Source organism: Gorilla gorilla, chromosome 11, assembly GCF_029281585.2.
Source record: "Gorilla gorilla gorilla isolate KB3781 chromosome 11, NHGRI_mGorGor1-v2.1_pri, whole genome shotgun sequence".
NCBI classification, from domain to species: Eukaryota; Metazoa; Chordata; class Mammalia; order Primates; family Hominidae; genus Gorilla; species Gorilla gorilla.
Window position 1 is genome coordinate 33,028,914 of NC_073235.2, and position 72,089 is coordinate 33,101,002.

General features: G+C 44.4%; 1 protein-coding gene and 1 pseudogene across 1 annotated transcript; both read right to left on the minus strand.

The window, feature by feature from the left end:
- Positions 1-33,596: 33,596 nt before the first annotated feature.
- On the minus strand, positions 33,597-37,974 carry LOC101153117 (apical junction component 1 homolog; annotated as a pseudogene).
- A 3,285-nt stretch (positions 37,975-41,259) lies between these two features.
- On the minus strand, positions 41,260-44,267 carry LOC101153488 (rab-like protein 6). The gene is given in 6 exon segments (XM_031008647.2): positions 41,260-41,694; positions 41,865-42,129; positions 42,230-42,445; positions 43,348-43,498; positions 43,698-43,817; positions 43,820-44,267. Coding segments are annotated over 6 exon segments (1,635 nt in total).
- Positions 44,268-72,089: the final 27,822 nt, after the last annotated feature.

The window sequence follows — 72,089 nt, forward strand, 5'->3', positions numbered from 1 at the left end:
ACACCTTATACAAAAATTAATTCAAGATGGATTAAACACTTAAACATTAGACCTAAAACCATAAAAACCCTAGAAGAAAACCTAGGCATTATCATTCAGGACATAGGCATGGGCAAAGACTTCATGCATGAAACACCAAAAGCAATGGCAACAAAAGCCAAAATTGACAAATGGGATCTAATTAAACTAAAGAGCTTCTGCACAGCAAAAGAAACTACCATCAGAGTGAACAGGCAACCTATAAAATGGGAGAAAATTTTCGCAACCTACTCATCTGACAAAGGGCTAATATCCAGAATCTACAATGAACTCAAACAAATTTACAAGAAAAAAACAAACAACCCCATCAAAAAGTGGGAGAAGGATATGAACAGACACTTCTCAAAAGAAGACATTTATGCCACCAAAAAACACATGAAAAAATGCTCACCATCACTGGCCATCAGAGAAATGCAAATCAAAACCACAATGAGATGCCATCTCACACCAGTTAGAATGGCAATCATTAAAAAGTCAGGAAACAACAGGTGCTGGAGAGGATGTGGAGAAATAGGAACACTTTTACACTGTTGGTGGGACTGTAAACTAGTTCAACCATTGTGAAGGTCAGTGTGGCGATTCCTCAGGGATCTAGAACTAGGAATACCATTTGACCCAGCCATCCCATTACTGGGTATATACCCAAAGGACTATAAATCATGCTGCTATAAAGACACATGCACACGTATATTTATTGTGGCACTATTCACAATAGCAAAGACTTGGAACCAACCCAAATATCCAACAATGATAGACTGGATTAAGAAAATGTAGCACATATACACCATGGAATACTATGCAGCCGTAAAAAATGATGAGTTCATGTCCTTTGTAGGGACATGGATGAAATTGGAAATCATCATTCTCAGTAAACTATCGCAAGAACAAAAAACCAAACACCGCATATTCTCACTCATAGGTGGGAATTGAAAAAAGAACACATGGACACAGGAAGGGGAACATCACACTCTGGGGACTGTTGTGTGGTGGGGGGAGGGGGGAGGGATAGCATTAGGAGATATACCTAATGCTAGATGACGAATTAGTGGGTGCAGTGCACCAGCATGGCACATGTATACATATGTAACTAACGTGCACATTGTGCACATGTACCCTAAAACTTAAAGTATAATAATAATAATAATAAAAATACTCCTAGAGCATTTCCATTAATTGTGTGTACAGAAATAGAAATACATTTCTATTAATTGTGTGTACAGAAATAGAAATAGAAAACAGAAGGCTGGGTAGCTTAAGGCTGGCACTCGGGTGGGAGCCTTCCTTAGATCCTCTATGTGTTGTGTTCCCCTTTCTTCCCAGCAGATTTGGTCCAGTGGGTCTGTTTTCATTTTTTATGAAATGGCTGAGCCATGAATGAGTAATCCCAAATCCAACTTCCACAATGGGTTGTTAACTCTAATAACCCTCTTAATTGTCTTTTTGTTTTGGGCACAAGAAATGTCATAACAACAAAGGCTCCATCAGGGCTTACTAGTAGCCCACTCCTGGAAATCACATGTCCCAAATATTTAACTTGAGAGAGAGAAAATTGCAATTTATCTCTGGACAATCTTTGTCCCTTAAAGCAAGCTGTTGTGACAAGTGGACAGTGTCTTCTCTGCATGTTGTCAAGGAGGATGAAAGTGACAAATCATCCACATATTGACAAGGATGGTTCTGCTAGAAAATTTGATATCATGTAAATGTATTTAATATTTGAGAAAAGTAAGTAGGACACTTGGAATATCCTGAAGCAAGATTGTCCACGTGTATTGGTGATTTTCTCAAGCAAAGGCAAAAAGATATTGGCTGTTCTGCTCCACAGGTAAGCTGGAGAAAGCATCACATATGCCAGTGGCAGAGAAGTGGCTGGCAGTGATAGGAACATTAGACAGCAAGGTGTGGGGGTTAGGAGCAACAGGATTTCTAGGAATTATTAGTGTATTTTATAGCTCTTAAGTCCTGAACGAATCTCCAGCTTTTTCCATTTGGCTTTTTAACTGGGAGGATTGGTGTACTGCCGGGACTGCTTCAAGTCCTTTGTGTAAATAGTCCTGAGTGAATGGTTTGATTCCCAGTAAGGCTTCAGGTCTAAGGGGATATTGCTTAATGTTTGGCAGAGGTTTAAGTTTATCTGTGGTTATCTCTATGGGTACTGCTGACTTCATTCTCCTGATATCCATGGAAGAAATTGCCCATAAAGAATCTGGTACATTGGATAAGACTCTAATTACCCCTGTTCAAATTCTTTATTGACTTTGGCAAGCATAATATCACACATGAGCTTTTGTAAGTCTTCTGTGTTTTCCAAGTTGAGAATCATATTTCCCTTCTGCGAAAATGACATGTGGGCATTTTGGGTGTCTGGGAAATCCTGTGCAAGCAGATATATGGGCTCACTCTCTACTACAAAAAAAGATGCCCTATTAGTTCTAATTGAAATAGAAGAAGATTAGATGGAAAAGCTATAACTTGGGAGTTCAAAATCTCTACCATTTGAACTTTTATATGACCCCAAGGGAGAGGGTTTTTAAACAAGGTAGGGTTGAGGACCGACAGTGTAGCTGCCGTTGTCTATAAGGGCTCTAGTATTCTCCGTATTTGTAGATATTTCTACTTCTCCTTGTTTGTTAAAAGTAGAGGGAAAACTCTCTCTATTCCCTCAGCGCATCTTCATTCTAATTTTTCAGTTATTTTGGTGCCTTCCTCTGGAGCCTTCGCCTCCCGTTGTGCAAGCACCTGTTTGTGTTTCATGCAATCCTTTCTAAGATGTCCTTTCTTCTTGCAATAGTGGCAAATTGCTTTTTTTTTTTTATCTTTTTGGGATCTCTGTGAGGAACAGAAAATGGAACACTTACAACTTTCCTACTTTGTTACTAAGTTGTTTTTGCTGTGAACTCATGACCTTAAAGGATGTTTCCTTTTCCATCTCGGTGATCATTTGTGACAACTGGTCAGCTGTGGGGACTTGATGACTAGTGGGCAAAGGAGCCCCAGCCACATTATTTCACTTTATTGAAGTCGCTAACTCATCATCTAAGCCTTGTGCAAATCTAGAATTAATAACGCATCACTTCCACCATACTCAAAGTTTTTGGAAGGGTCCCTAAATGTTTGAATGTTTTTTCAAACATGATGTAAAAATCAAGTACAGTTTGAGTTGGGCATACTTTACATTATCGTACCTTTGCCCAGTCTAGCAACAAATACTTACTGCTTTATTTTTAAGACAGGATCTTGCTCTGTGACCTCAGCTGGGGTGCAGTGGTGCCATCCCGCCTCACTGCAGTTTCAATCACCCAAGCTCAAGCTATCTTCTCACCTCAGCCCCCCAAGTAGCTGGGACCACAAGTACGTGTCACCATGCTTGGCTAATTTTTAAAATCTTTTGTAGAGATGAGGTCACACTTGTTTGCCCAGGCTCATCTGGAACTCCTGAGCTCAAGCAATCCTCCCGCCTCAGCCTCCCAGAGCACTGAGATTATAGGCATGTCCAGCAGCTTTTCTAATATGAAAGTTATTATTGAAAAAAATAAAATAAAAATCTTTCCAGTGGACATTTTTGAGCCCCTCCCATCACATTTCTTAGGAAGAAAATACCTGGGGCTGTGGAATGTTCCTTTTAACCCACAGCCTCAAACATACCCACCCTGGACCACTGGATACAATTTTCTCTCATTGGGTGCACAGTAGCTCTGCCCTAAAGGCCGAACCTTCTCAGTAGGTGAGGCAGTATGAGCTTTGCCACTTACCTACTGTGTGACTTTTGGCAAGATCCTTCCCTTAGTTGGGCACCAGTTTTTCTTCTTTATAAATTGAATAGTTAGAATCAATGATCTGCAAGGTCTTTTCTGGATGTAGCAAAAAGGAGACATTTAGAACCAGAAAACCCGAGGGGTAGATTTCAGAATGTGTGCATTACTTCCCAGGAAAATATTCTTTACTATTCTCCTTTGTAGATGCCTCCAGCCAGATAATAAGCACCCTTCAGCCTAGCTTGGCTCCACATCTCACTCCAGTCATGGTGTCGGACTGGGCATAGAGCAGGTGCTCAGTGAATTAGCTTGTCTCCATCCCCTACAAAACAGTTCCACATATTCTAGATTTGCTCATCAGTGGACCCTCCTGATGGGTGGGAATCTGGAGCACAAGGCTGGTTTTAATTACTGGAGTACTGGAGCAGACACAGTGATCTTTTTTCTGACGTAGTTGAAACAGTGCTTACTTGTAATAATTCACAATTCACCAAGCAGAGCGAGTCTGGGCACCCGAAGGCAGACATGCCAGTGGCTGAGGGGAACATGACATTCAAGCCCTCTCCGTCTGGGGTCTCGGTCCAGAAGGCCAATCTCCTGGCAGCCCATGCAGCACGTTCGAGAAATCTCACTTGTGGCGGGTTCCCAAGCTGTTGCCACGCAGCCTCTGGAAAGAGATCTGATAAGTCCCAGGACTTCAGAAGAGCTGTGCGACCTTGGCCAAGTCCCTTCCTCCTTCAGGAACATTGCAGTGGGCCTAAGTGCCTCCTCTCGGGACTGGTATGGGGACAGTCATGCAATCTGGACAACATTCACCTTTAAATGTTTATTGATCTTTTGTGACATGCACGTGGGTTCCCAGTAGCAAGAAACTCAAGGGTCGCAGGCCGGTTTCTGCTAATTTCTTGAATTCCAAGAAGTCTCAAATATTTTCTTATTAACTTCCTGGAGGGAGGCTTATCATTCTCTCTTTTGGATGATTCTACGTACCAGCTAAAATACAGCTGTCATTCATTTTCCTTGATTTGGGAGCCTAATTTCTTTAATTTAGTATGCAAGAAAACCAATTTGGAAATATCAACCGTTTTGGAAACCTTAGACCTAGGTCATCCTTAGTAAGATCTTCCCATTTATATAAATACTTGCAAGTAGTAGTGCCATAATTACGAAACATAAAGCCAACTGAGATGCTCAAAGGGGGCCACTCTCCTTGCTTTTCCTCCTTTTTAGAGGATTTATTTCCCATTTTTCTTAAAAAGGAAGAACAAACTGTGCCCTAGGGTTTAGTGTGTCAGAAAGAGTATGCCGATTGTGGTCAGGACTCCATAGCATTTCACCATTGAGTTATTTCCACCCTCTTACGTGTCTCTCTTCAGAGATCTATTATCTCCAAGAGGGCATAAAACACTGAGTAAACAGCTCTTATATGTGTTTCCTGGATGAGCCTTCTTTTAATTAATTTTGTTATGGGATTTCCTCTAGGGCCACTGCACATCATGGGGAGTCACCCCCAGACACTCCCAATTGGCCCCTTGTCACCCAGGGGCACATTTCAGCTATTTGTAAAACCTGAAATCACTAGAAAGGAATGTCTAGTAACTTGTGGGGGCCAAGGCCCTTGTTATGGGGATGAAGCCTCTTAGATGGTAGCCCTCCAAGAGAATAGATGGTGAATGTCTCTTTTCAGACTTTAAAGGTGTCAGACTCTCAGTTAATCTCTCCTAGATCCAGGAAAGGCCTAGAAAAGGAAGGCCTGATTACATTAATGGAGATTCTCTACATGTGCAAAATTTCCTCCACAAAAGAAATCCTTGCAGGGCCATTTTAATGTGTTGGCCCTGTGACAGCCATTTCAAAATATGTCAAAAAATATATTTTGGGGTAAAATACTTTCATTTTCCTTCAGAGTCTGCTGTCATATGATGCTATACCGGAGTCAGGTTGGAAAGTAAGCCACATTATACAGGGTTAACCTAAAAAAAAAAACTGTCTAACAAGATTTTATGGTTTATAGAGCATGATTCCCCAGGCACATTAGATAGAAATCTGGGCAAGAGAAGAAAAAAAGGTCAGAGTTTAATCCTCATTCCTAAGTTATGCAAACCAAAATTAAAATTCTGAAGATGTCCTAATCATCTGAATGGACCCCTCCTCTGGACCAGGGCATTCCAAAGTTAACCTGAAAATTGGTTTGGGCCATGATGGGAAGGGAGGTTTGGATATGCCTCATTATGCCCTCTTTCCTTTCAGAATTCAGGAAAAGCCAACCAGCATTAACATCAACACAGATTTTCAGTCTGATAAGAAACCTTTCCGATCTATTCTCTCTGAACCCTGCTACCTGGAGGCTTCATCTGCATAATAAAACTTTAGTCTCCACAACCCCTTATCTTACCCCAGACATTCCTTTCTTTTGATAATAACTCTTTCAACCAATTGCCAATCAGGGTATGTTTAAATCTACCTATGACCTGGAAGCCCCCACTTTGCACCCTGAGATCAAACCGTGCAAATCTTATATGTATTGATTTGTCAATGAAAACAGTCAAAGTCAGCCAGGCACAGTGGCTCATGCCTGTAATCCCAGCACTTTGGGAGGCTGAGGCGGGTAGATCACCAGAGGTCAGGAGTTCGACACCAGCCTGGCCAACATGGTGAAACCCCATCCCCACTAAAATACAAAAATTAGCCCGGCATGGTGGTGGGCACCTGTAATCTTAGCTACTGCAGAGACTGAGGCAGCAGAATCGCTTGAACCCAGGAAGTGGAGGTTGCAGTGACCTGAGATTGTGCCATTGCACTCCAGCCTGGGCAACAGAGCAAGACTCCATCTCAAAAAAAAAAAAAACTGTCAAAATCTGTACAATATGTGAAGAGATTTGTTCTGAGCCAAATATGAGTGACCATGGTCCATGACACAGCCCTCAGAAGACCCTGAGAACATGTGCCCAAGGTGGTCAGAGTGCATCTTAGTTTTGTACATTTTAGGGAGATATGAGACTTCAGTCAAATACATTTTTAAAAAATACATTGGTTTTGTCCAGAAAGCCAGAACCACTCAAAGCAGGGGTTTCCAGGTTATAAGTAGATTTAAAATTTTTCTGATTGACTATTGGTTGAAAGAGTTATCAATAGAAAGGAATGTCTGCATTGTGACAAGAGGTTGTGGAGACCAAGTTTCTGTCATGCAGATGAAGCCTTCAGGTAGCAGGCTTCCAAGATAACAGATTGTAAATAGTTCTTATCAGACTTAAGTTCTGTGGAGAAGTAAAATGAGGCATATCTGACCTCCACTTCCAAAAACATCTGAGACAGGTCTCAGTTAATTAAGAAAGTTTCTTTTGCCTAGTTTAAGGACATGCCCATCACACTGCCTCAGGAGGTCCTGACAACATGTGCCCAAGGTGGTCAGGATACAGCTTGCTTTTATATATTTTAGGGAGAAAATACATCAGCCTGTAAACAAAAAATTAAATTCTAAGGTCCCTGAACCATCTGAATGGGCTTTCTTCTAGGCCAGGACACTCTAAAATTGAAGAACCCAAACATTCCTTTCTATTGATAATACTTTCAGCCAGTTGAGCCCATTCAGACCACAGCAAGGTGCCAGGCCAGGCAAGGGCTGACTTGAGATACCTGCCAGATGAGTCACTGGCAAAAAGTGCAGCTCCCTGGTGAGGGAGAAACACCAGGGGCTGGGAGAGGCCCAGAAGGCTCTGAAGGAGTTTTGGTTGGGCTGGCCATCTGTGCAATTAGCATGATGAGCTCTGACATGGCCTTGCATGGACGGATCGGGCAGGACACCCCAGCTGAGGAGGATGGCAGGAGTGATGGCACAGGGGAAAGGGTGGCATACCCAGGTGACAGCTCCCCACTACCTCCACTCTGTGCTGCAGCTCAGGGGCTGGGTCTTCTGCTGCAACTCAGCCCCTCTGTACCAGCCCTGGACTCATTCCCTTGGTTCCACGACACCCAGCTGACAAAAGGGACTTGCCTGTACCCCTGCACCTGGTCCTACACCTGGCTCCTGGGTTGTCAGCAGGTGTTTGTTGGGCCAATGAGTGCACGAATGGAAACACAGACAGAAGGACAGATGGAGAGATGGTGGGTGGCCAGACAAAGGAGTAACTTGGTGAGGAATGTGCATTAGGAAATCACGGAAGAGCAGAAACTGTTTGAAAATTCCAAGTGGGGAAAGTGAGGAGGTGAAGCAGGGCTGAAGGGCCTCCCTCAGAGCCTTCTCCCACTCTGTGGTGTCCACATCCCCTTGGTCTTCCTTGTGGGAGGCACTCACCTTTTGCCCAGGCTCTTGTGGCTACAGTCCAGCAGGTCCCAGGTGGCACCAGCCAAGATGAAGGTGGCATTGAGGGATGAAGTCTCTCTCACCATGAAGGGATGATGTGTAGTGGGTGGGGCCTCAGGAGGAAGAGGGCCACCAACCCTACCTGGCCCCTAACCTGCTTCCTGGTGTAGGCAGGTACCAAAGGCATGGGGCAAGGCATGTTGCAGGTCGAGGACCAGGGCCATCTCCCTGCCTGAGCCCATGGACTGGCTCAGGGGTCTGTCAGATGATTCTAGAGCTGAGTTGGAGGTAAGGGCAGGGGGTTTGTTCCTGGGTTCAAGACCATGGAAGGAAGGGGTAGAGACAGAGGCCAACAAGTGAGGATGCAAATTACAGTGGCTGGCAGAAGGAGAGAGAAGCCAGGACAGGTGGCTGTGGCCCTGTCCCTGCAGGCAGACCCAGGAAGGAGCTCAGAGACAGGATTCATGCCAAGCCTGTCTACCCAGCACATCTCTCCTCACAGACGTGAGAGAAAACCCTCCAGCTTGGCCCTCACATCTGTGAAACCCACAGCAATGGGGCTGACATCCTCTGCCCTATGCAAGAGAGATTTCCCAAGCACTTGCAGCAAGTGAGACTGCACAGGATGGTGAATCCACAAAGAACACGTTGTTCTCAGGCTCTTTGGAAGCACCAGTTTACATTCTGACAGTTTTGTGGGGAGATGAGACCAGTGAAAGCCAGGGAACCCTGCTCATTAGGGGAACACTTGGTGGTCTCTGCTTGGAAGCCGGGCTGCAGAGGACTGTAAGATCAACCACCGGGGCTGTAGGTGATGGCTCAGGCACTGGATTCTCCATGAAGGACCCCATGAATGCACTTTGAAAGGTCAGCTCCATGGGTCTCAGCTGGCTGGGCCCATTTGGGAGTTCTATTTTTGGGGAAGGATGCTTTCCTAGGCTCTGTTGCACGCTGGCCCTAGGCTCAGGCCAGGATCAAAATCAAAGTCAGCTCCAGCCTAAGGAGGGCATGGCACTACCTCCTCAAGGGCCACAGGGTGGAGGCCTTAATTCCATCCTGCAGGATCCCAGGTCAGGAACAAGACCCGGGGCTGCTGCTTCTGGGTCTGAACCCCAGGTATGGGTCAAGAGGACTCCAACTTCAAGGATGAGGTTATTCACGGTAGAAGAAACTGTAAGTCTCCTAGGGCATTCCCTCCATGTAAGCAGGAAGCTGCCCCTTTGCTTCCCAAGACAAAAAGGTATGAGGCTGGTTGTCCAGCACCGACCCACCCTGGGGCTGGAAAGGCTGGGAGGGCAGGTTGGCACATTCCCAGTTTGAGGGAGCCAGGTGTACTCCTGAGCCTGGGCATTGGATGAAAATGTTAGGGTGGGCCTATGATTAGGCCTGAGAGGTTGTTTGTCTCCCATCAGTGGAGCTGGCAATCTGACGATGCCTCTCTTTGGATTCTGGCCTTCAGCCTCTTCAGGCCATGGTGATCGGGGTCCACCAGGAGAATGATCTCGGCTGTCATCCAAGCCTCTGTGTAGCAGTGCTCCTCCAGGCAGCATTGTCCATGACACAGAAACACCTGTACTGTGAGGGCCCAGCACAGGCTGTTCTCGGCCAAAGTGAGCCCCAGCTTAAGGGCCTGGGCAAAGGCCTCTTTGCCCTCACTTTGTCCCTCAGTCTCAGCAGCAGGCAACCCCAATTGCAGAAGTCTCTATCCATCTTGGGAGGTTATCATCCCCTGAACCTTCCTAGAGCACATTGTCCAGGCCCCCAAGGCCTCCAAACTCATGCAGTCTGATCAGGCAGCCAGCAGATGCAGGCGACAGGCACTGTTGCCACCAGCCAGGATGGTCAATAGTCAGTAGCCCAGTGCCCTTCCCAGGATGCCCTGCATCCAGGAGGGTCTTGGCTTCCTGGGCTGTGGCCTGCACAGAGGACACAGAAGGAGGGAGGGAACATAGGGTTAGCCCAGAAAGCCCATCATTCCCTCACTTCCAGAGCTCCTCTCTACAGCCAGCCTCTGCTGGCTCTCTGGGGATGGTGGACTCCTGGGCTGCAGAGGGGCTGCCCACTTCTTCCAGAGGGCCTGGCCATGGGTGAGGGCCCTGGGTAGAAGACCCCTCCCTGCAATTCCCGCTCCCCTGGAAGCTGTAAAGCCCAGCTCAGACCCTTGGAGGGCAAGTGGCCAACTCAGGGCCTGGCGTCTTTGTCCACTGCTACTCTGCCTGGCCCTCAGATCAGGCACCTGGATTTACCTCCTCATGCTCCTCCCCTGGCTGCCCAACTGCTCCACCCACTTGATCCAGCTTCCCTTGCCTGGGTGACTGCCATGGCCTACTTCCTCTGCTCCTCAGCAAAGGACTCTCTCCAACAGGCCCTATGATACAGCCACTCAGCCAGTTCACCCCACCCACATTCCACAGGCTGCTTTAGGCTTTAGGACAGTGGCAAACATGGCCTCTGCCCATCCCGGTCTGTGAGCGCCCCTTCTTACACCAAGGTCAGTTGCTAACCAATGAGCTGCTGGGGGCCTCCTTCTCCCACTCCCACTGCACTGTGTCCAGAGTGGCCAGCACCAGCCCCAGGTGTCAGGGGTCAGTGCATTTGCCTCGGGGGGACTGGCAGAGTGGGTGCTTCTTGAAGGGCTGTGCTGGACTCAGCCCACAGTCTTTGTGTGTCCCAAGGGGCAGGGCCAAAGGAAGCAGTCAGCAAGCGCCATCCACCCCAGCTTTTCTCTCCCTGGGGACTGCTGGACTGAGGGTCCAGGTGGCCCAGCTCCAAAGGCTGTTGCTGGCCAGGCCTGCCCACCTCCCCTCTGCCCTGCAGGCACTTGCCTTTTCAGAGTCACATTTGAATCCTACTCCTTGCATCAGGGTTCAGGCAGCTGTCCAAACACTGTATCTCTTCATCTCTGGCCATTTCTTCAGAGTCGACTATGAGCAGAAATCACCCAGACACCCCACAGGTAAGTCCACTTGCCTCACATGGCTCTTCCTCTTCTCAAGAACCTACAAGGGCTCCCAGTGTCTGAGGAATAAGGTCCATTGGAGACCCTGCCTTTCTTGCTGCCCCTCTCACCCTCTTCTCCAGGCAGCCAGGCAATCCTCAACACTTCTCCCCTTAAGAAAAGCACAGTGCACCCCAGGATTCTGCAGGAGTGCTGCTGTAGAGAGCAAACCACATACCACTGAGGCCCGCTTTCCCTGCTGAGAAGGGGGACGTCTCAGGGCCCCACACAGGTCCAGGGTCCTGGCACTTTGCTACTGGGCTCCTGCGGGGAACAGTAATGGTCTCTTCCCACCAGCCTGTGAGCAGCAAAGAGGCAGGACTGGGGCTCAAACCCCAGTCTACCGCCTTGCTGTGTGACCCTGTGTGAGCTTAATCTCAAAGAACTCAAAGCACAGGCTTTGATTTCTGAACTAACACCGGGGTTCAGCACCAAGCTGCAGGGCTCTGAGCCCCCTCACCTCGGTCACCACAAGGGAATATTTTCTCCCCCAATCACCTAGAGGGAGGCTGGGCCTCCTGGAGGAGCAGAGCAGCATGGGGGGAAGCAGCCCTGGGCCACCTGAAGTCCTAGGTGGGCAAACACATACTACAGAGGGAGCTCCCCTTTCAGATTAGTGGTGAAATGGTTTCACATCACTGGGAGGGTGTAGAAATCTGTAGTTAAGCCCTGTAAAATGTAGATTTTGGCACATGGGGACCTAAGACAATCCTGTCTGAAACAGGGCCTGGCGTCCCATCAGTGCTCAATAAACAGCTGCCAGTGACATGCACGAATTAAGGGAGGCCAAGTGTATAAGTTATTTTATGAAGCCAGAATCACTCCTTTGTTCCTCCTCTATGCAAGGAAAGAGCCACATGGTTACAGCAGAGGGGAGCCTTTTACACACCAGGCCTCATGCAGGAAACCGGGTCATAGGTCAGGGAGTTTGGAGTGGAAGGGACCTGAGAAGCTGTCCTGGTCTAAGTATCTTTCTCCCATTTTACGTAAAGGAATACACAGGGTCAGAAGGAGGACCTGTGTCCAGTCCCTGTGTTCCCCACTCCTGGGCAGACGCGTACCCAGTGCAGCGAGAACTTCTGCAAGGGGGACTTGTCAGCTCCACTGCTCAGCACTGATTTTGATCAGCATTTCCCAAGTGGCAAGGAGGCACTTAATGACCTTGTCCAAATCTCATGTTGAAATATAATCCTCCGTGTTGGAGGTGGGGTCTGGTGGGAGGTGCTTTGGTCATGGGGGCAGATCTCTCATGAATCGGTCCTGTCCTTGCAAAAGTGAGTGAGTACTTGTGAGATCTGGTTGTTTTAGGGTGTGGCACCTCCCTCCCACTCTCTTTTGCTCCCACTTTTGCCTTGTGATGTGCAAGCTTCTGCCTCACCTTCTGTTATGAGTAAAAGCTCCCTGAGGCCTCCCCAAAGGCCCAGCAGATACCAGCGCCACATTTGTACAGCCTGTAGAATTGTGAACCAATTAAACATTTTTTCTTTATAAATTACCCAGCCTCAGGTATTTCTTTATAAATTACCCAGCCTCAGCTATTTCTTTATAGCAATGAAAGAATGGCCTAACACAGAAAATGGGTACTGAAGAGTGGTGTTTTGCTATAAAGATACATGAAAATGTGGAAGTGACTTTGGAAGTGAGTGACAGGCAGAGGTTGGAAGAGTTTGGAGGGCTCAGAAGAAGACAGAAAGATGAGGAAAAGTTTGAAATTTCTTAGAGACTGGTTAAATGGCTGCATTCTGTTCATGCCCTAGGAATTTGTGGAAGTCCAAACTTAAGAATGATGATTTAGGGTGTCTGATGGAAGACATTTTTAAGCAGGAAAGCATTCAAGGTGTGGCCTCGCTGCTTCTATACTCAGATCCAGGCGCAAAGAAATGACTTAAAGTTGGAATTTATGTTTAAACAGGAAGCAGACCAGAAAAATTTGGAATATTTGCAGTCTGGCCATGTGACAAAGAAAGAAAAAGCTTTTTCCAGGAGAAGAATTTGAGCAGGCTGTGGAGCAAACACTTGCTAGAGAGAGTTGCATAATTACAACAAAAGCCAGATGCTAATAGCCAAGACAATGGGGAAAAGGCCTTGCATGCATTCCAGAGATCTCCATGGCAGTCCATCACATCACAGACCTTGAGGCCTAAGAGGAAAGAATGCTTTTGAGGGCCAGGACTTTACTGCTCCACACAGCCCCGGGACACTGCTCCCCACATCCTGGCCACTTCAGCAGCAGTCTCAACTCAGAAGACCCCCGATACAGCTCAGGCTACTGCTTCAGAGGGTGCAAGCTATAAGCCTCAGCAACTTCCATGTGGTGTTAAGCCTATGGGCATGCAGAGTGCAAGAGTGATGGCTTGGCATTCTCTGCCTATATTTCAGAGGACGTATGAGAAAGCCTGGGTGTTTAGGCAGAAGCCTGCTGCAGGGGTGGAGCCATCACAGAGAACCTCTCCTAGGGCAGTGCCAAGGGGAAATGTGGGGTTGGACCCCCACACAGAGTCTTCAATGGGGTACTTTCTAGAGGATCTGTAAGAAGGGACCATCATCTTCCAGATTCCAGAATACTGGATCCACTGGCATTTTGCACTCTGTGCCTGGAAAAATTGTAGGCACTTAACCCCAACGCCTGAAAGCAGCTGTGGGGGCTGTACTCTGCAGAGATGCAGGGACAGAGTTTGCCCAAGACCTTGGGAGCCTACCCCCTGCACCAGTGTACCCTGGATGTGGGACACATAGTCAAAGGAGATTATTTTTGAGCTTTAAGATTTAACGACTGCCCTGGTAGGTTTCAAACTCATGTGGGGCCTGTAACCTCTTTCTTTTGGCCAATTTACCCCTTTGGGGATGGGAATGTTTACCCAATGCCTGTACCCCAATTGTGTCTTGAAGTAAATAACTTGTTTTTGGTTTTACAGGCTCATAGGTGGAAGAGACTTGCCTTGCCTCAGATGAGAACTTGGACTTGGGACTTTTGAGTTAGTGCTGGAATGAGTTAAGGCTTTGGAGGACTACTGGGAAGGCATGATGGTATTTTGCAATGTGAGAAAAACATGAGATTTGGGGCTCGTCCTGGGGTGGAATGATATAGTTTGGATGTTTGTCTCTGCCAAATCTCATGCAATTTTAATTCCCAATGCTGGCGGTGGGACCTAATGGGAGGCATTTGGGCCAGGGGGAGAGATACCTCATGGCTTGGTGCTATCCTTGCAATAGTGAGTGAGTACTCATGAGATCTTGCTGTTTAAGGATGTTGCACCTCCCCCACAACTCTCTCTCTTGCTTCTGCTTTGCCATGTGATGTGCAAGCTCCCACTTTTTACCTTTTGCCAAGAGTAAAGTCTCCCTGAGGCCTCCCCAGAAGCTGAATGAATGATAGCACCATGCTTGTACAGGTTGCATTAAAGCTTGTGAACCCATTAAACATATTTTCTTTATATTTACCCAGTTTAAGGTATTTCTTTATAGCAAGGCAAGAATGGCCTAACACATACCATCCGGATATAGTTTGAATATCTGTCCCTGCCCAAATCTCATGTTGAAATGTGATCTCCAGTTTTGGAGGTGGGGCCTAGTGGGAGGTGTTTTGATCATGGGGGTGATTCTTCATGAATGGCCTGGGCCATCCCCTTGGTGATGAGTGAGCTCTGGCTTTGAGTTCTCATGAGATCTGGACATTTACAGGTATGTGGCACCCCCGCCCCTGCCAAAAAAATAAACATGCTCCTGCTTTCGCCATGTGACAGGCACGCTCCTCCTTTGCCTTCTGCCACAACTGTGAGCTTTCTGAGACCTCCCCAGAAGCGGATGCCAGCATTATGCTTCCTATACAGCCTGCAGAACCATGAGCCAATTAACTCTCTTTTTTCTTTTTCTTTTTCTTTTTCTTTCTCTCTCTCTCTTTCTTTCTTTCATCTTTCTTCTTTTTTGATGGAGTCTCACTCTGTTGCCTCGGCTGGAGTGCAGTAAGTGGTACGATATTGGCTCACTGAAACCTCCGCCTCCCGGGTTCAAGTGATTCTCCTGCCTCCATCTCCCAAGTAGCTTGGGATTACAGGCACCTGCCACTACACCCAGCTAATTTTTTGTATTTTTAATAGAGATGGGGTTTCACCATGTTAGCCAGGCTAGTCTTGAACTCCTGACCTCATGATTCGCCTGCTTCGGCCTCCCGAAGTGCTGGGATTACAGCCTCTTTTCTTATACATTACCCAATCTCATGGAGTTTCTTTATAGCAGGGCAAGGATGGCCTATTACACCCCCGCAGGATGTTATCCTTATTGAGACCGGTTGGCCAGAAGAGAAATTAAATTTACTGCACTCTGATTTGGTGTTGGTCCTACAATCCTCAAATAAGATTGATCGTAAACTTCAAAAGTCTATTGACAAGGAAGCTATGCATGTTGTAAGTTCCATTAAAGAATATGATGATGCATGTGGGGACTTTTTTGGCTGGTTGTGTTGTTTACTGTCCTCTGATTCTATCTATAACTTTCTTGTATGCCCAATCTTCACTATTTTTATACATGTATTGCTACTTTATCGTTAGATGTCTCCTGCCAATGCCATGCCTATTGCAGGAAAAGAAAAAGATGCAATCAAAGACCCAGATCGTCATAAATGGTAGGATAGATCTGATCCAGGATGGCTTTTCAGATTGAACCCTAGGCCTTACTCCCTCTCACCACTTAAACAATTGGCTATTAAATCACGTCAGATTGTGTCCTTCTTCTATGATCTGAACTCACTAATATTGAAACTATCATCACCAATGACAGATGACCAAATAAACAACCCTGGGAATGAGACTTCCTAGCATTGTGGGACTTCCTGTTGGTTGTTGGCCTTCACGTACATTCCATAAAATGATCTTTGGCCAATAGTGGGGACTGAGGCCTCAACTCTGACCTTTTATTCTCTTGCCAAAAATCCTGTCTAAGGGGCCTGGAGATTCACACTCTACAAGCCATAAAATATCATGATTTTTTTTTCAATTAACCTGGTATAATGTGGCTTATTTTCCAACCTGACCCTGTGATAGCATCACATAACAGATGGCAGACCCCCTTATCTTAACTCAAGTGTTCCTTTCTACTGACTTCATGTCTTTACACAGTGGTTTAACTCTCTTGACCAACTGTCAACTAAAGAATTCCTAAAACTCACCTATGACTTGTAAGACCCCTCGTTGAGATGTCTTGCCTTTTCAGGATGAACCAATGTATACCTTCCACTTATTGATTTACAATTTAATTTGCAATTTGTCTCCATGAAATGTACAAAATCAAACTGTAAGCTGACCACCTTGGGCTGACTCTCTCAGGAGCTCTTAAGACTGTGTAACCCTAGGCCATGGTCACTCACATTGGCTTACAATAAAGCTATCTAAATACTTTGGCAGAATTTGGTTTTTCCATCACCACAACTGAAAAAACTTGACCTTCACAAAACCACTTTTCTGTTTAGTAGAAATTTCCCAGGGCTACAAAGCCTTCACTGTATGAGCTGCAAATCAAGCCAAAATGTTACCAGAGATGAAGAGATGGGGATAGCCATCAGGCCTGGGGATGGACCTCCCTGGAGCTGGGCATTCAAGAGGATGAGTGCAGCAGAAGGCGTATCCAGGGAGGTCTGGTCTGCTGATTTTTCTAGGCATAAAGCAAATTTATTTTTTAAATTAAAATAAAAATGCATGAACTTTCAAATGTACTTAGTGTAACATATTGAACTTAAATTCCAGTTTTCCTGGAATCACTTATGTCTTGAGCTAAAGGCTGTATTTGGTATAACAGGGAAGGAAAGAAATTATTTTTCCCACAAAATTAGTTTAAAAACACATATAATTAAACAAAGTAAAAATATTATCTCATCTTCTAAAGAACATTTACTAATTCACAGATATTACCCGAAGTTTAGAAAACCACCTAAGAACAATTGTTTAAAAATTATTTAGGGAAAATGAAGCAAAATTGTTGTTACAATCTGAGATTTTAACAGCCAGTGCACTCCTGTTCCTCAGCTGAATGTCCCCTTCATTCTGAAGGTCTGCAGTGGAATTGAACTGGGGAGCAGTTAGTTTCCAGGGAAATATTCACTCCTGTTTTGTTCTCTCCCCAATCTCAGCCTTTCGGTGACTGTTTGGAAAAAGCCTCCCTTGTGGTAGAAGATGCCTCACTTCTGGGGAGACGAGGCTCCTCATCTTGCAGACAAGAAGCAGCACCCACTGGTTCCTGCTCCAAAAGCCATTAACATTATAAACTGGCCAGGTGCGGTGGCTCAAACCTGTAATCCCAGCACCATTTGGGAGGTTGCGGCAGAAGGATTGCTTGAGCCCAGGAGTTTGAGAACAGCCTTGGCAACAAAGTGAGACCCAATCTCTACAAAAACTAGAGAAAAAATAGCTGGGTGTGGTGGCACTCACCTGTACTAAGGAGGCTGGGCTGGGAGGATCTCTTGAGCCCAGGTGGTTGAGGCTGCAGTGAGCCAAGATCACGCCTCTGCACTTCAGCTTGGGTGACAGAGTAAGACCCTATCTCAAAAAATAAATTACAAACTGATTCACAACAACTTTGGTTTTGTCACTAAAATGCTGAATATTTTTGTTACAACTAATATGCAAAATGCAAACTGGCTATCACTACCATTCTGATAATGGTATTAGCTGTCCTACATACCTGATGACCTAATGCTTAACCTAATCTTCCTCTTTCCCACTTTGATGTGGAAACTTGTTGCAATAGAGTTCTTTACCCCAAAGTCTTAAGGAATTCAAGACAAGACTAGAATATGTTAAGATACCACAAAAACAAAAAATATGCATAGTTAAGAGCTTTCATGAGTAAGCAAATTTTATACATATAAAGATAATTTACATGCAAATGACCAAGAGGAAAGGTTAAGTGACTCTAGTGTAAATAATTAGTTTTCTGATCCTGCCAGAGCATATTAAGAAAAATTCACTTTGGCAAAATTATGTGGATTTAAAGAAGTAACAAGTGGGTTTCTCTAAAGCACAGTTCGGCTTTTTACTAGAATATCAAGTCAGCTTTTTTGGGTGAGGAGAGTACAAAGGGAGTGGGCAGCTGGTGAAAATAAACATTTAAAATTACTTAAAACTTCAACGAATGGGATCTGCATTTAAATCTGTTTTGGTCTATCTTCCCTTTGTTTTTTCTAATCCCAACAATGCAAACCTCAGCCACTGTCAAGGGCAGTCTCAGACTGGGGGTTGCTGCCTAGGGTGAGGTTCTAGCAAGACTTACAAGCAGAGCTCAGGGAAAAGTCTGCATGGGAAAACAGAGCCAGACTTAGAAGGCATTGCTGATGAATCCCATTTTCTTATTACAGGAGAGCTAGCAAAAACTGCAATATGATGTGTAAAGTCAGTGTAATCTTATGGAAATTATACCAAGTCACAACATGAGGCATGAGATACCTCAGATGTTGTTCCCTCTAAATCTCATGTTGCATTGTGATATCCCCAATGTTGGTGGTAGGTCTGGAGGGAGGTGATTGGATCATGGGGGTGGATTTCTCAGGAATGGTCTAGCATCATCTCTCTGGTGCTGTCCTTGTGATAGTGAGTGAATTCTTGCAAGATCTATTTGTTTAAAAGTGTGTGGTGCTTCCCCCGCCTTGCCAGGTGATGTGCCTGCCTGCTCCTTCTTCATCTTCTGCCATGAATAAAAGCCTCCTGAGGCCTCACCAGAAGCTAGGCAGATGCCAGAACCATGCTTGTACAGCCTGCAGCTATACAAACTTCTTTTCAAACCTCTTTTCTTTATATATTTCCCAGTCTCAGGTGTCTCTTTATAGCAATGCAAGAATGGCCTAATACAGAAAATTGGTACTGAGACATGGGGCATTGCTATAAAGATACTTGAAAATGTGGAAGTGACTTTGGAACTAGGCAATGGGCAGGAGTTGGAAGAGTTTGGAGGGCTCAGAATACAGGAAGATGAAGGAAAGTTCTGAATGTCTTAGAGACTAGTTAAATGGTTGTGACCAAAATGCTGATAGTGATATGGACAGTGAAGGATAGGCTGATGTGGTCTCAGATGGAAATGAGGAACTTACTGGGACTTCGAATAAAGGTCAAGCCTGTTATGCCTTTGCAAAGAACTTGGCTGCAGTCTGTTCATGTACTAGGGATCTGAGGAAGTTTGAACACTCAGATGCAGGAGCAAAAAATGACTTAAAGTTGGAATTTACTATTAAATGGGAAGAGCAGACCATACAAGTATAGAAAATGTGCAGCCTGCCCATTTGGCAAAGGAAGATAAAGCATTTTCAGGGGAAGAATCTAAACAGGCTGTGGAGCAACCACTTATTAGAGACATTTGCATAACTGAGAAAAAGCTAGGTGCTGATAGCCAAGACAATTAAAAAAGGCCTTGAAGGCATTTCAGAAAGCTTTGCAGCAGCTCATCCCAGCACAGACCTAGAGGTCTAGGATGAAAGAATGGTTTCTTGTGTAGTGGGAATTTATAAATTAATTAATTTAATTATTTATTTTGAGATGGAGTCTCATTTTGTCACCCAGGCTGGAGTGCAGTGGCACAATCTCAGCTCACTGCAAGCTCTGCCTCCCGGGTTCAAGCCATTCTCCTGCCTCAGCCTCCCAAGCAGTTGGGACTACAGGCACCTGCCACCATGCCTGGCTAATTTTTTGTATTTTCAGTAGAGACGGATTTTCACTGTCTTAGCCAGGATGGTCTCAATCTCCTGACCTCATGATCTGCCCACCTCGGCTTCCCAAAGTGCTGGGATTACAGGTGTGAGCCACTGTGCCCAGGCTGTAGTGGGATTTTTTAAGGAATCAGAGACCAATGGGGTTGAGGAGGATATTTATTATTTAGTTGCACCGGCCCAGTCAGATTAACATCCAAAGGACTGAGTCCTGATCAAAGACTTACGTTACCTTTTAAGCATTTTGTGGGGTGGTGGGGAGTGGGGAGATCTGTCCGGGGGGAAGCGTATTACAGAAGCGAGAAACAAAGACAGTTATTCAATTAATTGAGACATGCATTATATCATTTCTTACTTTTCAAGGAAAAACATGTTTTACGACTTGAGTTTATCTGTCTAGTGACCTTGCAGCTGCACAGCTAGAGGAACAGGGTCTTCACAATGCCTGGGAAAGGAGGAGAGATGAGGCTCACTAGCCACAGAAAAACCAGCAGTTAATTTTTAAAGGGCTCCAGCTCTTTCTCTTTCTCAGGGGGAATTGGGTTTTCTTACACACAACTGAGTTTCTGCTTACACATTCTTTAATTTCTTTTAATTCCTGTTCCACTTGGACCAGGGCCAGGGCACCACTGCCCTGTACCACCCCCAGGAGGGTGTTCCTTGCATCCTGGCCCTTCTAGCTCCAGCCTTGGTTCAAAGGGCTCCAGATAGAGCTCAGGCCATGGCTTCAGAGGGTGCTAACTGTAAGCCTTGGTGGCTTCCATGTGGTGTTAAGCCTGCAGGTGAGCAAAGTGCAAGAGTGAAGGAGGCTTGGCATTCTCTGCCTAAATTTCAGAGGATGCATGAGAAAGGCTGGATGCCCAGGAAGAAGCCTATGCCCAGCTGGAGCCCTCAAAGAGGACCTCTTCTAGGACAGTGCCAAGTGGAAATGTGGGGTTGGAGGCCCCACACGGGGTCCTAACTCGGGGGGGGCTGCCTAGTGGAGCTGTGGGAGGGGGGCTGCTGCCCTCCAGATCCCAGAATGATAGAGCCACCAGCAGCTCATGCCTTCAGTGTAGAAAAGCTGTGGGAGCAGAGCTGCCCAAGGCCTTGGGAGCCCACCCTATGCATCCTGGGAATGCTCTATGTTCCCAGGATGTGGGACATGGTTTCAAAGGAGATTATTTTGGAACTTCGAGATTTAATGACTGCCTTGCTGGGATTTGAACTTGTGTGGGGCCTGTAGCCCCTTTCTTTTGGCCAATTTCTCTCTCTTGTAATGGGAATGTTTACCCAATGCCTGTACCCCAATTTTATCTTAGAAGTAAATAACTTGTTTTGATTTTACAGGCTCATCGGTGGAAGGGACTTGCCTTGTCTCAGAAGAAACTGCACTTTCGAGTGATGCCGAAACAGGTTGAGACTTTTGGGGGACTATTGAGAAGGGATGATTGTATCTTGCAATGTGAGAAGAACATGAGATTTGAAGGGCCAGGGATGGAATGAAATAGTTTGGATGTTGTACCCTTTAAGTCTCATGTTGAATTGTGATTCCCAGTGTTGGAGCTGGGGTCTGGTGGGAGGTGATGGGGTCATGAGGGCTGATTTCTCATGTTTAGCACCATCCTCTTGGCACTGTCCTTGCAAGAGTGAGTGAGTTCTCATGACATCTGGCTGTTTAAAAGTGTGTGGCACCTCTCCCTGCTTGCTCCTGCTCTGGCCATGTGACATACCTTCTTTTGCTTCACCTTCTGCCATGTGTAAAACCTCCCTGAGGATGCTTCTTGAAGCCAAGCAACTGCCAATGCAAAGCTTCCTGTACAGCCTGCAGAACTGTGAGCCAAGTCAACCTTTCTTTTCTGTATAAATTACGTAGTGCTTACGTATTCCTTTATAGTAATGCAAGAATGCCATAATACGAGGCATAATGGTTTGCATTTTAAAAACGAAAATTAGATTTATGTAATTTATCATGAAAAGGTGAAATGAGTTAATAATGAGCAATATCTACATGTTGTCTTAGAGGTGCTGACAATCTGTCAAGGAATTACATGCATTGATCAAGCAGTTTACCTTCAAGTTGAATAACAAGATATTCCTATCTAACATAACAAAATTTTGACATTATTTGGGAGACTGGAAATAATGCTAAATAATATCAGATTGTCAAAGTCAAATAAATATAGAGACAAACATCCGAAATTAAAATGTTTTATTTGAGATACAAGTATTACAATTTGACACATACATGAAGAATGGGTGTCTTTAGTATGTCCAAAACATAAAGAGAAAGTTAGAGGTTTTATAAAAAGGGAGACAGAGAGAAAAACGGTATGTATTTCTCTTTGAGAAAGTTCACTGGCACCAGTAAGGTTTTTGAGAGCTGGCAGGCTCTGATAGGTGAGGGACAGTGGTGGGTAAAACTAGTCTTAGTGTTGCAAGAGGTTGTTTCAGTAACCATTCGATAAAACTGGTTTCAGCTTAAAGCAGGTAATTTCAGCAGCCAGGCATGCAGAGAATTATGTTTTTGGAGTGGTGTTTTTGCCCTGAATGCCTCCTCCCCCTGGCTTCTTGATGGTTTTATTTGGTGTGACAAGAATGACCCAATTCATATGATCAATTTTTACATTTACCCCTTTCCATCAAGATCTTTCTCTTAAAGCATCAACCATGTCTATAGTTGAACAACGACTACAAGTTAGGCTAATCATCCCTTAGTGCTAGGATGGACCTGTCCCAGTTGCTCCGTCCCACATCTGGGAAAGGTATGGAGGTCTACCTCAGGTCTATGTCAAGATTTATGGCTTAAAACATCTCTCCGAGGAAAAAATAAAACTGACCAGTAATCCCAGGAGAGAAACATACCTTGGCAAATTCGAAGATATTTCTAATTTTATTTAACAATTTTAAAATTAATTAATGTATCAAAGATTCACCTAACTCATGTCAAACAAAATATGTTTGGGTTAATTAATATATATTTTATATGAACATTCCTCTATTTAAACCATCCTTTTTTTCCTAGAATGATGGATTAGGGGCTTTCAGTGTGCCTCAGCCACTTGGAAGTAGAAAAATAAGCATAAAGATAAACTTTGTGAGCTTCAATTCAAGAAGAAAAATAGGAATTCACAGGAATAGAGAAGAACACTCCAGACCCTGTGGAGGGGGAGGTGGGAAAGCAGCCTCTGTGATAGCATTTGGTTCATAAAAGGGAATGAAACTCCAGTACGAGAGAAGAGCATCCAGTCTCCCTCTGCGACTCACCTTTCCACTGGGGATCTGTGCAACCCAGATTAAGGGAGAGCACTGTTTCTCCCAAGAAAGCACTTATGTGCTTAGAGCTAGCACAAAAGTGGCTGAGAGATGGGGAAAGAGGAAAGACGCTCAGAAAAGCTGCAGGCATTTCCCCAGACCTGGGACTGAGAGAAGGATGCCATTTTTAATCTGGGCTCATACAAAGTCAATCATGCTTTGGTGCCTGGCAATGGTGGCCACTGCAGACACTTTAATCTTGGGCTAGGAATTGAAGTGCTTGCTCTGGAGCAGGGGAGCAGCCTCCACAGCCAGAATTGAGTGTTGAGTGTGGAAAGTGCCCCAGCAGTAGGTGTTGGAATTAGGCTCTCTCCTCTTGCAGGACTGTAGTGGGAAGAGAGTTGCTAAAGCAGAGGTTTCTCAAGGATGGTGAGACTTGCAGCCAAGAACAGCTTTGCAACCTGGAACTGGTCTGTGTGTGTCATTGCTGGGTGTCCCAGCCTGCTCCCTTGGTCAGTTGAGAGAGTACCCCATCAGCTCCAAGAAACAGGAGGGAGGTGAACCCCATTCCCCAGGAGACCTAAACTTTGGTGAGGACCAGCCCTAAGGGAAGGAGGAATACAGCTTGCCAAACCCACCCCCTGGGTCAAAGGAAACACGATCATGACATCAGCTGCTGAAAGGGGCACACCAAAGCCTGGGAACAGATTTAGAGAGGTGGTCATCTCTTGCCCTCTGTCCCCTTCCTAGTGCACTGCTGCAGACCCAGTAGTGGTCACCCTGTTGGGGCCCAAGGAACGTGAGCTAAAAGAGGCTGCTTCTTAGGTTTCTCCAGGACTCTGCCCCTGCTGAAGACTAGTACACACGGGGACAGGGCGCTTTTGGCACTTTGTCACTTCTGCACCTGTCGAGGACTAGTACACAGAGGAGAAGACCCTGCAGCCAGCTGTTACTCTTAAGCGCTGTCTACTGGACTGAAGCCTGAGTTACACCACCAAACAAAAATACACCACCACACCAAGCCACCACAGGAGCCTATCTGCAACCAAGGAACTTGTACAGAGCCTTGGTCCTCCGAAAGTACCCAGAAATGAAGCAAATTGATCCTATGCAACATACACCACAGTCACACCCTTAAGAGAAAGAAAGAATGAAAAATTAAAAAAAAAAAAACTCCTTCCAAATGATAGCAAATTCAACAAAAGAAGCATCAAGTCTCTCAGATGAGAAGGAACCAGCACAAGAACTCTGGCAATACAAAAAGCCAGAATGTTCCATCACCTCCGAAGGATTACACCAGCAACCCAGCAATGAGTCCCAACCAGAATGAAATGTCTGAAATGACAGGTATAGTATTCAAGATATAAGTGGCAAAAAAATTCACCAAAATCCAACAGAAAGTTGAATCCAACAACTACCCCATAACAACGATCCTGGATTTGAATGACAACATAGCTATATTGAGAAAGAACCAAGCAGAGCTTCTTGAATTGAAAAATTTACTATAGGAATTTCAAAAAACAGTTGGCAGCCTTAGCAACAGACTAGACCAAATAGAAAAAATAATTTAAGAGCTCAAAGACCAGACTTTCGAATCAACCCAGTCAGACAAAAATAAAAAAAAGAATTGAAAAATAATGAACCAAACTTTTGAGAAATATAGGATTATGTAAAGGAACAAAACCTATGACTTATTGGCATTTTTTTTTTGAGACAGAATCTCACTCTGTTACCCAGTCTGTAGTGCAGTGGCATGATCTTGGCTCACTGAAACCTCCACCTCCTGGGTTCAAGCAATTCTCGTGCCTCAACCTCCCAAGTATCTGAGATTACAGGCATGTGCCACCATGTCTGGCTAATTTTTGTATTTTTAGTAGAGATGGGGTTTCGCCATGCTGGCCAGGTAGGTCTCAAACTTCTGGCCTCGAGTGATACTCCCACCTTGGCCTCCCAAAGTGCTGGGATTACTGGCATGAGCCACTGTGCCTGGCTGACTTATTGGCATTTCTAACAGAGAAGAAGAGAATGTAAGCAACTTGGAAAATATTTTTGAGGATATAATTCAGGAAAGTGTCCTCAATCTTGCTAGAGAGGTCCACCAGCTGATACAAGAAATCCAGAGAACTCCCGTGAGACTGAAGGTAGGCAGTGAAGCATATGTTTGCATTCTTGTGTGGCTCGGATTAGCATCAGGATATCTACATTTTACATAGGAAAGGAGGGAGCAGAGGAAACAGTTAATTATGTGTTCATCTCGCATGCAGTAAATCTTCATTTTACATAAGATAAAGTAAGCATGTGAATAGAGGGAGTGGAATAGAGGAAAAGTCAATGATTCATTCATCTCAGGATAGGCAGAGGGATGATTTCTGGTCCTGACCTTGTCCCAGAACTATGAAAATAACCTGGTAATTGAGATTGTCAGGGTGAAATTGAGCCGACTCACTTTTAGGGCTAGTTTATAGGTGGGATGTGCATTCTGAAAGATTTAGGGGCTCACAGCAAATTGTGAGGGAGGACATCTGAGGAGACATGCGGCCTTCTGTCACTGTGGGAACCTGGCTTATGGATGAGGCTATGACACAGGGTTGTGAAGCTATAGCTATGTGTTTGAGAACAAGGAAGGCAGTATTGCATAACTCAGTTCCCAAGCTTAATTTTCCCTTTGACACAGTGAGCTTGGGGTTGGGTCTCTATTCTCTTTTCTCTCACAAAATCATATGGGAACATTCCAGAAAATGTGAGGTTCTGCGCTCACTATTAAATAAAAATGACCAGGAGAGCCATGGGTAAGCTCCCTCCTCAGTTATCAGGACCGCGACAGAGAGTTTTCCCCTGTGTGGACAGGGTCCTGAATTCTGCAGGATCCCGTGGGGACACAAGTGTCAGGATAGAGGCACTCATTCAGCCAGGTACAGTGTCTCATGCCTGTAATGTCAGCTACACTGGAGGCTGAGGTCGCCTTGAGGCCAGGATTTCGAGACCAACCTGGGCAACAGAGCAAGATCCCATATCTAAAAATAAAATTAGCCGGGTGTGGTGGCATGTACCTGTAATCCTAGTTACTTGGGAGGGAGGCTGAGGTGGGAGGATTGCTTGAGCCTAGGCGTTGGAGACTAGAACGAGCTAGGATTACACCACTGCACTCCAGTCTCGGCAACAGTAAGACTCCGTCTGTAACAACAACCAACCAATTCTGTGTTTTGAGTGTAAATTACCATAGCCTTTGTAACAGAAATTAGGCAGCAACTCTCATCATTCAAAATGCATAAGCAATTTGGCTAAGCAATTGTACTTCTAGATTATTTATTTATTTATTTATTATTGGGACAGAGTTTCACTCTGTCCCCCAGACTGGAGTGCAGTGACATGATCTCAGCTCACTGCAGCCTCCGCCTCGTGGGTTCAGGCAATTGTCCTAGCTCAGCCTCCCAAGTAGCTGGGGCTACAAGTGCGCATCACCATACCCAGCTAATTTTTGTATTTTTTGTAGAAACGGGGTTTTGCCATGTTGGCCAGGCTGGTCTCAAACTTCTGACCTCAGGTGATCCACCCACCTCGACCTCCCAAAGTGCTGGGATTACAGGCACTAGGTCCCTAATTTAGAGCCATATTCTTTAATGTCTGAAAGCACTCTTGAATATTTATTACTGCATTGTTTGAACTTAAATATCCACAACAGGATAACAGGATAACTAAACAGTTAATTGCCCTATGGCACATCCATCTGTTAACAAAATGAAATCGATCTTTTTGTACTGCGGTGGAAAGATTTTCTGAACATAGTTCAGGTAAAAATAAAAAAGACCACTGTTGAATAATGCTTCCGGTATAACACAATGTGTTTGAAAATGTACACAATACACTGTAATACCCAATACATACATCTATCAAAGTAAATATATTTTATTCTAGGGTAATTATTAAAACATTAAGAAATACTCTTTAATCATATATGTTAAAACTTGTAGAAAATCAATAACATTCAAGTAAAGAAGATCAAGAAGCCAAAAAAAGTAATTCCAAGTATAGAATGCATGGTGAAAAGTGATGGAAGAAAACTGCAGAAACTTAAAATGCAAAATTAAAATACAGCCCTATAATTCATGATACATAATTCTTCACTGAACCCCGAATCTGTCAGGACATATGTGTGATCTTGGATAATGCATTCAACCTCCTTGACACTGAATTTTCTTGACTGTAAACTGTTTTAGAGATGTTCCTCACCCGGTTGCATGAAGCAAACCTCTGTGTGTTAAGGCACTTCCCACAGCATCTGTGACACAGAACAGTGGCAGCTGTGCTCTTCGTGGTCCCTGCACACAGACCCACAGCAGTATGTTGTGTTTTTTTTTTTTTTTAATATAAAAGGCTTTGAAAATGTCCCACAGCTTCCTCAGTAACTGACTGTCAAAAGGGGCAGCCTTCAAAAGTAGAATTCTGGCAAATGTCTTCAAAAGACACGAAATTCTGGCAATGGGCACATTTCCCCCTCCCGCCTTGCTCTTCTGGATGGATCCATTCTCTCCCACAGCATATTCGTCTTCTTCCACTCCACTGTAAAAATTGTCCTTCTAGTGGCAAGAGTGACGTAAGTGATATGCGGAAATTTCTTTCCAAGCCTGCTTGGAGGAGCTTCCTCTGCCTGCTTCTCTTTGGCCGCCTCCAGGGCTGCTCTGTCACCCCCAACAGCATGGACCTCACTGCAGTCACTCTGGAAGCTTCCCTCTAAAGGAAGCTTGTGCAGGAAACATCATGCATCGAGCAGCATGGGGACAGGGGCTGGCCAGCTGGGCAGGGCTCACACTCCTGACACCCAGACTCCACGATGCTCCTCTGTCCCCACCCAGGGCAGATCCCTGCCCTAAAAGTTTTCCCTCTCATGTCCAGCAAATGCTGCATGGAGCCCTGGAATTCTATGTGGAAAGCTAGGAAGAGGGAGAGCTGCAATGAGGATGTAATCACCCTTTCCATGGAGGTCAGTCCAGTACTACCCTGTGCTCCTGGGCAAGCTCTCCAGGCTGAGGGAACAGGAGCAGGGGTTATGTCGGGTGAAGGTGGAAGTGAGAGACCTCCCAGGAGTTGTAGAATACTCCACTAGGGACACCTTATACCCTTCCGGGATTAGACCTTGAGGCCTGGAGATCCCCAGGCAGTTAGTATTGAAGGTTGAAAGGCCAATGACAGGAATAGGAAGGCCCACTGTGTCATTCACAAATCACTTCCAAACCCATCACCACAGGTGACCCTCACAACAACCCTGTGAGACCTGTAGGGCACGGGCTCTCACAAAGGAGGAGTCGGGAATGTCAAGATTTTAACAGCTTCTCCAAGTCAGGATCAGGAAATGCTGCCCCAGCACTGACCTATATTCCCTGTGCTTCCTCCCACAAAAGAGCTTAGGGTGACTGCCAACTTGTGGGCAGAGACCCTCACTTTCCAATCCCCACGAGGGGCTGTGCAGTGGGGAGGATGAGGCCCCCTCCTCTAACTGTCTCCTCCAAGACCCTGTTTTCTGAGGAAGGTCACTCTGGGAACTGTTGGCCTCTGCAGATGGGGGCCTGGACCATGTGGAAAGATGACGTGAAGGTCACACCTGGCAGGGACCAGGGCTGGAGGGTAAACCTCACCTTTAAAAACTCACACTTTTTATTTTAAATTTATTTTTATTTTTAATTTCTATGAGTACATAGTAGGTGTATATATTTATGGGGTACATGAGATAGTTTGACACAGGCATGCAATGTGTAATAATCACATCAGGGTAAATGGGGCATTCATCACCTCAAGCAAGGGAAATGCTAGATGCTTATAAAACCGTCAGATCACATGAGAACTCACTTACTATCATGAGAACAGCATGGGGGAAACTGCCGCCATGATTCAGTTACCTCTCACTGGGTCCCTCCCATGACACATGAGGCTTATGGAAATTACAGTTCCAGATGACATTTGGGTGGCAACACAGCCAAACCATATCACCTTATAAAATGAATAATGTGAAAATAGCACTGGGCCTGAGGCCTGGCCCCTGCTGTGTGATGCCCCCTCTTGGGGAGAGCCTGGCTTCTGTGCCATGCAGAAACTTCCCTGTGCTTCCTGTGGGCTTGGGGTGAGCCAGGTCCTCCTGGGGGAGCTGGGCACTGTGGGACAGGAGGGCCCCTGGCCTGGGGTCTCCATTTGCCTCCTTACCCCATCAACGAAACACCAGAGGAGCCAACTCAACAAACCTCAATGCACGGCCCTTCCTGGACCATAGGTGCTCACGACCCCCTGAGCTGCCCTGGGGCAGAACTCTGGGCAGTGGACAGTGCTTCCCCAACAACTCCCCCATGCACAGATGCCTGGTGGACGTACTTCCTTTAACCCTGCTCAGCTGGAGCTCAGCCCCCGTCCTAGTACCTCTGCCTCCTCCTCCAGGGCAGGAAAAGAAAACCCAACCCCAAACCCATGGAGAATCCTCACCTTGGGCGAGGCCCTGGCTGGGACTCAGTCTCTTGTCAGACCCTCGAGGAGCTCCATCTTTCCCTGTTTCCCTGCCCCATGGGACCCCGGGCCTCTGGGAAAGAGTTGAGGGTGTCATCCACTCAGCAGGTACCGCATGATCTTTGGGGAAGGATTTGTGTTATACCTCCTCCTGGTGGGATGGGAGCCTCTGGAGCTGGGCAGTATTTGGGCTGTAGGAAACTGAGAAGCCCCTGACCCATCAGGCATCAGAGCCCGCTCCCAAGATGCGGAGCCCTCAGCTGGAAGAGCTGGGCAGTGGCAGGGGACCCCAGACCCTGAGGCCTTCCTCCCTTCCATCAGGTGACCCTAACATGTGGCCTCAGCTCTAGGGAGGTGGGCCCTACCTGGAGGCACTGCACAGCAGCATCCTGGGTAGAGGTGCCAGGAGGACAGGCCTGCCTTTGAGGCTGTGAGGCACGGCTGCGGCAGGCAGTGGCCAGTGGAGGGAACGGGGTGGGTGCCAAGGGGCTACATGGCCATCTCCTAGACATGGGGTCGGGCTGGGGGACATGGGATGGGCAGACACTGCCATCTCGACTGCATTGGCCCATCTGTGGGCTGGGACGGCAGCTGGGAGTGTGGCCAGCTGGGAGGTAGGACGACTCTTGGGGAAGTGACAGTCACCTGCATGAACTCAGGGCTAGAGAGCTGTGGCTCTGGGACACACCGGGTGGCCAGGGGGAGGCTGCAGTGCCCTCTGCTGTTGGGGATGAAAGGTGCCTGCCTTGAAGTGAAAGGGTCCCTGTTCAGCTCTGGGCTCCTGTGGGATCCTCAGCGGGGATGTCCTGAAGGCTCCTGACAAGCTGGAAAGCAAGGAAGCTGCCTTGCCTGGAAGTCAGGATCGCCCAGCCAGGGTGGCCATCCCATGGCCTGGCTGTGTGAGGCCCTGGGGGTAGCTGTCCGCCTACCCTGCAGGGAGTGCCTCTCCTCAGCCAGCAGCTGATCCAGTGCCCAGAAGGTGTCTTCCTCTGGCAGATACAGGAGGAGGATGGCAGTTAGGCAGCTCATGTCCCTGTGCTAGCCCACCTCCTGCAAGAGCCAGAGTCACCATGGAAGCATGTCACCTGAGAGGGCTGAGGCCATCTGGGAGGACTCATGTCACTGGAGAGGACAGAGGTCACCTGGGAGACCTCCCTCTGGCCCTAGCGGATTTAGGGTGCAGACTCTGCACCCCTCCCCTGACCCTGGGCATGAGGACTAAGCAAGTCCCCTACAACTCAGTTGAAAAGGGACCTGGAGGGACTTCTGCAGTGAGTGTCCAAACTCACGTAGTCCGAAGGGGCACAGGCAAGGATCATTCATGTCCCCTATCCTGGGATAGGCTGAGAAGGCCACTGTGCCAGGCCTGGGGCAGCACCTGTGAACTGCACCCACCACGAGGGCAGGCGATGGGCCACTGATCACCACACAATGGGTCCTGTGATGGCCCAGGGGCTGCCTGCCAGGCACAGGAGGGCGGCTGGGTCCAGACCCCATGTGGGCAGCCCGTGGAGTGAGCTCAGCGGCTCTCTGTGCCTGGAATGGTCTGGTAGCAGAAAAAAAAAAAAAAGTTTATAGAGTTAAAAAGGTACAGTAAGGTAAGGTTAATTTATTGCAAAAGAAAGAAAATATTTTTAATAAACTTATTGCAGCCTAAGTGTACAGTGTTTATAAAGTCTCCGGTAGGGTAGGTCATGTCCTAGGCCCTCATATTCACTCCCCACTCATCACTGACTCACCCAGGCAACTTCCAGTCCTGCAAGCTCCATTCATGGTGAGTGCCATATACAAGTGGACCATATTTTACTTTTGTTTTTTTTTTTTTTGAGATGCCCAGGCTGGAGTGCAGTTGTGCAATCCCGGCTCACTGCGACCTCTACCTCCCGAGTTCAAGTGATTCTCCTGCCTCAGCCTCCCAAGCAGCTGGGATTACAGGGGCGCACCACCACTCCCGGCTAATTTTTGTATTTTTCGTAGAGATGGGGTTTCGCCATGTTAGCCAGGCTGGTCTTGAACTCCTGACCTCAGGTGATCTGCCCGCCTCAGTCTCCCGAAATGCTGGGATTACTGGTGTGAGCCACCATGCCTGGCCTTATTTTACCTTTTATATTATATTTTTACTGTACCTTTTCTATGTTTAGATACACAAGTACTTACCATTGTGTTCCGATTGCCTACAGTATTCAGTTCAGTCACACGCTGTGTAGGTGTGTAGCCTAGGAGCAATAGACTATACTTGTATAGCCTAGGTGTATAGTAGGCTATACTGTCTGGGATTGTGTAAGTACATTCTATGGTGTTTGCACAGAAATGCCTAGCCATGCGTTTCTCCGAACATATCCCTGTCACTAAGTGATATATGATTGTATAGTTTTGTATCTGTAATCGTACACATACAGTATAAAGCAGTTTGCCTTAAAATTACACTTACTTAACACATGGCTATACAATTTTATAAAGCATTGATTTTGTTTATAAACCCCACAAACGGCCAGGCACGGTGGCTCACGCCTGTAATCCCAGCACTTTGGGAGGCCGAGGAGGGCAGATCACAAGGTCAGGAGATCGAGACCATCCTGGCTAACATGGTGAAACCCTGCCTTTACTAAAAATACAAAAAATTAGCCGGGCATGGTGGTGGGTGCCTGTAGTCCCAGCTACTCAGGAGGCTGAGGCAGGAGAATGGTGTGAACCCAGGAGGCGGAGCTTACAGTGAGCTGAGATTGCGCCACTGCACTCCAGCCTGGGTGAAGGGTGAGACTCTGTCTCAAATAAATAAATAGAAATAAACCCCACAGACTTCCTCCTTCAGCTTCTTCTTCGACTGGTTTTGAGTATATTGCTTGATAATATTACTTTGGTTCCTCTGTTTTTCTTTTCTGAATGGCTTAGCCCTTAGCATAAGCCAAAATCACTGAACAAGTTATATCCCTGTTTCTCTAGAAAACTTGATTGATAATTGAACTATGATTCAAGAGTTCTAAATATTGATGGGGGGAGAAGGCGGAAAGTCGCAGGCATCTCTAAGAATCTGATGAAAATTCACAGCTAGTATGGCACTCTCAGGTGAGATTTTTGTCTCATTAAATGGGAAATCGCTTTGGGGTTCTGGCTTGAGTCAACAGGGTCATATGAATCAGCTGTAAATTGTCACCTGGATTAGGTCAGAGGGGTCATAGGTATCCCTGGACCTTGAAATAAGGGCTCTGTCTTAGGGCAGTCACTCATCTCTTTGAACTTCAGTTTCTCAAAATGAGAATGACAATGATGAAATTTGCCCTCTGGAAGCAATGTCCTGAGGTGCTAGCCATCCATTTGGAAATCCGTGTTCGCTTGTGTGCACAATCAAAACAAGTGTAACCTGTCCGTTCCACTTACTCTTCAGAGGTTGCTTTTACCACTAGGACTTGTAGTTTAGTTTACCGTTGGAGTGCTTTATTTAAACTCTAATCTAGTTATATAAACACACTTCAGCACACTTTATAGGCTTGCGATTCTTTCTATCATGCCTGGCTCTTTTTTTTTCTTCTTGAAACAAACTCTTGAGTCTAGACTTTGTCAGGTTGATACATGAGTTTGGGGACTGTTTATATGGAAACCATACACATATTCCAGAAACCTGCTTTGTTACTGATCTGCAATAAAGATGATAACCCTTTGACTCATAAAAAGACACCCAAGATATCCTTTGAAGTGCAAACCCTGATCTACTACTGAAAAGGGGCACAAAGAGATTCCTCAAAACTGGCCTTGTTGCTTTAAGAACAGGTGACTATTAATGAGACAGCAACTCTATGGGAGAGAACTTTCTCATGATACAAACTGTTAGCAATGCAAGCGGCTGGGGAATCTGTAAATAGTGACTTTCCTCCCGGGGGAAGTGCTTAAGCAAGACTGATTGACCATCCTCAAGAAACCGTATGAAAGGGATTCAATCAATCAGTGGGAAAGAAGATGGATTTGTAGGTACCTTTCAATTCAAATATCCTGTCTTCGATTTCTCTAATAAGCCTAGGAAGACAGGATTGTGCTAATGATTCAGTCCTAAGGAATAGATCCTTGTAAACAGTGAATGTGGCCACCGTACCATTGGTGATGTAGTGCAAGTGATGGGGGTATATGTGTGGTAGTCCACTGGGTGTTTTAGGCCAAGTATGTAGTCCAAAGAACACATTTCTAAACTTTTAAAACACAGACAAATTATACTCCAGAAATCAATGTTCAGTGACTGTTTCTTGCCACTGCAGAAAATAAACTAACATAGAAATGGCCAAACTTTACTTTGCCAATCTGTCATAGACTACAGACTATTAGGAGGGGGATCTCAGTAAAGGTCAGGCCTAAAGCAATGAGGAGAGAACGGGAGCTCTTGGTCCTTCAGAGAGGACTTATGTCATAGCGTGATGACAGTCCAACTAGTACCAATGCACATGAGAAGCAAATCAGTTCCTGAAGCTTGATGTTATATATTCATTACAAATAAATCTGAAATGCATTATCTATTCTCTTCTGAATCTCACATGGATCAGTATCTAAACAGCAATAAAGTTCAGGAGCTGTGTCTTCCAATACAAATGACTATATGACTATAGATATAGATAAACATAGATATAGATCTAAGGATATATGTACATATATTATTTTGGCCAATAATTTCTTCTCTTTCAACTACCAGAAAGTAAAAACATAGAGATAAAACAGTGGTGCTTTTGTTACTTCTTTCTGGGTTTTATTGTTGTTATCATTTTTCTTTTGTTTTGTTTTTTTGAGACAGGGTCTTACTTTATCACCCAGGCCAGAGTGCAGTGGCATGATCACAACTCACTGCAGCCTTGACCTCCCAAGGCTCAAGCGATCCTCCCACCTCAGCCTCCTGAGTAGCTGGGACTACTGGTGTATGCCACCACGCCCAGCTGATTTGTGTATTGTTTTTGTAGAGACAAGGCCTTGCCATGTTGCCCAGGCTGGCCTTGAACTCCTGGACTCAAGCAATCCACCTGCTTTGGCCTCCCAAAATGCTGGGATTACAGGTGTCAACCACTGCTCCTAGCCTTCTTACTATCTCCTGTATACTGATGACTCACATCCTACTATGGAATAGATACACTGCTTTTGCCTTCCCAGCATTGAATCCTCTTTGTCTAGAAACGACACCTTAGTTTTCCTTTGGGGAACCACATCACTCTACACTTGAGTGATTCTGGTGGGACAAACCCCATTGCTGGCTCCAGATATGAGCTAGTAACCTAGGTATGCTGATACGGTTTGGCTGTGTCCCCACCCAAATCTCATCCTGAATTGCAATCCCCTTAATCCCCATATGTTGAGGAAAGGACCTGGTGGGAGGTGATTGGATCATGGGGGCAGTTTCCCCATGCTGTTCTCATCATACTGAGTGAGTTCTCATGGGATCTCATAGTTTTATAACCATCTGGCATTTCCCCTGCTTGCTCCTCTCTCTCGCTTGCTGCCATGTAAGATGTGCCTGCTTCTCCTTCTGCCATGATTGTTAAGTTTCCTGAGGTGTCTCCAGCCATGCCTGGAACTCAGTTAATTAAATCCCTCTTCTTTATAAATTACCGAGTCTCAGGCATTTCTGGATAGCAGTGTGAAAATGAACTAATACAATAAATTGGTACCAGACATAGGATACTGTATAAAGATACTGGAAAATGTGGGTGCCCGGCGGTGGCGTCAGGATCAGCGTCTCCATGTCGGGCTCGCCGCTCAGCACCAGGGGCGGCCACCAGGGGCTGCCGGCCGCCAGCGCTACCTTGGCTAACTTGCGCACTGTTGGCCCATGGCTGGGTGGCGTGGGCGCGGGCATGGCGGATGTCCCCAGGGGCGCGGTGCTGGGTCCCACGGCCACGGACACGCTGAGCAGGAAGCTCTGCCGGCTCCTAGAGGCGCCCAGAGGCTGCCAGCTTGCGTATGTAGCTGCCCAGGGGCGCCGCGTATGTCGCCAGCTCACGCAGCGATAGTTGGGTGGGGGATAGCAGCAGCCCCTCCAGGCCAAAGCGCAGGAAGTTTTCGGCTGAGCCTGGATTTGGGAAGCCCAGGAAGAGCACGCTGCGCCTGCGCGACAGGAAACCCACACCAGCTATGGGCGAGAAGGCGCGGTGCACCGGGACACTGTCACGGCAAAACTGCAGCATGTGGCGGCACACGCTGCCCACGCGGCCGTACACGCAGCGCGCCTTGTGGACGTCCCAGTCCTCGCTGCGGCACAGGCGTGAGCAGTAGTAGGTGTAGCAGCTGTGGCAGGACTTGACGTAGAGGCAGGCGTTGAACATGGTCTCTGTGTGCCAGCAGCGCGCACTGGAGCAGGTCATCAGGTCGTCTTCGTCGGCGCTGGGTTCCAGGGACATGTTGGCCACCTCTCCCGGGGCCGCGGGCTCCTGGGCGATGCCGGCGGAGGCTGGGGGCGAGCGTGGCGGCACCAGCGCGGGGGCCCCGGAGCCCGCGGGCCGCGAGTCCAGCAGTTGGCACAGTTGGGGGCCCAGGCAGTGGGCTGCGGGCTCTGAGGCTGGCCGGCAGGGGGTCGCAAGTCGATGACCAGGTCCTTGATGAGCTCGTCCAGCTGCTCTAGGATCCGCTGGCGGCCAGAGGTGGGGCCGTCGGGGGCCGCATGGGGAAGTGGCCGCGTGCAGCCCCGGGGCAACTCCCAGGCCCTGGTGCGCGCTCGGTGGCGTGCAGGTCATTGTCAGTGATGGTGATCTCGGGCATCACGTACCAGTTGCGGCCCGGGCCCTCACCCGCGCGGCCCTTCTCCGTCAGCGACCTGTCAGACAGGGACAGTGGGGTATAGCGTCTGGGCGAGGTGGACAGGTTCACGACGACGGGCGGGCACCAGCCTTCGGGGGACACGCCTCGCGGCTCCCGCACCTCGCGCCCCAGTAGGTTCTCATAGCTGCGGCCGCGGCCCAACTGGTCTCGGCACGGCCCGGGGCCAGAATGTTGTCCCAGGAGCACGAGTAGTGGCGGCTGTCGGTGGCCAGCCGGGGTGGACTGGTGCCGGTGCCGCCATGCCAGGAGGCGAGCAACGGGTCGGGGTCAGAGGACTGCACCACTTGCAGGGTGCGGTAGGGTCGCAGGCCCCAGTCCGCCCAGGCTGGGCTGCTACGCTGGTGCGGGTACGTCTGAGCCAAGACGTCACGCTCACGGTATTTTCCGAAGTCCTCCGTGTAAAAAGGGCGGGCGGTGGAGTGGGCCCGGGGCTCCTCAGGGACATAGCGGGGCCCGTAGGGCAGGCCGTAGGCTCGGGGAGCCTCCCCATAGTAGGAGCGGGAGAACGGTTCCTGGATTGGGAAGGTGCCCACCTCTCCTGCGTAGTAGCCCCCCATGCACCTTGGACTGGGCCCTGGGAGCTCCTCCGACAGATAGGGCCTGGGGCAGTAGGCGTCGAAGGTTGGACCGGGACTGGCCGCAAAGCTGCTCCGGAAGCCTTGGGGCTCCTCTGTATAGAAGAACTGGGTGGGGCCCGGAGGAGTGATGAAGGGCAGACTGCGGCGCTGGGCGTAGTCCCGGGGCCCAGGCAGGGGTCCGTCGCAGTAGAACGCCCGGGGATCCGCACAGTATGAGTCGCTTGGCGTCGGGGTGTGCGACAGCGCCATATGGCGGGGCCCGGGCACCGTGAGGCCGTGGAACTGCGGGGCGGGGCGGGCCCAGGGCGCGGCCTCGGCGGGCCCGCAGGACCGCGAGCCCCAGGCAGCGTGCTGGAGCACTGCGTCGTCTGGCTTGATGTCCGGAAGGAGCACACGTAGGGATAGGGACCCGCGGGTGGCTCGGGAGGTGTGCGGTGGCCCGCGGCGGCGCACAGGGGCGCGATGTGGCCTGGGCCGCCCAGCTGCGGCTGCAACTTGATGGGACGCAGCTAGTTGGCAAGGGCGCGGCGATGCCTCGGCCCGCGCCGCACGCTGGGCCTCCCGCCCTCGGCGGGGCAACACGGGCGGCAAGGCGGGCGCGGGCGTCAGGCCCGGGGGCGCGCGGGACGCGCTCTTGGAGCGGGCGCGGCGGCGTGGCTCGGCCTCGCGGGTCCGGGCGCGCGGCACAGCGGGCTCCGGGGGCGGTGGCTCCGGCAGGGTCTCCATGGTTGGCCGGTCCAACGCCTCCAGGAAGTCGAAGCTGGGGCAGTGGCGCTTGTTGAAAGGCGCGGGCTCAGCAGGCCAGGCCACGGATCGCTCACATGGCGAGCGCTTGGACGCGGGTCCCGGGGTCGCCACCTTGATGTCCTGATACACGGTCGACACCAGCAGGTCCGGAGCGTCCGTACGGGTCATCTTAAAAGAGGTCCTCAGGCTGGCGGCTCCAGCTCACACTGCCTTGCGCGGCTTTTGCCCTGGGGGGAGACGCGGGTCAGGGCAGCCCCATCCGCAGCCCAGGCCCCGCTTCTCCCCCACGCTGGCCTGGCTTACCTGGGGCGCAGCGGGCGGAGCAGCCGTGGCTGCGGGCCTGGGCCGAGAAAGCGGGCGCTTCCTCCATGCCGGAGTCAGAAGCACCTGCAGGAGGAACCCAGCTGTCCAGGCGCCCGTCCTGCCCCTCCCCCTTCCTCTCCCTGCGATGGGGCGGGTGGGCCAGAAAGGCTTAGCGGTGGCTGTGGTTCCCGCGGCGGGAGCTCCCGCGTGAAGCTCCAGGGCCTCCCCTCCCTCGACTAGTGACCGCGGGGCCGGCTCGGGCGGACCCCTTTCCGGGTGGGGTAGGGGAATGGGGGCGTGGTCCTGGGGCTGCGCCCTCTGGTGTCCGCAGCTGGAAGGACGGACCGCATTTGGGCCTTATTTATAGGTGTTGCCCCAGGAGACGTCAGTGACTGCGCCCCCGTCACAGCGCCCACTGCAGAGCGACCCTTCCGATCGTGCACAGTCGAAGGCGAGTCCCTGGGCCTCAGCCTTAGCCGGCTCTGCACCAAGTGGGTGACACCAACCACCCCACCTGCTGGCCGGGCCGAGCACAGAGCCCCGCCCCCAGCACTGCAAGGACCCACGCCTAGGTGCCCTCAACTTCCCGTGAGCCCCAGGCCAGAAAAATGCCCCCAGAGAGCATACCTGGGCCCTAAATCTCCCTTTCCTTTGCCGACACCTTTTCTGACCCCAAGTATTTTTGGGTGGTTGAAACAAGGGCCCAGCTTTGTGTAAACGCACAGGGTACCCCCCTAGGGTTTGCACGGCAGTCCCAAACCATCGAGCCACGAGCTCGTGGCAGCCCCTCTCCTCTGAGCTGCGCAGCAGGCCCGGAAGTTGCCCACGGGGGATGGGCAGGGCGGAGGGTGGGGGAAGCCCCACTGCTTTGCAGGAGAGGGCCCTCCCCATTTCGCTCAGAAGGTTCCATGGAAACCTGCATTTCTTAGGCCCCCACGCTGCAGGCTGGCCAGGGTTCAGATGTGGGTTGCCAACCCCTCTGTGGTCCCAGAGCCAGCTGGGGGATGCGTTAGAGAGTGGCCACAGGCCTGGTCTCTGCACACCCAACACCTGGTCTGGGGGGGTCTACCCCAGAGTGAGCTGGGGAAAGCGGGTACCTGGCCAGGCCCCTTGCAGGGCAGAACCTCAGGTGGATGGGCCTCTCAGGGTCTGGCCGGGTCCCCCCTCTGTGTCCCAGGTGTGCAGGGGCTTCCTGCTGGCAGGGCTGTTTTTCTGGGTCAGGGCCACGAGTCCCGGGCCTTGTGCCCATCCCAGCCTCCCCCGCCCACCCCATCTCCCCCCTCCACCCGACCCGTGGCAGGACTGTCTACCCTCTTGCTCCCTCTTTCATGCTAAGCTCAAGGCCAGGCCGGAATCCGGCCGGATGACAGGGTGTGAGGCTCCACCCCAGGGAGGTGACAGTCGGCCTTGCTGGCTGCGGCTGTCGGTGACACCCCCTCCCGTGGGGATGGGGGGGGGGTCGGCCCTCTCCTGGGCCCAAGGCCTTCTGGAGCCCACGGAGATGGCTGGCGGCCTTCCCCACCTCCCAGCCCTGCCTTGCCTTGCCTTGCCCTGGCTGGGAGCGGCCCGTCAAGGGATACAGCCGGTGTTGCCTGGGGATGGAGACTCCTCATCCTTTCGGCCGCCCTAAGGCAGCCTCCCCCGCCCATGACAGTGACACACTCAGCAACTCGGCCCCTAGCCCCTTACCTGGGTGCTGCTCCAGCTGTGCCCCGGTGGGCTGTGCTACCCCCAGGTCGACTCCTCCTTGTCCCTGGCACTGCTGCGTCCCCGGCACCAGCAGAAGTTTCCAGGCAGCAGCGCGGATCCTGGCCTGGCTGCTCAGTGCTGCCCCCGATGGCAGCTGAAGGGGCTGTACTTAAAGGGGCCACACCCAGTGGGGGCTGCATGCTGGAGCTGGGGATCGTGAGCTGCACTGGCTCCAATTTGGGGCTGTGCAGAGTACAGGGTCCCTGCAGCACCCCCAAGACACAGACCTCAGTGTCTAAGCAGGAGTCCTGTGGCCCGGAGCAGCCTGCCAGTCCCGCCAGTGTCACCCCAACACACTTGCCTGAGAGGAGGGGCCCAAGCCCTGGCCTGGGCTGCAGAGATTGGTCAGGGGCATCTTGGAATTCGCATCTCCTGTCGGGCGAGGCAGGAGCAGGTGGGCTACTCTCTGCCCCACTGGCCTCTCCCCAGCCCCTATCGGCTTCAAGGCTGCCAATGCCAAAATCTTGGCGGGTACCTGGGGCCAGATGGCCCTTGCAGTCTCTTGTGTCCCCAGGATGCCATCCTCTCTGGGTGAGGCCACTCCTGCATCCGGTGTCCCTGCCAGCCTGGGAAGGCCTGCACGTGACCTACCATACCTGCCTGGTAATGTCCTCGTCCCACTCTGCCAGCCCCTCCCAAAGGCATTGGGCCTGGGAATGTTCTAGCTTGGCAGAGGGGTGGGGAGCCAATGCCCTTGGCTCTGAAGGGCAGGACCTACCCCATTCTGCGCTGCTCAAAGCAGGGCCCACTGAAACCCCAACATAGCCATCCATGGTGCGATCCTGGCAAGTTCACGTACTGTTGACCCATCCCCACACCAGGAGAACCCCTGAACCCGGCCCTGACCTCATGGGCTGTGGGCTAAGGGGCCAGGCTCCTAAGCTTGCTGTGGGCCACAGCACCTGCTCAGGGACTGCAGTGATTGCCCCACACCCTGGGGCCACAAAGCTCCCAGGCACAGGAGCCTCCAGCTTGGCCACCTCCTCCCCTTCACTGGCATGCTCTTCCTGCCCGCCCTGCAGGGTTCTCATGGCAACAGTAGCTGTGGGGGTGGAGGCTGGGTGCTGCTGACAGCTGGAGGGGGCAGGGGCCTGAAGGCGGGGATGGGGGGGCAGGGCTGCAGGCGGCTGCCTGGGAGCCTTGCAGAGTGGACTTCCACCTCCTGGGGCTGAGGTCCCCAAGTGTGCTGGGTGCAGCTGCTGAGCCCTGGCACAGGTGGGCTGGGATGTACCCAGGGTGTGGCCAGACTTGGTGGGACGTCCTCACACCACTGCTGGGCAGCCTCCTGCCTCAGAGGACTTCCCTGCCAACCCATGGCAGCCTGGGCTGGGGCAGTGGGAGCAGAGGTGCAGGGAGAAGAACAGACACGCAGAGTGAAACAGGAGTGCTTTATGGTCTGAGTGGAGTGTTTGGGAGGAGTGCCTCCCAGATCCTGCCTGTGGGCTCACCTGAGCGGGGGCGCAGCTGAGGCCACTGTGGGAAACGCAACCCCCACTCCCAGGAGAGGCTTCACATGCTGCCTTCGGTCTTTTGCCAGCCTTGCCTAGCATGGGGCCTGGGCTGCCCTTTAGGGTGGGTCTGCACACTGGTGTTCAGGGCTCCTGGCTGGAAGCAGAGCCATAGGCATGCTGCGGCCCTGGGTGAGCGTGGAGGGCAAGCAGGTGCCGGGGCAGTGTGCACCCCACAGCCAAGAGGCCCCTGCCCAGCCTCTGTAAACAGACCCTCATGGGTCCCTCCTGGGCCTCAGTCACATCCCTGAGAAACACTGGGGACTGGCGGCTTTGCCCCGAGAGGGCCAGGGTGTCCACCGAGCCTGGCTGAAGCCAGCTGTCCCCTCCCTTCTTGCAGAGCAGGCTCATGCCAGGCCTGGAGGCCCAGCACCTGCAGGGCCCAGCCCGGGGACCACCAATGCCTGGCCTCTTCCAGCTCAGAAGTGCACACGGCAGCCGCCAAGCAGCGGCAAAGGCAGGCAGAAGTGGCCCTGGGGTGGGGGACGTGCCTGTCACTGCCTGGGGAGGCGTTTGCCTCTGCACACCCCCAGGGGTTGTGGGATCTCAAACCAGGCCGGCAAAGCCCAAGTGTGGAGACATTAGACGCCTCTTCCAGAAGCCTCCTCCCACTGCACCCACCCAGATCAGGCCTGCGGGAGGGACCCTGGCCTCCTGGCTGACCTCTGCGCCGGGAGGACTCGTCATACTGCCCTGCACTGTGTGTCTGATGCCTCGCTCTCAAAGTCGGGGTCATCCATGACGAAGGACAGCATTTGTGCAGCGATGGGCCCCTCGGGGTCACTCTCGGACGAGGAGGCCTGCTCACCCTTCCCTGGCTCAATCTCAGCAGGGGGCCTGGTGCTGCTGCACTTCTCCAGACCTGTGCGAACAGAGGCACCACCTGGCCAGGGGGGTGCTGCGGCCCTCATGGGAGCTGTCCCCCTCTGTGGCTTCGAAGCTGGTATGGAGGACCTTTGTGGACAAGCACAGGGTCAGTCAGGGTCCTCCGGAGGTGTCCTGAACTGCCCCACCCCAGTCTGCAGGCCGCACCCATGGGGACACCTGCCCTTACCACTTGGTCTCTGGCTCTGAGCACTGCTGGGGAGCTGGGGCAGGGCCTTTTGGGGGATCCGCCACTTCTGCTTCCTCCTCACTTGAAAGAGTGATGTCTTGACTGGGGACGGAGCCCGCGGGTGGCGGGGGACTCCCACGTGGCTGGTCTTCGAGGTCCACGTCGTCCTGGAACCCTGCCACCATCGGGTTGCCGCCCAGGGCCTCCCCATCACTGCGAAGCAGGGGGCAAAGCAGTCAGAGGCCACAGGGTAGGGATGACCGGCCAGGCTCACAGGCCTTGGTTCCAGGCACCCTGGTACCCAGCACACCCTGGCCGTGGGGCCACCCCGCCCCAGGTGCTGTGTTGTAGTGGAGAGGCCCCCTCATGGCCGTCACAGGGCTTCTGAGCAGGAGGGGGTCGGGGGCACAGGGTTGGACACAGTGTTGCCCTGCAGCCAGTCAGTGGGTGAAGGATGTGGAGCTGTGCAAGTGGGCACTCATGGAGGAGGCGGGCCCAGCTCAGGGCCACCGGGCTTTCTATCCTTTGTGTATTTCTGGAGGAAGCCGCCGCCCCACAGCAATGGGTGAGGCTGAGGTGCTGAGGCCACTGCACGTGGAGCCTGCCCAGTGGAGTCCATGCCTGGGACCAAATGCAGGGCTTTGCTGCAGGCAAAATTTGTGGCAGCTTGGCAGACAGAGTGGTGGGAGGGGCTGGCAGATGGCTGGGGAGGCGGCTCTAGCTCCCAGCTCTAGGACCTGCAGGAAGCCGCCCCTGTCTCTGCAGCACCTGGGACCTGGCCCTGCAGAGACCATATCTGGTGGCCTGAACCGCTCATATGACCTGGAGTGGCCTCGCCAATGGCCTCCATGTGGAATCTGCCCACAGAAGACCCCAAGGTGCCCCTGTCCTCTCCAGGATGTGGGCAGAGCCGGTGGCCAGGCCTTTCTGATGTCTGGAAGCCCCGTCAAAGCCCTTCCCTCATCTGCTCCAGCCACAGATCTGCTCTGTCCTCAGCCAACAGTGACCAGCCGGCAGGGGTCCTTCTGCGCCCCCAGGAAGCCAGCCCCACCTGCTGCTCGGGCGCCCTGAAGGCTGGGGGCAATGGGAGAGGAGGCCCAGGCGCACCCCTCCCCGTGTCACTGTCCTGCTGGGCAGCCTTGGCCCCCACCTTCTTCTCGTCCCTGGCGGGGGTCGTGTCTTCTAGGAAGCTGCGGTCCAGGCGGTCATCGGGAACAAAGTCCTCCACACTCTGGACTGTTGCTGGGGCCTCTGCGGCCGGGACTGGCTCTGTGAACAGTGATGCTGGGTCCTCTTCACTCGGCACCAGAACCCTCACTGCACCCATCCCCAAGCCGGGCCCACCCGGGATGTGCCCGTGGGACTGGGACAAGCAGGAAGAAGTGCGGAGCGCTCCGAAATCCAGGGCCCCACCTGTGAGGGCGTGGGGGGCTGGGACCAGTTTGGGAGGGGCAGCTCCAGGGCCTACCTGGAGGTGGATGGGCTGCCTCGGCGGCAGGTGACGTCCCAAACAGCCTAGAGATGATGCTATGCCGTGGGGCGGGGGCTGAGGGGCACACAGGTAGGGGCAGGGCCTCTGAGGGTGGTACGGGGGCACAGAGGATGGTGGGGCGGCATTGAGGGGCAGCTGTGGGGCAGGCTGGGGTGTGCCGGGGCTGGAGCTCCCCGTGGACACGGTGCCTGGAGGCACCACTGGTGACTGGGAGCCTGAGGATGGACTCTGCCCCTTGGCCGCCAGTGGGGACGCCTGGCCACGACTGTGAGCCTCCATCATCTCCAGGAAGCTGGAAGGCAGAAGGCAGGTGAGAAGCCTGGCTCTCCTGCCTCTCCCTGAGGCCCTCAGGTGACAGGGGGCTCTCTGCTGCTGCTGATGGGACTGGGAAGAGCCGCTGTGTTCCGGGCCACCCGCCCCACAGGGGCCATCATCCCCATCCACTTCCAAGGGCAGCACCTGTGTTGGCTGTGAACACAGATTTCCAGGAAGCAGAGCGTTGCAATCTCTCCCACCACAAACCTGGACCATCAGGGATGTTTCCATAGCAGCATCTATGCCAGTGAGGAATCTGGACGTGATCTGTGATGCCCTCTCCCCCTTTTCCCTTTCTCTTAGGATGGGACAGACCAGCCTGGAGCAGCTAGTGTCCTGTAGTGACTCCAGTTTGCTGCTGTCTTCCTTTCTTTCTTCCTCCTGCCCTCTGCCTCCTCTGCCTCCTTCACCTTCTACATCAGGAAACTCAAGTCACCTGCCTGAGCCTGAGAGTCTCATCTAAATCACAGAGTTCCAGTCAATGCCTCCCTTCCTCTTCCCAGGGAGTAACTTCAATCTTCCCTGCCTGCCGTGGGGAGCTAGACCCTACCCCTTATTCCCTGTGGGACCATCCGCAGCCTAAGTTTCCTCACCCCTGTAATGGGACAGCAGTCCTGCCTGCCCACCTGGCAGTGCTGATTCCAGGCCTGGGGCCCTCCTGGGCAAATCGCCAGTGTGGGTGACATGGTGGGTGTTTGTGTGTGTGGAGGGGTGGGGCTGCCATCTGGCCATTCACAGACCCCATCCTTCCTCTCTTCCCATGCTTGTCACATGTCAGGAATCCCTCTCCTTTGTGCCATGAGACATTTTCAGATCCATCATCTTATTGAGCCTCACATTTCCTTGGTGAAGTTGGAGTTATTGTCATTATTTTACTGATGAGTAAACTGAGGCTCAGAAAGGGGAAAGTCATTGCCCAGGGTTCCACTGTGGATTTATAGCAGAGCTGGGATAAGGATGCGTGTTCTATATACCCACTAGGGTGCTGGCCCATCTGCAGCCAAGGCCTGTCTTCCTGATTCCACAAGGACCCCTTCCCATTCCTTTCCTTCCCATGACAGCCACTGTCACCACCACCCAGGGTCTGTGCTCACTGTCACACCACCCTTCACTGACCCCTGCAGCTGGGCTGGAACCCACCATGTCCATCAGATTGATTTACATAAATGGTGGTTGGGCTCCAAATCCACTCTCCCCAGACTGACACAAATTGCACCCCAGAACCACACTGATGAAGCAACCATCACTCGGAACATTGCTGGACACCAAGGCTGAAGGAAATCACAAGCAGGGACTAACATGCAGCTTTCTAAGCACAGCCCCAAACCCAGAAGTCATCAATGGCTGATAAATTTGACTCCATGAAAATTAAAACTTTCTATAAAAAACCCCACAAAGTCAAAGATCTGTCAACAAACTCAAAAAAGTTCTGCAACATACATAAGAGATGACAGGCTAATGCTCACACTGTATGTTAAAACCTACTGCAAATCACCCAACAGAAAGCCCACAGCCAGACTGGAAAAATGAAGAGACAGTTCAAAGACAAACAAATGCAGATAATTTCTTAATGTAAGACAAGATTAAAATGTTTGTCAACTTTGTGTGTGGCCCTGGGTGTGGCCATGAATGGGTAGTCACTAGTGGTATTCAGATATTCCCTTTTTTCTCCTCTTGGCACTTTGTGCAACTGCGTCTTCCCACCTGTGAAATTACGTACAGTCCTGCATCTTGCTTTGGAGGAGAAAGTGTGAGCAGAAGTGGGGGAAGCCGCCTGTGAGTCCTGGTTGCTTCATCAGTCTGGTTCTGGGGTAAGGACAATCATGTAGTGAAACGAAGTCTTCAGGGGACATGTTGTGTTTGAGAGAAATAAACCTCTGTCCTGTTGAGTTTTGGGGTGTGTATGTGGTAGAAGCAGAACCTAGCCTATTCTGACAGATTCCTCCAGCATTGCTGGTGGGTTGACAGCATTAACATAAAGCATTTGTGTCCCTTTTATCTCAAAATTCCACTTTTAGGAATTTATGAAACAGACACACTCACATTTGCAGAGAGCATGGATAAAGAGAGTCATTGCAACTTTGATTGCAATAGCAAAGGACAGAGAACAGCCTACACACCAATCAATAGGAAATTAGTTAAGAACATTGTGGAACATCTATAGAATGAAATGATCTGAACCCAGAAAAATAACAGAGTAGACGTTTGTGCACCGATGTGGTGTTTATCCCAAGATTAGGGCTGGGTTAGGATGTTAGAGATCCCAGGAGCTAAAAAGATTAAGGTACCCTTTTAAATTATATATAATTTAAAAAAACATAGGTACTTCATTAATTTTTAAAAATGGGTTTAAAAGTCCATTTAAAATATTTTTATTAAAGTAGATTATCTCTGAAAAGATATGCAATAAATGGATATATTGGAATTCTAAGGCTGCTGTAACAAATTACTACACATGTGGTGGTTTCAAATAAGAAAAATTGATTATCTTGCCATTCTGGAAGCAGGACTTCTGAAATCTAGGGTCCGCAGGTTGTACTCTTGCCATGGCTCTAGAGGAGAAACCTTCCTTTCCTTTTCCAGCTTCTGTTGGCTCCTGGCACTCCTTAGCTTGTGTCAGCACAACTGCAATCTGTGCTTCCATCATTATGTGGCTTTCTTCCCTAGGTCTCTCAGTGTCTTAAATCGCTCTCTTTCTTAAACCTTTCTCTTAAAATACCAGTCATTGGATGCAGGGCCCTCCCTAAACCCAGCATAATCTCATCATGAGATCCTTAGGTTAATTACATCTATAAAGGTCTGATTTCCAAATAAGGAAGCATTCACAGGTACCAGGGGTTAGGATTGAACACATGTATTTGGGGGACACATTCAACCCACTATCATGGATAACAGTGGTTTCCACTGGGAAGGTGGTGGTTCGGGAGTGGAAGAAAGATGAATTTTTCACTGTGTATTCTTTTGAACAACTCATGTTTTAAAGACATTTTCCTTATTTGCAAACTATGCACCCAACAAAGGTCTAATATTCAGAATGTATAAGAAACTTAAATAATACTATAAGCAAAAAACAACCCCATTAAAAAGTGGGCAAAACACATGAACAGACCCTTCTCAAAAGAAAGAAATACAAGTGGCCAAGAAGCATATGAAAAAATACTCAACATCACTAACCAGAGAAATGCAAATAAAAAGCACAATGAGATACCATCTCACACCAGTCAGCAAAGCTATTACTAAAAAGTCAAAAAGCAACAGATGCTGGCAAGGCTGCAGAGAAAAGGGAACACTTATGCACTGTTGATGGGAATGTAAATTAGTTCAGCCACTCTGCGAAGCAATCTGGAGATTTCTCAAAGGACTTAGAACAGATCTACAACTTCACCCAGCTCTCCCATTACTGGGATTTGTCCATCAAAAAGACACATGCACTCATATATTTATTGCAGCACTATTCACAATAGCAAAGATGTGGAATCAACCTATGTGCCCATCACTGGTAGACTGGATAAAGAAAATGTGGTACATATACACCATGGAATACTACACAACCATAAATATGGAAATCATGCCCTTTCCATGGATACAGCTGGAGGCCATTATCCTAAGTGAATTAATGCAGGATCAGAAAATCAAATACCACATGTTTCCAGGTATAAATGGGAGCTAAACACTGGCTACACGTGGATATAAAGAAGGGATCAATAGACACTAGGAACTACTTGATGGGGGAGGAAGAGAAGGAGGCAGGGGTGGAAAAACTGCCTATTGGGTACTATGCTCACTACCTTGGTGACAGGATCAATCATACCCCAAACCTCAGCGTCACACAATATACCAAGGTAACAAACCAGCACATGTATCCTCTAAATCTAAAATAAAAGTTCAAATTATTAAAACAATTTAAAATAATACATACATTTTTTTCCTGTAAAAATGTTTTTAATTAAACATACACAAACCTGCCTCAGCCTCCCAAGCAGCTGGGATTACAGGGGCGCACCACCGCTCCCGGCTAATGTTTGTATTTTTAGTAGAGATGGGGTTTCGCCATGTTACCCAGGCTGGTCTCGAACTCCTGACCTCAGATGATCTGCCCGCCTCAGCCTCCCGAAATGCTGGGATTACTGGTGTGAGCCACCATGCCTGGCCTTATTTTACCTTTTATATTATATTTTTACTGTACCTCTTCTATGTTTAGATACACAAGTAAAGCAAAAAGCCGCGGCGGCGCGGGCAAAAACCCGCGGCGGTGGTGGAAAAAAGCCGCGGCGGTGGGGGTAAAAAGCCGCGTCGGCGAAAATCGCGGCGGCGGGGGCAAAAAGCCGCGGCGGCAAAACCCGCGGCGGCCAAAAGCCGCGGAGGCGCGGGCAAAAAGCCGCAAAAGGCGCGGCGGCGGCGGCAAAAAGCCGCGGCGGCGGGAGCAAACAGCCGCAAAAAGCCGCGGGGGCGAGGGCAAAAAGCCGTGGCTAGGAAAATTTGATATCCATACGTCAAAGAATGACACTAGACCTCTAACTTTCACCATGTATGAAAATCAACTCAAAATATGTTGAATATTTAAATGTAAAACCTGAAACTATTAAACTACAGGAAAACTGGGGAAATGCTTCAGGACATTGGGCTGAGGAAAGATTTTAAAAATAATACCTCAAAAGCACAGGTTGCAAAATCAAAAATAGACAAGATTAAATCAAACTAAAAAGCTTTCACACAGCAAAGGAAACTATTAACAGAGTGAATATACAAACTACAGAATTGGATAATATATTTGTAAACTACACATCTGACAAGTGATTAATATCCAGACTATATAAGGAATTGACTCAACGGAAAAAAATAAACCAATTAAAAATAAGCAATAGATTTTAATAGCCATTATCAAATGAACCTGGCTATTATAAATAGCCAGCAGGTATATTTAATAATGTTCAATATCTCTAGTCATCAGAGAAATGCAAATCAAAACTACAATGAGTTACCACCTTATTCTCTTTAGAATGGCTATTACCAAAAAGACAAAATAAAACAAGTGTTGGTAAGAATAAGGAGAAAAGGGAATATTTACATACTACTGGTGGGATTCTAAACCAGCACAACCATTTTGGAAATATGAAGGTTCCTCAAAAAATTAAAAGCAATTCTACCATGGGTGTATATCTAGAGGAAGTAAAATAAGTATGTTGAATAGATATCTGCAGTCACATGTTTATTGCAGCACAATTTAGAATAGCAAAGATAAAAATCAACCTGTGACCAACAATTAATGAATTCATAAAAAATAAACGTATTGTGTGTATACACACACAAAAACACACACAGTCAAACACACGCACATATAATGGAATATTATTCAGTTATAAAAAAGAAGGAAATCCTGTCATTTGTGACAAATAGATGAACTTGGAACTTGGAGAAATGTCTGTTAAATGAAATAAGCCAGGAACAGAAAGACAAATCCTGCATGATTTCATGCAGGTGGAATCTAAATATATATCATAGAAGTAGAGAGTAGAACAGTGATTACCAGATACTGGAGAGGGGAGTGGAGATGTAAGGATGGGGAGACGTTGGTCAGTGGGTACAGAGTTACAATTAGATAGAAGGAATAATTTCTCATAATCTTTTGCACAGTAGGGTAACTATGGTTAACAGTAAAATATTGTTTATTACAAAATAGTTAGAAGAGGGGTTTTTAAATGTTTTTACCACAAAGAAATGATGCATGCGTGAGGTGATGGATACAGTAACTACTCTAATTAGATTATTATACAACATAGATATGCGTCAAAATTTAAAACTGTACTTCATACATAAGTGCATATACAATGTGTCAATTAAAAATACAAAAAAAATTAGCTGGGTGTGGTGGCGGGCGCCTGTAGTCCCAGCTACGCAGGAGGCTGAGGCAGGAGAATGGCCTGAACCAGGGAGGTCGAGCTTGCAGTGAGCCAAGATCACGCCACTGCACTCCAGCCTGGGCGACAGAGCAAGACTCCATCTCAAAAAAATAAAATAAAATAATAAATAAATAAAGTAATTAATAAATTTTGTTTAAAATTTGCTCTCAGGCTGAAAAAAAAGAGAAATTCACATCTAGAATATGTACCAAACTTTGAAATTAGTAAGACAAAGACATCAATATAAAAAAATTGTCAAAAAGAATTTATCGGAAACCTCACAAAAAAAGAATATTCAGTTGGCTAATCAACATATGAAAGTACGTTCTACTCTGTGAGATATCCTGAGAATACAAATTTAAACCACAATTAGATGTCTCCGCGCTTTTGCTAGAATGACTAACTCATTTTTCAAAAGGTAAATAATAACAAAACTGATGACGATCTGGAGCAACCTGAACTCTCATACAATGTTGACGGGAATGTAAATTGATATTATTACATTGGAAAATTCTTTGGTAATATATGTTTATCAATAGATGCATATACTCTGCCCTAGCAGTTCTACTCTTAGATTCTCTATATACCTAAGGGAAATGAATTACATATTTACCAATACACACATTTACATATATATATACACACACACATACACACACACACATGTGAATGTTAACAGAATACTATTTGTAATAGCCACAAACTGGAATCAACCTAGTAGAAGTAAAATGTACTGATGATATAATATTGTAGATTATTAAGAATCATATCACAGATTATTAATAAATCATGTAAATCCAGTAAAAAAAAGGAAGGTCTACTGATACATACACCACTTTGGACAAAAACATTATGCTAAGTGAGAGAAGCCAGACACAAAAGTCATGTATTATATCAAGCTTGTGCAAACCATAGCACATAGGCCACATGTGGCCCAGGTGATTTACATGGAATCCATTTTTCTTCATAGCATCTCAATAAATTCATCTTATCAACTGTCTTAAATATACAACACTAAACTAAATCTACAAAAGTTAAATAATGTACCACAAATTACACAATTAGGACTGATTCATAAGTGTGAAACCTGTGTGGTCTCATAGGGCTTCATGCTGAAAAGGGCTCCACAAATGGTTACTGCTTTGCTGTTGTCATCTTGAAATTTTTAACAATATTTCAACAAGGGGCATCGCATGGTCATTTTGCACCGTGTCTCACAAATTATGCAGCCAGTTTCATTTACCATAAACAGGTGAACTAAGGTTCAAATTCATACATATGGTTTTAAAACAAAACAAAACAAAAGCATCTATGCCCTTGCCAGAACAAACATAAGAATTTTGATATAAACTGAATGTAATCCGCCTTTGACTTTGGCATTGAAAGTTTTAACTCTACTAAATGTAGGTAATTTTGATATCCTGTTGAGACATTTTTATCTATTTTTACACTGAATCTTGAGAAGAGCCATTGTCATAGATAGAAATTTAAAAGTTAAACAACATAGATTTTTGCCTTGAGACAAAATACTGATTTTTTTCTCTTAAGTTATTTTGATAATATCACATAATGAAAGCACTTTTTCATTGAGAATATTATGATGTGTTTTATTTTTTATTTGAGAGTCACTGTAATAAAAATATGTCATAAAATTACAATTTGAGGTGCTACTCAGACACAAAATTAAAGAGGGTTTATACTGAATCTTTAAAGACTCCTCAAATCTTACTTGATAAGTTTATTTTTAACCATGCTTCCTGGAGATCCACGACTTACTTTAGAAAGTTTGACTTGGATCATGATCTTTTGACCAAATGTGATGTGGTAATATTATATAAAATAAAATTCTAACTTGCAACTTACTGCAATTTTTTTCCCACGTCTGCGATGACTTGCCTTATTACAGTTTCTCCATATTATCAACTTATTGATATACTTTAGATAGTGGAATTGATTTTCAGCAGCCAATCTTTTCCCTCTTCCATTATTTATTATTTCACAAATTCAGTTGTGATGAGAGAAAATCGTTTCACTTGACTTGTACATAGACTAACCTCATTTTCAGGACATTGTACAGTATAATTTTGCTATTTATTCAGATGACTAAAATATTGAGCATGAAGATGACTCATAATGAAAATGATGAATAAATAAAATCCCTATTTGATGGTACACAATACTGAAACTCTGGGTACATCTCATTATGAGAAATGAAATCTACCAATAGTCCAGACTAAAAATTTGATTAATTTCCAAGGTAAGAAATATACAGTTAATTCCTGCTAACACTAACACAGAAAAAGTGAATAAAGATTATCAAAAACTTCTTTAATAAAAGAAGCATTTCTGTAGTTAAGGTGATTAAGAAGAAATGAGGTAAATGAGAACAAACTTTATGAATCAGGAGAAAAATAATCATTTGTAAAAAAAATCCTCAAATGCAGTCATCTTATGCTAAACTCTGCTCATATTTTTTTCAATAAACAGGCAATATTATATGCAAATTATTATGTAGTTAACATTTTTGGAAATTTAATTATAATGAAAAGAGTTTGGGGTTTTTTTGAAAGACATAAATTGAGTCTTTATTCAGATACCAACTACATGATTGTAGGCATGACATATGTTCTAGATCATGGATTTTCATCTGTAAATTGGGGAAGCTAATTTCTTTTTAAGATTATGTCCCAGTACATTATTGCATATTGTATATACTTTGCATTATTGCCTAATTCCTTGTGCCTGAGTTTATTGTATAAATTACTGAGGGCCAAAATGAAGTTGTAAACCAACATTGAAAAAAGAAGCACACTAAAATCAAATAGTAAGCTGAAAAATAACTAGTTTAAATTTCATCCAGATGTATCTGCTCATACGTCATTCAAAATCTTCAGCCAATTATTATTTACATTTAAAAAATGTGAATGATATCTGCTAGTACATTGGGAGTTTTACTATTACAACATTTAATAATCTTCTGTGAAGGTAAGACAAAATTGTAATGTAAAATAAGAATATTAAGACTTGTTTCACGCAAAAATCTATAGTAGTGACACTTTTGATCTTAACAAATCATATGTTTTGGTCCCATTGAGGACTATCACAGATTTGAAATGATTTAGAAGCATCCCTGATCAATGAATTATTTATTGTGCACTTAAATATAGTAGCTACCATGGAGAAATGTACCAGAACTTATGGGATTTTTGTTATTGTTTGGTGTCTTCACTTGGGTACCATCAAAAGTAGAGGCTGAGATAAGGTCTTAGGTGTGGGCTGGTTACTTATGAGGAAAACACAGAAAGTTAGAAAACGGAAATAGGGAAAATGTGATGGAAGGAAATCCAGTATAATGTTGCAATATATTGCATTTTCAAGGTGTCTGCTCTACAGTACATGGACTCAATTCAAAAAATATGTTTCTCTTGAGAAACATAAACTGACGTTTACGTAAAAGATAGGAGACCAGATTATTTAGTTAGGGCCCACAAGGTCCTGTGTCTCAAATTATTGAGATTTATTATAACAGAAATGATATTTCCATCTTGGTTCTTTTATATTACCTAAGAATATATCCTGGAGGTTACTGCATATTTGTATCAAGAAATTCTGCCTCATTTGTTTTTATATTCCTCCATGTATATGTAGCAGAGAATATTTAACAAGTCCACTGCTGATGGACCTTTGAATTATTTCCAACGTCTTATGTTTACAAATGAAATCATGATAAATAGTCTTGATCATATGTCACTGTGAATTATTAACAGGTTGTATATGGGATATATTTCATGGTAATGTCAGGTAAAGGCATAAATGTATATGCAGTTTTTCAAGATGATGTCATAGTCCCCTTCACAAAGATTTTGTTATTTTGTATTCTCACCAACCATGTGCAAAAATGTCTATTTCGGTATAATTTTACCCACAGGGTATGTTGTTAAACTTTTGAGGGTTTTTATTCTATTTTTATAGATGAGAAATGGCATCACAATGTTGTTTAAATTTGTATTTTATTCATTATTATTGAAGAAGGAAAATATTTATAATGTATATTGGGATTTTCCATATGGAATGCTTATATATTGTGCCTGCTTTAAGATGGTTTTTGGTCCTTTATTTTTATTTTTTAACTTTTATTTGAAGTTCAGGGGTACATATGCAGATTTATTATATAGGTAAACTCATGTTATGGGAGTTTGTTGTACAGATTATTTTGTCATACAGGTATTTAGCCTTGTACCCATTAGTTGTTTTTCCTGATCCTCTCCCTCATCCAACCCTCCACCCTCTGATAAGCTCCAGTGTTTGTTGTTCCCCTCTATATGTCCATGTGTTCTCATAATTTAGCTCCCAGTTATAATTCAGAACTTGTGATATTTTGTTTTCTGTTCTTGCATTAGTTTGCTGAATTTATAACTACGTGAATTTATAACTATAAAAAACTACGTGTACAAGATGTCCAAGATGAACAAAACTATACAATAAAGTTCATTTCAATATACAACACGTATTATATTCAACAAGGCTCAAATATTTTGATAAAGGGAAACAGAGACCTCTTTTTCTAGCAGGAAGATATTTTTCTTGGGAAGTTTTGTTTATGCTGGCTTGAATAACACTATGGTGAATGTCATAAGATTAATTCATTTTTAACATCTCTGTAAAAGCCAAAGATGCAGTGTGTCTGTGGGGAATTTAAATCATACATTTTAATACACATATTAAAATTACGGATTCTCAAGTAATGAAAGCTATATATATATATATGTACGTATATAGCTCTCGCATAGTAATTTTTGATCTTGCAAAGTAACATCTCATATTCTTTGCAGTTTTGAACTAAACAGAATCAAATATAAATTAAACACCAGAATAATATTGAGTATCACAACTGAGTAAGATTACTTCCATTATACAAGTATGTCTCAACATTATTAAATCTATTGATATACTTCATCACATGAAAAGATTGAAAAAATAAGGCAATCATATTATTAAATTTCAAAATAATTTGATAAAATGTTGCATTCATTGCCAATTAAAAAAACCCCTTAAACTAAAAAATAAGAAATTTTAACTCTATTACTATAAGCCACAGGTAGAAACCTACTATAAACATACTTAGACAAAAACAAACATTTTAATATACTTAGCAAAGGAGAAAGATTCACACCATTGGAGTCCAACTGCAATAATACGTAATAAAATAGTGGAAAAAATTTTATTATAATGAATAATAAAACGGATACCTGCTATCATTCCTTTATATTTTTCTATAAAATACTATAATCCTAGCTAACTCTGAAGATGACACTCAATATTTGTAGATTAAATAATTACTATACGAAAATATGGTTTTCAAAGTTTGGCCCTAAACCAGCAGCAGCTGCAGGTTCTAGACTTATTAGAAATGCATTGTCCAGTGGCTCAAGCCTGTAATCCCAGCACTTTGGGAGGCCGAGGTGGGCGGATCACAAGGTCAGGAGATTGAGACCAACCTAGCTAACACAGTGAAGCCCCGTCTCTACTAAAAATTCAAAAAAATATTAGCCGGGTGTGGTGGCGGGTGCCTGTAATCCCAGCTACTCGGGAGGCTGAGGCAGGAGAATGGCGTGAACCCGGGAGGCGGAGCTTGCAGTGAGCTGAGATCGTGCCACTGCACTCCAGCCAGAGTACTCCGTCTCAAAAACAAACAAACACACAAAACATAGCAAGAGTCACCTTTATTCCGGTTTCCAACAAGTTCCTCATCTCCATCTGAGACCACTTCCACCTGGATTTCATTGTCCATATCATTGTCAGCATTTACGTCAAAGCCATTCGACAAGTCTCTAGGAAGTTCCAAAATTTCTCACATCTTCCTGTCTTCTTCTGAGCCCGAGCCCTTCAAACTGTTTCAGCTTCTGCCTGTTACCCAGTTCCAAAGTTGCTCCCACGTTTTAGGGTATCTTTATAGCAGTGCCCCACTACCTCGGTACCAATTTACTATATTAGTTCGTTTTCATGCTGCTGATAAAGATATACCTGAGACTGGGTAATTTACAAAGAAAAAGAGATTCAGTGGACTCACAGTTCCACGTGGTTTGGAAGGCCTCACAATCATGGCAGAAGGTGAAAGGCACATCTCACACGGCAACAGGCAAAGAGGGAATGAGAGCCAAGGGAAAGGGGTTTCCCCTTATAAAACCATCAGATCTCGTGAGACTTATTCAATACCATGAAAACAGTGTGGAGGAAACTGCCCTCATGATTCAATTATCTCCCACTGGGGTTCCTCCCACAACATGTGGGAATTATGGGAGCCACAATTCAAGATGAGATTTTGGTGGAGACACAGGCAAACCATATCAATATATAAGACAATGTCTTCTGCAAATAGACAATAAGTTTGAACATTTCTCCCCCTTGCTCTCCCTGCTGAGTTACCACTTATTCTCCACATCCATCCACTGAATGTTGCAGCCCCTGTCAAGCAGCTCTGACTATGGCTATTTTCTATGTGTGCTACTAATCAGTCTCTCTCTTTGTCCCTTTAGGCCCATGGATGCCAATGGCTTTTTGATTTTTCTAGCCCTGAGGGACCTCATTAACTATTATACATTTCTTCTAGCCTTGCCCATACAATTTTCCTACCTTAGAATATCTTTTAAATTATATGTCAACATACTAATACGTATAAAAATCTAAGACATAGTCTAAAATAAAAATAATTTGCATTGTTAAAAAATATATGACTTCTTTCAATCTAAGTATGGGAAACCTTAAATATCTAAGGCCCTAAATCCTATGCTACTGCTAATTTGCCTTTGCTTTTAAGGATTTAGAAATATTAATGCAAAGCAAGCACAGTGAAACAATATGTAGCATTTATACTGAGAATCACTATTTTGAGAAATTTCTAACCTTAGTGTATGCTGGGAATTTAGAATCTATTAAAACGTCATGAGGAGTGCTGCATTTGTCTTTCAATAGTGATATATGTAAGGCAAATGCATTAATTGGCTTTTGAGTCAGAACAGTTTTTTTATGAATTACACATTAGCTGCAGTTCAATTAATCCATATGCCTCAATTTTATTTGAGAGCAGAAAATGCCAGGCTTGAATAACTACCAATAAGTGACATGTCAAAATAATTCATATTAAAGTATTACATATACTTCAATATCCGCAAACATATCAGTCAATTTTACAATAGCTTCTGTTGAAATTCATCATAGTTTTCAAAGAAAATCAGGCATAGAACAATTATTCTCTCCTTATCATTGTGTTTAGTGTTTTAGAAATAAGCCAGTTACTGAGTGAGAGAGATTTCGAAAGAAAAAAGACATTGTAAAACAGCACCTTAGGAGGAAGAATTACAGATTTTAATTGAAAAACATTACGCTTACATTTCAATAGCTGGCATTTCTCACTTTTATATAAAATTTTAATAATAATGGGTATTATGAAAAACACACTTGGTAATAAATAAGATTTTGCATTTAAAATCTATTAAAATTTTATTAGTTTCTCAAATCCAGGAACAAGATATTTTTGCATATAAGGTACATATTTTCCCTCCTGTTGTTGCTCCAGTGCTATTTCTTATAAGAAACTCAAGCTCTTTAGCATTTGTGCCTGCCTTATGAAATTTACTACTTTTTTTTTTTTTTTTTTTACTATTCTACTTATCATCTCAGTTTCATTTCGTTTTCCCACCTCCTCTCCATAATTCAGCCTGTAGAGATGTATTACTAGCCTGTGGAACATTATCTTTCAAAACATGCAGCCAATTGTGCAGAGGTCTGTATCTTTGTTGCTTTGATATTTCCAAGCTAAAATAATGCAGATGTCATTATTGGGGATCACTTTGAAAAGATCTTAAATCATGGGTAATTCCTTCTTTTTGTATGAAGAATGATTGTCCGTGGAAACTAGGAAGGCGAAGACACATAAAATCCCTGGGCCCATGTATGTTGATTATAAGAAGGTTGCAGGACCTGAACAATGACATTGTGTCTGTGGATAATAAATACAGATGACTTTATAGCTTCCAAAATATGTTCCAGAAACATAATTTTATGTTACATTATAGTCCTCATTTAATTAACAAACATATAGTTGCAAAACTTTCCCCAAAACTCACATATAGCCAAATTCACAGCATTCTAAAAACAATTGCTAAACCATCCACGTGGTACTTGCCAAATGATGGCCCCAGAACTATTCTGCTGACATTAATGCATTACCCGTTATATAAAAAAAGGGACAAGGATGAGAGGGGAGAGGGGAGGGAGAGAGTTTATTTTAAGGGAACAGTGTGAATGGCATTCCATTTATCCATCACCATCTGTGGCTGAAAGGAAGAAGGCGTTTATCTTTTAGCTTAAGTCAAGTGAGGAGGGGAATTTCAGGAGAACACACACACACACACACACACACACACACACACACACATACACAAACTCACCCATATAACCATACAACAAAACAAAACAAAGCCTTTGAGACCTTGATTTAAGCGCAGGATTTCAGGAGATACGAGTATGTTGTAGCTTACTGAACAAGGATACAGTGATCTATGTGTTTTACAATGACAAAGCAAAAGCATGAATTTCCCAAGGGCTAGATTTAAGAACACGCTAAGCTTGTGTTATTGTAAAAGGGATCTTGATCCAGACTACCATCAAGAGAGAAAACGCAGCTGCAGCAAGAGCAAGAGACAAGGTGAAGTCCAATGGCCCGCTTCAAAAAATAGTGGCCAAAGGACCCCAGAAAGAATCTAAGAGTAACCTTCACTGTCATCCTACTGGAAGACAATTCCACTTTCAACATTCATTCACCAAGTCCAGAGAGTACCAACACCATCTCTGGTGTACCATACGCATAAGCCTGTGTTCACTACTCCAAATATCAGCTTGCCTTGGCCCTATCTGTTAGGCAAGGTAGCAGAAGAGAAAGTAAGGTAAGGAGAAGGAAACAAAGCCATCACATTTCTCCCTCCACTACAGGCTCCTAACACTGGAGTGAGCCCAAGTTAGGGGAGACAAGAAATGTTAAACAGATACATGTTTGTCATTTGGACTTTTTACAATGGATTGGACTATGTATTGGTACTGAATGAGTAGGACCATTTGAAATGTCAAAACATCAATTGCTGAGCATGTAATTATCAGGAGTGGTATGTTCTGCTAGAGATTTTATTTAGTGAGACAGAGAAAAAAAGAATAAAGTTGCTTTCTCCTGCATACTAGTGAATCCAGGATGATTTTTTCTTATAGAACCAATACTTTTCACATCCTGCTGTTTAGACAAATTCACATCAACCCTTTTCTCACAATATAAAATACATATCTGTTTTGGCACTTACAAACACTGAGGAGCAGCAATTTCCTTTCTTCCCTCATCACATTTTTTGACATATCAATATAACCTTAATCAATTGATCATTGCCAACATGCTAATCATAAGCACTAGCTCAGCCCAGGTTTATTGCAATTAGGTTATTTCACAAGTTGAAAACATCCCCTGGTGGATTTTAATAAAACAGGGAACTTTGCTGTGAAACTCCAGTTGTGGTATGTTCAAAAAGTACATGTTATTAAAAATGTTAGGGATTTAAACTTTTATATACATATTATGTGTTAAAATTAATATTTCAATACAAATACAATAGAAAAAGGGGGAGCAGATACAAAAAGAAACTGGCAATACATAGATTTTTTACATGTTATCAAGATATGAAAATATTTTAATAAAGTACCGAATCTGTTTAAAATGTCGAATTCTACTCATGTGTTAAAAGCGTGTTTTGAGTAGTTAGGACAATCAAAATGCTGATTACATCTCCAGCACATAGCCCGTGCTGGATATTTATATATCTGGTCCTACCTATTTACGAGAAAAATAAGAAACAAAAAAAGAAAGAAGCAGAAATTAAAAGGATAAGGAAGCTAAAAAGGCAGGCAACGAAGAGATAAACTCTATGATAGTGTTATTATTTATTTCAGATGTAAAGTTATATTACATGTTCTTTTTAAGTCTGTCCTCCAGCAGCAAATGTACTCCTACTTTTAGGATTATAAATCACAACTATTTATTGAGAAACTGTCATAAGTCAGGCACTATATTCAAGCTATGATTCTTTTACTATTTGAAATAAGGTTTAACCAGAAGGCTTACATGGAGTTGAAAAGTGACCAAATATTTAAAATGACTCAAACTGAATATGCTTTGTTTAGTTCAGGTCTGTTAAACATCAAGGGTAGACATGCCAGCGTTGCTTGAGTTCAGCACTGAGCTTGGTCAGCTATCTCCTGCTGATAAATAACAAAGAGGCAAAGATGACATTGAAACTAAATGATCCTGAGAAGGTGAAGGTTGAGCCCTCTTGAAGCACATCCATAAACATGCACACACACACACACACACACACACACACAGGCCCCAAGTCACTTGGTCACTTCATAGGAAATAACTTCAACTACCAATGTGTATGTTTTGGGAAATAAACATGGAAGAAGATAGGTCAGAGTCAGCTTAGTGTCATCATCAAAAAATGCCTATACTACTTGGCTCTTCTTTAAATACGATACTTGGGTTAGGAACAAAGACTCTGCTGGAAAAGCAGTTTAATTATCACCAACCTTCTCAAAGCAAAACACAAAACAACTACTGTGGGATTTCAAATCTGTCATCAATCTCTCTTATACTTCATTCATCACAAGGCCCCTGGATTTAACAAGCACTAGGCCTCACCCACTTCAAAGACCATGGGGAAGCCCACTTCAACAAAAGTCTCCTTTGAGCCTATGTGGAGTGATTTTACTTTTTTCTTACTCTTCATCCCAGAAGTTAATTCCAGAGTTGGTTGATACAATAATCTTGAGCAATCGACTGCAGACCTAAACACTTCTTGGCTGACTTTATCCCATTTGAAATGCATGAAGTTACTGTGATTCAAGTTATGCCCTAGGTGTTGATTTTTTATGAGCCTATAATCCCAGAGATGTAACATTTGATTTGTTCACATGGTGTCTATAAGAGTACCTTGCAGTGATAGAAAATGAGAAACAACATTTATTAATAAGTGCCAGGTTTCAAGGACTCCTGATCCATCCCCATGACATAAATCCTGGAATCTGCAGCATGTATATTTGAAATACATTACCATAAAATATTTATAATTACTTTTTAAATTCTCTTGGACTTGGCTTGGTGTCAGAAATATAATATTTATTTATTATTTTTCTCTTGGCTCATTTCTCTTTGTGCATTTTCAGAGAATAACACTTGACCTAAACATTTGCATTTTTAATTTATTGATAATAAAAAGAACTGATAATTTGCCAACCGAGACATTATGCTGATCTTCACCACAAGAAATAGATGCTATGTATATATGTGTGTACATACTGTGATGCAAACGAAGAAAGTAAAATGTGGAGCAACTAGATAGTTTGTCCAAGGTCACACTGAAGGAAAGCCAACACCCAGGAATCTCACTCTGTTGCCTGTTTGCTTAACAATACCTTAAGCTGCCCATCTATCAACTGCAGCTCAGTTCAAATCCATCCTCCTTCGTGATCCCTTCTCTGACCTCTTGGACTCCAAATCCTTTGCGGCATCCCTACGACACTGGCTGTGTCGTTTATTTAGAACATATCATGTACCATTTTCCACTGTCAGTTATCTAAGCTGACTAAAATTTCTGGTAGGCAGATCCTAAATCTTGGATTATCAAGGACCTACACCCAATATCATCCCTAAGACTCAAAGCTAAGCAGTTACTCGATTTTATAAGCTCTTTAGAAGAATCAAAACTGGAGTATACAAAAAGCTTTTCTAAATACAATTTTGAATAATAGGGTCATAGATTTACTATCAGTAATACTTGCCTATAAAGAAAGAAAACCAAAGGACTTATTTACTTTTGCATCTTATAATTATCCAACTCATATCTATCAAAAGTAGGTACTGATTACAGACCAATGTTTCACAAGCCCCAGTGAGCACGGATTGCTTAACACAGAGAGAAATTATTATTCCCTGATACACAGACTGAGAAACAGAAATGATTAAGAAAGGCCTACCCGCCAGTGGCCACCCTCTTTGGAAGTAGAGGATATCTACATCATGTTTCCTTTGATGTTAGGAATGAGGACTCCAGACTAACACAGATTGTATTTTCCCTGATACTAATCATAATTTCCTCAAATTTTCCAGTCCAACCACTAGATGTCATGCAGAGACCACAAAGTAGAACATCTTCGTGGTTTTCGTTGTTTTTTTTTCCCCCACGTCGAGCATTACCAATTTTATTAACTTCAACATTTAAGGTGGTTTGGAAAAATTTTAAGTGACAGGCACTAAAGACACAGGTCAGTGCAATTTATTTCACAGGCTGGGTGCATAGACATTATGGCAAAAATATATAGAATTAAAAGTACTACCTCATTCATTGCAAAGCATTATTTCTGGAATCTGAAAAATTCATGCAAGTGGGTTCCAAAAAAATAAAAAATAAAAAAGATAGAGAGAGAGAAATTCTAAAGCCTCCCTTCTTTAGCAATCATGTACTTTACCCTGGTAGACAAAACTGGAATTCAAGAAAATGGAAAGAAAGCGTATATAATAGAAAAAAAATCAAAAGTTTTGGATTAAATACTAGCTTGGACATGTGCTAATTGAGTAAACCTGCTGTAATACTTAACTTCTGTAAGTATCTGTTTCCTGGTCTGCAAAATGAGAATACCTGACATGCAATAATTGGGAAGTTTCAATAAAACATTGTATATATGTATTTTATAATATATATATATATAATATATATATATCTCAGGACCTCAGGACCTCAGAAGAGAATTAAAGAGTTATAGATTTTGGAGTCAGCAAGTTATGAGTGAGAGTTGAAGCAACTGGAAGAGGACCAAGTTGTCCAAAAAGACTGCAGCAGATTAAAAAAAAAAAAGAGCATCTGGCTTTAGGCATAGGAACATTTCAGAAATGGGTAAGCAAAAGATAAGAAAGAATCTACAGATACCAGTTTGGGTGTATACGTAAAAAGATAATTTCAAAATCATTTCTTTATTGTTTATAATTAGATAAGCCTCCACTAGTGGGAAATGAGAGTAAGAAGACAGAAAATAAATTGACCTCTTGAGAATAAAAATTCTCAAGGAGGTGAAAGGAGATGGGATTCAGACCTGGACAAGGCTGACTGGAAAGATAAAGGATCCCTCCAAGCATACAATTAAAAATACAAACAATAATAAACCAAAATAAGTTTAAGGAAGGCCAACAGAGTTTGAAGAAGTAAATAATATAACATCTCACCCACCACCACACAAAACTAGTTTTTTAATCAAGAGAAAACTTATAAAATGGGAATCATGGCCTTTATCCTAAGAGCCATACTGGATGTAAAAATTTCTCTAAAGTACATGATACATATTTAAATATACACATATACATACACACATACATATACGCATATATAAGTTTTTGAAAAACAAAATTATGAAAAATTTTTCTTTTTTATGCATCTTTTGCTTGTATCAATAAATCCTACAGTCAACTTACAATGAAGGCCAGTTCTTCTCAAACGCCATAATGCTCTGCCTAAATCATTCATTTTAAAAATGATGGATAAAACTTTATGAATAAAATGAAGTATACTTTATGTTACATAATTTTGAATTCTCTATATTTAAAAATAATATTGAGATTATGACTCCAGTAAACAAAACTGAAATGCTAAAGATTACATTTAAATAACACATTCTTTATTATTATTATTTTCTTATTTTAAGTTTTACTTTAAGTTCTGGGATATGTGTGCAGAACATGCAGGTTTGTTACATAGGTATACATGTGCCATGGTGGTTTGCTGAACCTAACAAACTGTCATGTAGGTTTTAAGCCTCGCATGCATTAGGTATTTGTCCTAATGCTCTTCCTCTCTCCCCTTGCCCCCCACCCACCGACACAGTGCATTAAAACATCAAGTATTGTAATTTGCAGTTTGTGATACACCATTTAGGCTAGAATAAGAAACCTTTTAAGTATGAAATAGGAAGACATAAAGAAATTAATTTATTTTTAAATTTAATTTTAAATTTTAAATTAATGTTTATATTTTAATAATAATGCTTATAGTTTAATATTAGCTATTCATGTTTTATCTATAAAGGTAGACTATGAAATTTACTTTTTACATATTTCAACTTTCTTAGTTTTCAAGATTTTTCAAATCATGTACATATTTGATGATTTTTATGATTCATTGAGGAAACTATTTGATAATATTGTTTAAAATGACCACATTAATTATGTTTTTAGTAATGATTTACTCCCCAAAAGGTATATGTTTCCACCTTAAATTCCTGTAAATAAAATTCTTGTGATAGCTTCTTAAAAAGTAAGAGAAAAGAAAGACAGAAAAAACTGATTCCTTTCTACTTGGAGCTTGATTTCAAATATGTAAACCCCAACTACGTAATTCTGTACACAGGGATCTCATTATTTAGTTTCATAGTTGCTGCTTTGTTTAAAATTTTGTCTCTAAAGTTTATATTTGGCAAGACAAATAGAAATAAGCTGGTTTATAATTTTTCTTATTCTAAGATGTGCATGTGTATATGTGTAAGTATGTTTTAATTTCTAATGGCCTGTCCAGATGAAGGTATCACTCTTGGAGACATGGCAACCCATATGAGAGTGTTTATATACACTGGGGTGGAGAAGAACAATCATGCCCAAATCCTAATTTAAATCACCTTCACCTTTGAAATGTTTAAACTGTATGTGTCTTTTTCAATTTCTCTCTGCTCCTCCTTTTCTCCTATGCTCTTGCTCAGAAAACATTTAATTTCAACTCAGGTGTATTTATTAGGAAGAATCCTTCCATTTTAATTTTTTTGAAAGTCATTGGAAGCAGATCCTGTGTCCTTATAAAATTCCACAATAAAACATTTACTTTTGTAAGCTATGTGTATCTAGATGGTGTTATTATTGTTAGGAAATAAAATGAGAGCATTTGGTAACTATGGCAACATGATATGTTTCAAAAGAAATATGAACTCTTTTTCCTTGAAGAAATTAGATATTTTCCTTGACTGGTACTTAGGGATCCAAGTCTAGAAGAGAAATAGGATTTTTTAAGGCTCATTATTTTAGTCTTTTTTTTTTTTTTTTGGAAATTGTTCACTTAGCCACATCTGACAAAATAAAAGATTAAATTTGAGGCTGCAGAAACAAAATTGCAGTTGTAATTTGCCAGCACCTAGTCCATGTTAGGGTAAACAAACACAGTCAATTCCCATTTATCTAAAGTTTAAGCAATAATAATTTTCAAAAATGGAATTTCTTGCCTTATTATTTTTTCTCTGAAATGCACAAAATGAGAATGTGTTAGTCTAGTCTCATGCTGCTGATAAAGACATACTGAAGACTGGGCAATATACAAAGGAAAGAGGTATAATGGAGAACTCACAGTTCCACATGGCTGGGGAAGCCTCACAATCATGGCAGAAGACAAGGAGGTGCAAGTCACATCTTTCATGGATGGCAGCAGGCAAAAAGAGAGCTTGTGCAGAGAAACTTACATTTTTAAAACTATCAAATATCATGAGACTCATTCACTGTCATGAGAACAGCGTAGGAAAGATCCACCCCCATAATTCAATCACCTCCCACCCGGTTCCTCCCAGGACATGTGGGAATTGTGGGAGTTACAATTTAAGATGAGATTTGGGTGGGGACACAGCCAAACCATATCAGAGAATATTCTTTATATAGAGATATATTGAAAAATGTTACTTCTTGTTTCAGTCATTACACAATAATAGAGTCCAACTTCTAAGTCAATAGTTTTAAACAAACAATTTATTTTCACCACAAAGATTCCAAAACACTATGTGACTGTGAATTATCATCTTAATCAGATTAATTTTTTGGTATAATTTTAGGGTTAGTTTGGATTATTTGTGTATGGGTTCTGTGAAAATTATGACAGTAAAATATGCCTGTAGCCATCAGCCTATAACAGGAGATGTCATTGTGAGCTCAAGAAAGAAGTAAACACACTGAAATTTCTATATTGGTGCAGGATGACGGTAATTGCAAGAAAGGGCTTAAATAAAACAGTAGAATAAAACTCAATCTGATACAAAAAAGTCAGAGGCAAGACAAAAATAGTTTATAAATATAAAATAAGGAATCAAATCTAAGCTTGTGCGTGAATAACATAAAAAAATGATCAAATTCATGTTCAGTCTGGTAGGATGATCTAGACAAAACCTGAGGAAGAAAGAGTGACTATCTCAGTAATTTTATGGGATTATTATGACTTTTAAAAATATTTGATCTTTTGAACATCTCACAGGATAAAATATTGAATTAATTAGAATATTTAGTTGACTGAAACACCCATTTTCCTACTCATTTTTAAAAACTGAATTTTAATGTACATAAATATAGATTAATAAATGTATACATAAACACAGAGAAAGAGAGAGAGAGAAAAAAGCATTCTCTGCATATTGTTTCTTCTTGCAAGAATGTTAAGAACAAAGATTTTTCTTTATGTCTTTCTCCAATTAAGTTAAAGATGGTGGAGCTGCATACTAGTTGCTATTATAATAGCTTTTGCATAACATTTTGTTCACAGTTGGGAAAACAAATGAGCAAATAAACATTGAGATGTAAAAGCAGTATACCACTACCTTTAATGTACCAGTCTTTATTAGGTAAGAGAGTGTTTTGATGTGTATTGTATCTTCTGCTTTATAAGGTAGCTTGCTTTCACCTGCTTAGGTGGGAACAGATAGATGATAGATGGATAGATAGATAGATAGATAGATAGATAGATAGATAGATAGATAATAGCCAGATAGATTAGATAGATATATAGACATATAGGTAGATGGATTGATAGCGTCTTTGTCCATTTTGTGCTAATGTAGCATACCTCAGACTGGGTGATTTATAAAGAACAGAGACTTATTTCTTACAGTTCTTGAGACTGGGAAATCCAAGGTTGAGGAACCTTCATGTAACAAGGAACTTCCTTCTGTGTTATCCTATGGGGGAAGGCAGAAGAGCAAGACAGCATGTATGCATGTGACAGAGAAATAGGAATAGTGCTGAACTAATCCTTTTATCAAGAACTCACTTCCTAGGTAGCTAACCTACTCTCAAGATAATGGCATTAATCAATTCATTCAGCAGAGCACTTGTAACCTAAGTTACCTCTTAACAAAAACATTTTTGTCAACTAAAGTACAGTGTTCATGAGACAAATAAAATTCATTTATATCATATATAAAGTAACTTAGGTTAGCACATTTTCTTCCTCTACTGACTTCAGTGAGGTTGTGTCACACATGTGAAATACAGTTAGATTTTTTTTGCTTAGTTGGTGTCAGGGATCTCCAGACATACTATATGTTTCTTTTCAAATTTGCATACATTAAGGTTTACTATTTCTTCTGTAAAGTTCTGTTGGTTTTGACAAATATATAATGCCATGTATCCACTATTACAGTATCATACAGCATAGTTTTATTGACAGAAGAATCATTTGTGCATCAATTATTCTTCCATCCTCCTTTACTCCCCACAAACATTTGGCAACCCCTGATAGGTTTCTTTCTTGTGGAATATCACATAATCAGAATCATTAGTCTGTATCCTTTTCAGATTGGCTTATTTCACTTAGAAATTTGCATTTAAGATTCTTTCATTTTTTTCATGGTTTGATTGCTCCTATTTTTTATCATTGAATATTATCTCACCATATGGATGTATCACAGACTATCTGTTCACCTCTTGGGGAACGTCTTGATTGCTATCAGCTTGGGGTAATTATGAATAAAGCATCTATAAAAATATAAATAGAATTTTTGTGGGCAAAAATTAACAAATCAGTTTAGTAAAAATCTAGGAGCATGATTGCTGAATTATATGTTTAGCTTGATAAGAAATTGAAAAGCTTGGGAGGCTGAGGCAGGAGAATGGCATGAACCTGGGAGGCAGAGCTTGCAGTGAGCTAAGATTGTGCCACTGCACTCCAGACTGGGCGACAGAGTGAGACTCCGTCCCAGAAAAAAAAAAAAAAAAAAAAAAGAAAGAAATTGAAAAGTTGCCTTCCAGGGAATCTGTACAGTTTTTCATTTCCACCAGAAAAGAATGAAAGTTCCTGTTACTCTGCATTCTTCTCAGTATTAAGTATTATCAGATTTTTAGATTTTAGCAATTCTAATAAATAAGTAGTGGTTCCTAATTGTTTTAATCTGCAATGTTCTAGTAACAAATGATGTTGACCATCTTTGTTTTCTATCTGTGTATCTTCTTTGATGAGGTGTCTATTTAAATCTTTTGCCAACTTTCAAATGTGATTGTTTTCTTATTGTTGAGTCTTAAATGTTTATTGTATATTTTGGATACAAGCCTTTTATCAGATGCATGTCTTGCAAATTTTTTCCCAGTCTATTACTTTTTAAAAATTATCCTAACAGTGACTTTCACAGGTCTGAAGGTTTTAATTTTAGTAACATCTAAGCTTTCACAGAATCTTTTTGTGGTTGTATCTGAAATCTTATGGCCAAATTCAAGGTCACCTAAATTTGCTCCTATATTTGTAGTTTTGCATTTAAATCTATGTCCTATTTTAAGTTGATTTTTTGTGAAGCTCTGAGATTCATGTGTCCAGGTTCATTTTTTTATGTGTGTGCAGAAGGATATCCCATTGCTGCAGCACCACTTACTGCATTTATTGCAAAGACTATTCCTTTGCTATTGAATTGCATTTTGCTCCTTTGTCAAAGATCAGTTGATTACATTTCTATGAGGCCTATTTCTGGACCCACTAGTTCCATTGAACTATGTGTGAATTCTTTAGTCAATACCACACTGTCTTGACACTGTGCCTTTATAGTAAGTCTTAAAATCGGGTAGTATGCATCCTCCAACTTTATGGTTTTTCAGTTTGTATTGAGTATTTCAGGTTTTTTGACTTTTCATATAAACTTTATATATCTGTTTGTCGATATCTAAAAAAAGTGTTTTTCTAAAAAATTGGGATTGCATTGAATATATTCATCAAATAGGAGAGAATTAACATCTTAACAATATTTAGTGAAGTAATGTTGAACTTATCACACTTTATTTAGATCTTCTGTAATTTCTTTTATCAGAATTTTGTAGTTTTTGACATGTAGTAAAAGACATGTAGATTATTTAAAAATTTTGTCAGAATTATATCAGTATTTATTTTCATGTCTGTGCAATTGTAAATGGCATTTTTAGAAACTAATATTGTTTCTCATTGCTCACTGCAAAGGATGAATTTCATAGTAAGTAACTAACTTTTGTATATTGGTCTTGTTTTCTGAGATCTTATACTTAAATTAGATTTTAAAAACTTCTTGTTTTTGCAAATTCCTTGAGATTTGTTTTATAGATAATAATATAAACTCAGCACAGATAGTTCTAATTCTTCCTTTTCTATCTTTTTTATTTCTTTTCTTGTCTTATTGCACTAGTTAAGACTTTTAGTATGATGTTGAATAGAAATGATGAGAGAAGTTATCTTTGCCTTGTTCCCAGTCTTAGGAGAAAAGCTTCCAGTCTCTCAACATTAAATATGATTCCACCTGTAGGATTTTTGTAGGTATCTTCATCAAATACAGGGAGTTCCCATCCTCTCTACTTCTAATTTGCTAATACTTTTTATTATGAATAGGTTTCATGTATTTTCAAATGCTTTTTCTGTATCTATTGATATAATTATTCAATTTTCTTCTTTATTAGTCTTTAATGTGGTAGATAACACTGACTTCTGGATGTAGAACAGCCTTGCGTACCTGGAATAATTCCTTCTTGATCACGGTGTAGAATTATTTTTATATGTTGTTGTTTGATTTGTCAATATTTTATTGAAAAATTTTGAATCTGTGTTCATGTGAAATTTTCACCTGTGTTCATAATCTTTAGTTTTCTTTTCTGTAAGGGTTTTATCTATATTTAGTATTAGGGTAACACTGTCTTCATAAAAAATGTTAGGAAACATTCTTGTTTTTTTCTACTTCCTGACAGAGGTTGCGGATAATTTGTACAATTTCTTCTTAAACAATTGGTGTAATTCAGCAGTGAAACCATTAAAATATTGTGGTTTCTTATTTGAAAAGTTATTAGTTATTGATTGTCATATTTTGTTTTATGTGTTAACTTTCCTGGATCACGGGATCCAGACATCTGTTTAGACAACATTTCTCAGTGTCTCTGTCATGGTATTTATGGGAGAAATTAGCATTTTTATCAATAGACATAGTAAACTTGATTGCCCTTCTCTATGTGTGATATCAACTAATTCAGCGAGCGTCTGAATAGAAGAAAACGGTGAAGGACAGGAGAACTCACTCTTTCTCTGCCTGATTGATTGAGCTGGAATATCTATTCCTCTCCTTTCTTTGAAATGCCAGGCCTACAAACTGGGACTAAAATTACACCATTGAATCTTTGACTTTCAGGCCTTCAGACTACACCAGCTGGGTCTCCAGGTTTCAGAGGACAGATTTTATTGATTTTATTTCTCTGGATAACCCTGACTAAGACATATATTGGTACTGGGAGTGGTTTTACAGAAACAGAATTTTATAAATAACTTTCCCAAATTGATGCTGTAGATTTTGGAATAAATTGTCTAATCTGATTAGATGTAAAGGTTTGGATGACTCTATTTCCAGTAGTAAAGAGAGCACTAACATCCATGACATAATCTGGTAATAGAGTTATACAAAATATCTGCCTTGGATACCACTTATAAAAAGCAAGGAACTGAATGACTGTGTAGATGATGCTTTTGAACAGTTTTGGAAAACTAACAAATATAATAAGGTTGGCCTTTTGCTCCTAATGTCACTGGACAAAGTGGTGAAAGAAAAGGATGAGCTTAGGATTTAAATTCCTACAGGCATAAGTGACCTGAGGACTTATTGTCATCTGAAGATAACTCTTATTTTTGGTGTCCACAGAGTTGAGATTGCAGAAAGTGAAATGCAGAATCTCATCCTGTGAATGGCTGAATTGTAACGGAAATTAAACTCCAAGTCTTTCAGCATGTTCTTGTTAAAGCAAGAACATTTGTTGAGAGAGAATGGGGAAAGGGTTTCCAGAAGGTTGTGTATGTTCTGTATCAGCATCTGATATATGATCCTGTTTCTCCTACAGCCAGCATTCGTGGGTCTAGGAATTAAGGAGCAGAAATGGGAGTGAAAACCCTCACTACTACCACTAATAACTCACTAGCAAAATATTTATTTTCTTTTCCCAAACCCTGTGCTGTGCTGGGCTGGAGGTCTTAGTTGCAAAGGGAGGAGTCCTTCCATTAGGAGACACAATAATAATTCCATTGAAATGGAAGCTAAGACTCACCTGGCCACTTTGAACTCCTCATGCTTCTCAATCAATAGGCAAAGAAGGGAGTTAAAGTACTATCTGGGGTGATTGATCCTGACTACCAAGGGGAAATTGGATTGCTAGTCCATAATGTAGGTAAGGTAAAATACATCTAGAGTGTGGGTGATCCCTTATAGTTTTGCTTAGTATTACCATGCCCTGTGATTAAGGTTAATAGGAAACAACAGCCCAATGAGGACAAGGTTGTTAGTGATCACAGCCCTTCAGGAATAAAAAATTGGGTAACCACAAAAGACAAAAAACCACTACCAGCTGAGGTGCTTCCTGAAGACAAAGGGAGTACAGAATGGATAGTTGAATAAAGTAGTTATAAATACTAGCTATGACTACATGACCAGTTACAGCAATGATTATTTTGATTGTCATAAATATGATCTCCCCATTTTGTTATAAATGCATTTTTGGTTGTGTATATATTGTGTATATAATACCGTTGTTTTCTTCTTTCTCCTATTCTCTTATCATGTAACATAAGATATATTGGCTTTATATCATAGTATTTAAGTATGTAAGGAGATGAATATCAGTGCCACATTGACAATTAGTGTATTTGTCAAAGTTAATTTTGTTAACTTGACTGGATCACAGGATGCCCAGATAGCTGATTAAACGTTATTTCTGGGTGTGTCCATGAGAGTGTTTATAGAAGAGATTGGCATTTTAATCAGTAGACTGAATAAACTGAGTTGGCTT